At 35.0% G+C, this 72,089-nt stretch overlaps 6 protein-coding genes across 6 annotated transcripts in view; 3 read left to right on the plus strand and 3 right to left on the minus strand.

The window, feature by feature from the left end:
• The window catches only part of LOC132268328 (histone H1-like), a 1,809-nt gene extending 1,205 nt beyond the window's left edge, over window positions 1-604 (plus strand). Inside the window, exon 2 of the mRNA XM_059769185.1 lies at window positions 1-604. This exon is cut by the window's left edge and continues 764 nt beyond it. The gene's annotated coding sequence lies outside the window, so the exon portion shown is untranslated.
• A 7,115-nt stretch (window positions 605-7,719) lies between these two features.
• LOC132268798 (probable galacturonosyltransferase-like 7) lies at window positions 7,720-9,538 on the plus strand. The gene has a single exon (XM_059769643.1). The coding sequence runs from the start codon at window positions 8,194-8,196 to the stop codon at window positions 9,283-9,285; it is 1,092 nt and encodes a 363-aa protein (XP_059625626.1). The 5' UTR covers window positions 7,720-8,193; the 3' UTR covers window positions 9,286-9,538.
• Window positions 9,539-12,686: 3,148 nt separating this feature from the next.
• On the minus strand, window positions 12,687-17,605 carry LOC132268797 (cellulose synthase-like protein D5). Its single transcript, XM_059769642.1, has 3 exons — window positions 16,057-17,605; window positions 14,824-15,634; window positions 12,687-14,735 (listed from the first exon to the last, which is right to left on the minus strand). Exons 1-3 carry the CDS (start codon window positions 16,986-16,988, stop codon window positions 12,963-12,965), a joined length of 3,516 nt encoding a protein of 1,171 aa, XP_059625625.1. The 5' UTR covers window positions 16,989-17,605; the 3' UTR covers window positions 12,687-12,962.
• A 2,631-nt stretch (window positions 17,606-20,236) lies between these two features.
• LOC132268498 (two-component response regulator ARR2-like) lies at window positions 20,237-21,999 on the minus strand. The gene is made up of 4 exons (XM_059769337.1): window positions 21,648-21,999; window positions 21,209-21,285; window positions 20,401-21,075; window positions 20,237-20,305 (listed from the first exon to the last, which is right to left on the minus strand). The coding sequence occupies exons 1-4, from the start codon at window positions 21,997-21,999 to the stop codon at window positions 20,237-20,239; spliced, it is 1,173 nt and encodes a 390-aa protein (XP_059625320.1).
• A 4,028-nt stretch (window positions 22,000-26,027) lies between these two features.
• LOC132268799 (uncharacterized) lies at window positions 26,028-42,822 on the minus strand. Its single transcript, XM_059769644.1, has 6 exons — window positions 42,188-42,822; window positions 41,615-41,826; window positions 28,048-28,306; window positions 27,862-27,947; window positions 27,661-27,752; window positions 26,028-27,550 (listed from the first exon to the last, which is right to left on the minus strand). The coding sequence occupies exons 1-6, from the start codon at window positions 42,515-42,517 to the stop codon at window positions 27,294-27,296; spliced, it is 1,236 nt and encodes a 411-aa protein (XP_059625627.1). The 5' UTR covers window positions 42,518-42,822; the 3' UTR covers window positions 26,028-27,293.
• Window positions 42,823-57,010: 14,188 nt separating this feature from the next.
• LOC132268800 (major strawberry allergen Fra a 1-3-like) lies at window positions 57,011-57,921 on the plus strand. Its single transcript, XM_059769645.1, has 2 exons — window positions 57,011-57,277; window positions 57,418-57,921. Exons 1-2 carry the CDS (start codon window positions 57,094-57,096, stop codon window positions 57,714-57,716), a joined length of 483 nt encoding a protein of 160 aa, XP_059625628.1. The 5' UTR covers window positions 57,011-57,093; the 3' UTR covers window positions 57,717-57,921.
• Window positions 57,922-72,089: the final 14,168 nt, after the last annotated feature.

Below are 72,089 nucleotides of genomic sequence, written 5' to 3' on the forward strand. Positions count from 1 at the left end.
ATTCTGTTTTAGAAAGCATACTAGACCAATGGACCAACTGCAATGCTGAAAAGCCTGGACTTGAAACTATGCAGCCCACAATGGCCCAATGTGTTTGGTAAGATCGTTTTGTTCTGACTCTGGGTCCCAAGCCCAAGAGGGAAAGTTAACAGGGAAGTGCAATGGACAAAAGTTGGTTTGCTTTGTTCAACCCCAAAACAAGGTGCGTGGATTTCAACGCATTATGGAACTGTAATGACTCGCCTTTTGAATGAATTACAAAAATAATTATTAGTATTATAAATAAATAAAATTTCTTCTTTCTTTTTTTTTCTTTTCTTTTTTCTTTTTCATCCAATGGTATGTACTGATTCTTTAATTTGCACTTTCTTTTTTAAATATCACACTTATTTATTCATTTATTTATTGGGCCTACACCAACATCCTCTAGCGCTCCACTCTTTTAGCTCCCATCTTTTATTTTCCTAAAGTAAATTACAAAAAGTCCTTCCATCACACAATACTTCCACCCTTCTATTTTCCCAAAATAAAAGTAAAAAAAAGTCCTTCCATCACACAATACTTTCACCCTTCTATTTTCCCAAAATAAAATTACAAAAAAGTACTTCCATCACACAATACTTGATTTTGTAGGTACATAATTTGAGTTTGTTTTGTGGTTGTTTTGAGTTGAATCAATTTCAATCACATTTTTACTAATTTGTTTTTGGTTGGAACTGAAGTGGGTCTCTAATTAGATTCATATGGAGTCCTAACATTGTTGCCAATTTGTTTTTGTTTGGAACTGAAGTGAGTTTGATTAAATTCATATAGAGTCCCGTACTATAAGATAATGAAGGTGTTTTAAGTCATGAAATGCGCATGAGTCCAAAGAAGATTAAATAAAGGGATGTGTTTTCAGAGAGAACAATTGATAAATTTAACGGAAGTCCAAAAAAGATACAAGAATGTGTGAGTTAGAGAATTTTTCAAAAAAAACATGTGTGAGTTAGAAAGAATAATGGACGGATTTTACAAGAGTTCTATTCTTATCAAATAAGGGTAATTATGATATAAAAAATATAAGAATCAATTAATGTGTAATATAAAAACATTAGATAATTTTATTTATATAAAAAAAAAAAAAATGAATCACCAAAATATATAGGTAGAACCGTACAACGCTAATATTAACTCCCTTGATGATTTAACCATACAAAACTTACTTGTTAGTTGATATTTCAAATAAAAAAATACGCTAACAAAAAAAGAGTTGATGTGGTTACCGTTTCTCTTTTGCTTCCTGTGATAAACAAGTATTTTCATAGTAGGGCCCAGTTGAATTAGTCACAAAAGCATAAGCCGGTAAATAAAAAGATAACACCAATCAAATGGCTTGGTTAAAAAGAAGATACGAACAAAAAGAAAAAGAGAACACCAATCAAATGGGTGGTTTCATTCTTTGGACCTAAGCAAGCAGACAGAAGCCAAATAATCAAAACGAATTATTTTTTATTAAATTGAGAGAAGAAAAAAATTTTCAGAAGACAAAAGGAAGTTTTTTATTTTATTTTTTTTATGAAACATTATTTTCAGAAATAGAATCAAATAGATTCATAAAAGCTTTCAGGCAAAAGCTATGTACTTTCTTATAATTTGTAATTATGATTTGTAGTCACGGATCGCAATAATGGTTGAGCAAATATCTATATAAATTAAAGAAACGAACTAGTTCATAAAGATGTGTAATAATAGCAAATTACGAACTGATTGTATCCCATATAGGCTGAAAAACCAATCTAAAATAGGTGAGCTTACTTGTGGTGGGTGTGCCTGGGTGGTGATATCATTGAATCAATAATACTAATGGTGGGACCATTTGGATTAATTTAGTCTAATGAATGAAGTCTTGAAAGTGAAATAAAGTCTATTCATTTACAAGAAGTGTTAAGTAAATTGTTTGTCAAACTGGTGATGCTTTTTAAGAATTGCTTTAAGAATAGGCATTTCTTAATATAGATTAATTGCATCACAAGCCTAAAAAAGTTTGATTAAGGAACAAAAGATATATATATATTATTTGTCGGTTTATTTAATTTTTGGAGTATCATAGTCTAATAATTGAATTTCTTTTAAAAAAAGTCAATTATTATATATTTACTTTTTCGAGTGTGTAGCAATGGAGAATGGGAGATACAGATATATATGGATAAGTTACAGCCTATATGCATTCATTAACGTTTCTTTAATTAATTAGGAACCAATAATATAATCGTACAGCATATTTCATACTTTCAATATGATATTATGTATTCATTACTTTTGATTTAATAATTAAAAATAACATGTTTATTTATTATTGATCCACTTCAAAGATGAATATGTTAAAAATTTTCACTAACGAGAGGACTAAGTATTGTTCTTTTCAAGTGGTGTAAATAATGAACACTGTAACTCTGTTTTTTTTGATAATTTTTTATTTTTTGGTTATAATTTTAAGCAAAGTTTTTTTTGGTAAGTTGAACAAAATATATATATATATAGAAACAGGACTGCGTCAAAATCATCTCCTAAAGATAGTGATAAATGCGTCCAACGGCTACAAATGAAAGAGATCAGTTGTAACGGTGAATTTTGAAACTTGTGTTGCCACTAAGAATTAGATGGTCAATTTATTATAAAGAAAGACTGCCCACTGCTAAATTACTATACGCCCTTGCAACGTCTACAATTTGATAGCCATATTATGCAAGTGGTTTGGTAATAAAATACTAAAATATTTATTACACTAATACTGACATTAATTTAAATTACGATTTCAAACATGAATTCCATGCTTCCCAAATAAACAATTTACAAATTTGTTATACTCTTAGGTCATTAAGAACTGATAAAAGGATAATTTTCTTCACTTTATTTACTATCTATGTATTTTAATAACAAAATAACACGCTTGTTTTTATATAATAAAAAAGTCCTGTACGTTTATTTAATGATTAATTCGAAAAAGCAGCGAATCGTGTGGGTTATTTTGTTATTAAAACGGATGCGTTATTTTGTTATTAGAACACATAAAGGGTTAGTAGGTGAAATTATTCACCGGTGCGTAACTAAGCATTATTCCTGATAAAATATCCTTTAAATATTCAATATCATACCTTTACTCACTAATACTCCACAAATAAAGTCAGAATAATACTACGTATGAAAACCGTAGAGAGAAAAATCTACTAGTAATAAATATACTTTCTCGAAAAAAGAGTAACAAAAAAAATTAGTACAATAGAAATTGTGGAGGTCAGGCTAGTGGGACAAGCGTAAAATGTACGGACTGGTAAACGTACAAAACGAGGGACACATTTTACAAAGCATAGTAATACTGTAATATTACTACGTATATCATAGTATGGTCATGTCAATACTCACGGCTGCATCATGTTGTGCAAAGCAAAAATCAGAGCACAGGAGTGTACAGTGTACACCTGCTGTCTCTATCTATCTAAAATGACATGACCACAATAACCTAAACTATTTTCCACGCGTCCTTTGTTTTTTGTTAGGATTGGTCAAAAAAAACCTCAAGAACTTCTGATGTTCTTCCCTATTGGATATTTCCCCTTTCATGTAAAACAAAAAATTATATATATATATACACACACATATACAACATATATATAAATAAAACATATATAGTAGTGTACGGAGTATTACATACCATTTTAGTATTTTAGGATAAATACTAAATTGACGCATTTACAAATTAGTTTAATCCCATTATAAAGATTGAACTTAGTTTCTTTCATTTTTTACAAAGTCATAACTAAAAAAGATAATTATATATGTATTAAATTTCTTACTTATATGTTTTCTATTTATTTCTAATATTTTATCGGATTCCAACCTCATTAATATTTTATCGTCGAATAATATGATTAATTATTCTAATTGGTAGCATAATAAACACAATGACATGATTGGAAATAAGAAATAACTTAATATATAGCAAAAAAAAAAAAAAAAAAAAACTTATTAATTAAAAAGAATTGAAAAATAACAGTTTTAGTACTTAGAGTATCTGCAATGCAAAATAATATATTTTCATATCAAATCTATATTTTGAGAGGAGTTACAATGTCAAAATGCTATATTTTGACAATTTTGCTTTAATGGTTCATTTAATCCAAATTGCTATATTTTGACATAACAATCATTCCATATTTTGAGAGCACATTGGAGTACTTTATTTTCATTTTAGTAACTTTTGACAATTTCAAAATATGAGAAGTTTTTTGACAGCCCATTGGAATGCCTATTTTCATCCACTTGCTATATTTTGAGTTTGAGAGGTTATTTGAGATCTTCTATATTTGAGAATACATTTGAAAATCTCAAAATATGAGAGGTCTTTTGAAAGGCTATTGGAGTACCTTATTTTCATCCACATGCTATATTTTGAGTTTAAGAGCCCATTAGAGATGCTCATTGTGCAACTGTTATATATTGAATTTTAAAATATTTAGTGACAGGATGCTTATTTAAGGATATATATATATATATATATAATACTTGAACTTGTTAAAATGGTATTATTTGTCTCAGCATTATTTAACTAATATTAACGTAAATATTATAACAAGCATGCTTGCATATATTAATTAAATCTTAACTAGTGTCAAAATCTTTTATAATGATATTATATCTATATATGTTTGTGTGTCTGTATATATATATATTGCAGATTCAATGATTTTATTTTGAATATTTTTTTCGTAGTATTAACTAGCTAGCAAAGCATATATACACCAATTAGACCATCACCCTAAAATTAGATAGCATTATCCTTTTCCCTCTAAATATTAGGGCCAAAATGGTCTATTAGTTTATCTATTATTCTTTTATTAAAAAGCTTTAAAAAGATACAGGTAATTTAGACATTTTATAGTATTTTTATATGTAAAAACTGATAGGGTGTCATTTAAAAAAAAAATAAAAAAACTAACTTGCATGTATCTATCAATAGGATAAAACTTATGAGATGTAGCTGTAATTTATCAAATAATAACAATAATAATATTAACAACAACAATAACATTATTGAGATATATATATATCACTATGCATGCAATTATCTAGAAACTTACATTTGAAAAAAAAAAAAAAAAACACAAGAAGTGATTTAATTTTTTGTATATATGAAAAGTTACATCCACTATTTACCCAAAAGAGAAAAGAAAAGAAAAAAAAAACAAAACAAAACTTTACAAATCAAATAATGATCATCATAACTTCAATGTACTAGCTATACATTTTCCTCATAAAATCAAACGTATTAAGTGTAACCGGGGCTTTTTTTTCCCCAAAAAGATGCAAGCTTCACAAAAAGTGGACAATGATATTGAAGTCCACTTTGTTGCCACATCATTTCAAAACTCCCAAACTTCACAATTGTCTCAAACATTAGTTAGATTCCACTCACTCTTTCATGTATAATTGTGTAATTTTTTTTTTTTTTTAATTAAAAAAACTAAGTACAAATACAGGAATATAATGCCAATATTTTAAGCAAATTCACACATTCAAACCTACACCGAGACTCGAACTTCCGATCAACCATTTGAAAAAAGTAAATTTACAGCGGCTGAGATAACATGTAATTAAGTGGCTTTTTTTTTTTTTTCCAACATGAAATTATCAAGAACCTTTGATTAAGGTATACTTATCGAAAGTACTTAATCTCACTAGGCATGCTTTTTATGGCAGTTGTGTAAAAAAGTAGTATTCCACATATTGGCATATTTAAGGCAAACTCATATAAATGAACGGAAATCTTCTAAACTACTTGAGAGACATACTGAGTCTTACAGCCTACTTAGCAGGAAAATAAATAAGGTTACAACTATTGCAAACATTTTTAACACTAGATTTAATGCATGCGTGCCGTGTCTTTAATAACAAAGTCAAATGTATTTAAAGGATGACATTTATCTACATTTGCAATCAAGATTTAATTACCTTATTATATATTGTCACCAATTCTAATTTATATGGCGACATCATTAATGGACTACCTAAAAATGTAACTGAGAAAATGGAGCATAATATATAGGTTTATGTGTGCTATAATTTCGTGTGTTTTCTTAGTTATTTAATTACATGACAAGAGTTTGGTTTCTGTAATTTGTTGTTTGCTCCATGATAATCACAAATTATAAATAGTTAGTTGTGGATGGTATGGATTGATTCTTAATTACTGAATGTTTGGTTCAAAACCAAACCCAATGCTACGTTTGACGAATTGAAATTAAAATTGAAATTGAAATTGAAATTAAAATTGAAATTGAAATTGAAATTAAAAAAAATTTAGTTTAATAATATAAGGGGTTGATTTACATATAGGTAATTCTAGCCTAACAAAGAAAAAAAAATATAAATTATTTTTCTTAACTAACTTGTAATACAATAAGAATCAATTACAACTTCTTTGATTTGCAAAGTGCCTAACTACAAGTTACAAGCTTAATGATTGGTTAAAGAGGAAAATTGTTAATGTCAATCACAAAGTCTTCTAAGGAAGCTTGGGGATAAGAATGAGCACATTGACTCGTCTGATAATTAGAAATTGTCCCTCGTCCCTCGTTGTTAGTGAATCACTATTGAAAACCAATAAATGTTTAAACCAATTGTATATGTATATATTTATAAATGTTTAAACTCCACTATTGAAAACAAATAAATGTTTAAACCAATTGTATATGTATATATTTATAACTAGGTCTAAGTGAAAATAAAGAGCCTTCCTCTAAAAACATACAAGTACAGAACCTAGCTAATAGCCTCATACTAAACAGACCCTTTATTTAGTGTGGGGAGGTTTATGGAATTAATGTTCAACCAATCAAATACTTATGTTCCTGTTGCTTCCATTTGTTAAACCCCCAAGTTATAAACCATAGTAGTGATTCCATTATTTTTTAAATCAAATTCAAATTTTGATTTCTTAAAAGTTAAAACTAAACTAAATCATACAATTTTATTCAGTTTGGATTGTGATACGAATATATATATATATTTATATATATATGCAAAGAATAATAATCCGTCTCAAACTTAATTATCTCTCTTTTCTTTTCAAAATATATATATATATATATATATATATATATATATATATATCATTCTTTTAGTATTAGATTGAAATACCTGAGATATTGTAAAAAAAATTAGGAGATGCCAAACAAGAAATCACTTACAAATATGTAAGTGAGGACATAATAATTTATATGTTGGAAGAGGATGGGAATGCTTTCCTATGAAATAGGATATAGTGAATTGTGATTTTCGTAAATAAAATACAGTAGTTAATTATTGAATTATAGTTAACTAATTTAATTAATTAATTAATTGTAATAATAATAATTATTACTATTATTATTTTTTTTCTATAAAAGAAGAGAGTGATGTGTGCGACAGTCCATGTGTGTACTACATTGAGGATGTGCGTTTTGTATGGACTATGGACGCAATCGTCATTGTGATAGAAGACGACAGCTGGTCCTCTATGCCCCTTCTGCAATGCTCTCGGAGGCGATTTATATGTATCGTAATATGTACTAACACACATATAAATTAATAATAGTAAACTTTTTTATTTTAATTTTTTTTTTGTTACCAAGTGTAATTTTTAAAAATAAAAAATTATTGTTATTATTATGATGAATGGCCGTGGATTTCTATGGTGGAAAAGGCAAAAGCTGGGAAAAACAAAAAGAAAGGCAGCAGAGCCCCCCCCCCCTCTCTCTCTCTCTTCCTATCTATACTCTACCTGTGTATATCTGCTGCTTCACCTTCTCCGGGGGGAGAGAGAGAGAGAGAGAAGCAGGACTGCAGCACACGTCTGGTAGCGCCAGGCGCCATTTATTTCGCCCTGGTTTCATCTATGGATTCTCTTCTCTCTACTTTCCGTCTCATAGAAGTTCGCTTCGTTCCCACGGCATCCGATTAGAGAGAGGGGGAGAGAAAAAACACAACAAGTCACAATTTGATTCGAAAAATCTCTCTCTCTCTCTCCCTCTCTTTTTTATCTCCGTGTTTCCAACTCTGGCGGACCTCAAAGGAACCCTAGCGTTCCTAATATCTTCAATCTCTTCTCGTTTAGCGGATCGATTTGATTTCAAATCGAAGAAGAAGAAGAGAAGAGGCTTTTACCCTGTCAATATGCTCTGGATAATGAGGTTCTCAGGGTTTTTCTCCGCAGCAATGGTCATGATCGTTCTCTCTCCGTCTCTTCAATCATTTCCACCGGCAGAAGCCATTAGATCCACTAACCTCGACGGTTACCTTCGCTTTCCAGCGCAGATTCCGGCCGTCGATTCGCCCAATCGGTTATCGTTCCGGAAAGCATCCACATTTCGCAATGCCGAAGAATGCAGTTCAACATTGGGGAAAACAGGTGTCTGCCATCCCTCCCTCGTTCACGTTGCGATTACTCTGGATGTTGACTACCTTCGTGGCTCAATCGCAGCCGTACATTCGATTCTTCAGCATTCAAAGTGTCCCGAGAGCATCTTCTTTCACTTCCTTGTCTCCGATGTCAATCTGGAAACCCTAGTCCGATCCACTTTCCCTCATTTGAAGTTCAAGGTCTATTATTTCGATCCGGAGATTGTACGCAACCTGATCTCCACATCCGTGAGGCAAGCGCTTGAGCAACCGCTGAATTACGCCAGGAATTACTTAGCCGATTTGCTGGAGCCCTGCGTTGCCAGAGTGATATACTTGGACTCCGATCTCGTAGTGGTCGATGATATTTCGAAGCTCTGGACCACCACTTTGGAAAATAAGACCATCGGAGCGCCGGAATACTGCCACGCTAACTTCAAAAAATATTTCACGGCGAGTTTTTGGTCCGACAAGAGGTTTTCCGGCACTTTCGTCGGCCGGAGGCCGTGTTATTTCAACACCGGCGTCATGGTAATAGATCTGGTGAACTGGAGGCGGTTCGGTTATACGAAACGGATTGAGGAATGGATGGAGATTCAGAAGCGTGGGCGGATCTACGAGCTCGGGTCTCTGCCGCCTTTTCTTCTGGTCTTCGCGGGACACGTGGCGCCGATTGAGCACCGTTGGAACCAACACGGATTGGGAGGGGATAACGTGAGAGGCAGCTGCCGGAATCTCCATCCCGGTGCGGTGAGCCTCCTCCATTGGAGCGGCAGTGGCAAGCCATGGCTCAGGATTGATTCGAAGCAACGGTGCCCACTCGACGCTCTATGGGAACCATTCGACTTGTACGGACACTCGACATGAAAGTGGACCGGGGCTCGCTCGCCGCCGGTGGTAAAAAATCCCTCCAGTTACTACTTTTTGATATTTTTAATCTCTCATTTTTATTTTCCTTTTGTTTCTTTGTGTTTTCTTGATTTTGATTTTTATTTCTTCTTTTATTTAACTTATTATCATCATCCTCATCCCAGGCGATTTGTATTCTATTCTATTACTGTGCCTTCCAAAATAAAAAGAAGAAAAAGAAAAAGAAAAAAAAAGATATTCAATTCAATAATTTGTCATTTTGTTGTTACTGTTGAGGGTGTGTCTCTGTGCCTGGTAGGTCTACCATTATAGGTATTCTTGCAATTTAGGGCAACTGTACTCTGTCAACAACATGAATGGAGCGATCCACACACACGGGACTGGAATGGTAGCAGAAGCATTGTATTGAAATGACGAGATTGCACTTGCTAAAACTCTTTAAATTACCGCAAGCTGCCACACATAAACAAATTACTGGCATTCATATTTCTGCCCTTACTCCCTTGACATCATCATAATTAATACTCCGTTATGGTAGTGGAAATGCTTATATCGACTCGTTTAGAAAAATATTGTTATGCATTTTTAATGTCAATTGGAGTTCATTTGTGATGCCAATTTTACTAATCATATATTATGAGCTTTGGAATTAAATTGGTTAAAAAAAAAATAGTTTAATTTTTTATTATTATTTTGAACTAATTTTTCTTTAATTTTATTAATTTCAATTTTATGTAGTCGAATATAAATTTAATTAATTTATAATTTACTATTTGGATAATTGAATAGGATTCAACTATAGGAACAATTGTTGGATAGTGGGCATTTAGTGTTACTATTGATGGATTTAGTTGATTATTAGTTTGCTGTGGTCTTGCTTTTGTTGGAAAAAAAAAGGGAGTGGCAATAATAATAATCCAAGAAAGTTGTGACCAAGTCCACGGACTTGTTTTAGGTGGTGTGTGCTTTAGTGGCAGCAAATGGAAGTCGTGTGAACTACCTCCCCATTATGTCCCTTTCCAATTTAGGTGGCAACTCTTTATTATACCTATACCATCAATTTTACTAATTATTAGTATTTTGTTTTAAATGAGTGGTACAAGTAGTAAAGAATATTGTATTTATCAACATGTCTTGATTTAGCGATGTCATATTTTTACTTTTTGAAAAAAGGTCAAAGGCTTGAATTTCAGTGAAAGCATGTGTGTGTGAGTATTAAAAAAATTAAAAAAAAAAATTTAGAGGGAGAAAGAAAGAAGAGCATCAAAATGAGGGACCCACCTAGGTGTCATTGTTGCGTAGAAAGTGTCCAATGTAGGGGATGGGGGCATCGATTCCTGTCGCCCTGGCATCACACGTGGTGAGTTTACTTGGGGAATCAAGAGTTGTGTATGGTGGATTAGCACCATGATTAGGATTGATTATCTCTAATAGTGTTTTATCTATGGGGGGGTTGGTTTAATGTAGTACATTCTTCTGACTTGTTCTGGGAGGGCTTATGGGGTTTTCGTTGGTTCGACGTTGTTGGCGGTTAGCTTTTTATTTAAAAAGTGATTGAGACTTGGCAACTGACAATACCCTCCTTACTCAATTAGGCTGAAGTAATCACTCCTTCTGACTTTGACAGATTTGTTTCAGAATTAAACTAATCATATTATATGCTTCTAATTTCTTTATTTTAGATTTGGAAATGTATTAGACGGTTCTAGAAAACACAAACAGAGAGAGAGGGGTAGGTTGTTCATGCACATTTGCAGGTTACTTTCACTGATATAAATTATGCATCGACGCACTCCACAAGATAGATAAAGAAATTCATTTCATGGGATGGAGTGGATATAACGCCAGAATCTTTGAAGCCCCATTTGTAAGGCGTTGAAAATACTTTAACACAATGCGCAAACTCAGATAGCTTTTCACCACTAAATAAATAGTAAAAAGTTATACTATTTTCACCAATTCCCTGTCATCTGATTTAAATATATATATAATTAAATCTAACTAAATCATAGTAATAAAATCAATTATGAATTCTCAAGCCATGTGAGATTGCCAATTCAATATATATTACCCGCGGGATCAATTTACCAATAATCAGATCAATATGTGTGTGTTTTTTTTTTAATGATGATGGGATTAAATGGGCTAGTTATATGTTTTTAGAAAACTCAGTTGTTTTGTTGGAGTGAATGGGTTTACTGACAGTGACATCTCAGTGCAAGTGTGGGTCTTGAGTTTGAAGACATGGTAGCAGAAATGAAGCAGATCAATTTCATGGCGAGAGAGAAGATTTTGTTTGTGGTCACCAAAAAATTGTGATAATTTTGGCTCCCTATCTGCTATCGGTGTTGAAGGATATATATCTAAAAATGTCTTTAGTGTGACATGTGAAAGAAAGCAACAAAAAAAAAGGTAAGAAGAAAAAGACATAGACACATGGGGGTATGTATATGTATAGTCCCAAAAGAAACGATGCCTTGGGAACCCTTTACAGCTAGAAACAGCCATTGCGTCGAGATCTTAGTTCGCGGGTACCGTCCACAATCCATGGCCCACACAACAATTTGTTTCTTGTTATTTCTTCTCTAAATACACACATTCATCTTTGTACATATTATGAGAGTAATCTAAAAATCACAAACTTATTTTGCCCATGGTTTTATTAAGAAGGCAACTAACAGTTCCTTCATACAATTCTGGTTGATATGTGCCCATGGTTTTGAGTTTGTAAGGCCATGCATTATACCAATTTTTCAGATTAGAATTAATACACAAAGAGTAGTAAAACTCTTCAAAGCTCATCCCTCCTTTACATCGGTCTAAGTATCATTTTCCTTCCCTTTATTAAGGCGCCCTTAAAAACAAGCTCAAACATAATGCTGCAGTAGCAAACCATTGCAGAGTGGGAGGTAGCTATTTCCCGGGAGTAGTTAAGTTGAAAATTCTGATACTTCAAATGTGTGTAGAAAACATTTATTAGCTTCCGTTAATGCTTTGATATGAATAAATAAGTAATAGAATATTTTAATAGGTGTAAAACAATGCCAAAATTTCTGTGTCTTTTGCTTATAAACACTACCACTGAATACTAAAAGGAATTCTGTAATTGTCAAGATCATATTCAGGTCATAAATCTATATAGAGGGAGAGTTTACTCCCACTGATCCATCCCCTAATACTAATTACATTTCGCAGATGAACTAGCATAATACTAATACTGAGTTAGTTGAACATAGTTTTATCATAAAACATGGTAGGTTCGCTTCCATGGTTTGACAACTGATCTATAACATAGGGAACTCTTAAATCTGAACCACTACAAGAGAAGTATAGGAAGGAAGCAACTAGGTGCAATGCAAATAGAGTAACCTCCAAAATCAACGAAAGCAGTAATAAAATGATAAACTAGATGAAATCAAACCCTCAAGCAAAATGAACTCATCTAAACCTGCCTTTCTCATAAGCAAGTAGGGTGTATGTACAACGAAAGCAATGGAGATAAACAATGCACAAATCAATGTAGGAAGACTATTAAGTGCAAACCATGTTACATTCGAAATGAATGAAAGCATTAAAATTACGTAAAAGTAGATGAAGTCGATGAACTTCATGCTTTGTTGGCTTCAGCTGTAAGTAGAGCCTTCCCCCTTAGTAGCAAGTACCAGATAAGAACATCAAGGGAACTGAAATCTCATGAAATCCTGCCCTCCAGAAGGAGGGTATATGTACAGCCAAAGCAACGAGATAACAATGCAGATTAACGTAGACCATAGGAAGACTATGGTGGGAATCTTACCCCTCCTCCCCATCAACCCTTTTGCAAAAGGGTAGAGATGAGACAGAACCCAGAAACTGAAGAACACACCTCCAAGGAGCTTGCTCCACTGTGGGAAGGGGCTGTACATTGTCCTAAATACCCCCACTGCAATCGCTGTCATGTTAACCAAAATTATTGTAATTGGTGGGATCAATAGAATGGACCACCTGATCTCATACAGCTCTGCAAACTCATCGTCTCCATCATCAGGTGCAGAAGATTTTGAGGTCAATGTGAATGAGATATCAATTCCTGCTATAACCTTCAGAAGTCCTTGGAACACTGCTGCAAGATGGGCGCTAGTTCCACCAATCAACCAAAACTGTTCGTTACGCCACCAATCATGAAGAGTGATTCCTGACCATCTAATTTCAAGGAGTGCAAGCATGCACAGGGTCAGTGTAATCGCCAACAAGAACACTAGAAAAGTCACATTGAGGGATTGGACTATGAAATGCCCAGAGAAGAGCGAAAGTGCAGGCAAAAAGCAATAAACCAGGAGAAAGATGGAGGTAAAAGGGTACAATCCAACATTAAAATAAGCAACCCTCTGCAAAAACTTCAATCGCGGACTTGCAAAGAGCGCATTGTTCCGGGAAAAGAAGATCTCAACAGAACCTGTTGCCCATCGAAGGACTTGGTTGAGCCTATCTGTTAAATTGATTGGAGCCGTCCCTCTGAAGGCATCCCGTTTGGTGACACAGTACACTGATCTCCATCCTCTATTGTGCATTCGGTACCCTGTCACAACGTCCTCAGTAACTGAACCATATATCCATCCCACCCTTTTGCCCCACTCAGTTTTATCTTCATAAAAGCAAGATATAACACTGATTGCCTCTGCAAGAGCTGCTGCATCTAAAGGCTCTCGTTGCACTGCAAGAGAACCAGCTGGCCTGCCCTGGCTATCTTTGCCTCGCAACTCATGCAGCAGCCTGCCCCCAAATTCAGCAACTGCAATCGAGTCCATTAGATAAATAGAATTTCCAAATCTTTTTGGAATCAAGGACTTGGTGATTTCATCCTCATCATTGCGATCCTCATTAATTGGTAAGATCATTTCATCATCATCCTCATTTTTTGCCACCTTGCGCTTTCTCAAAGACAACTTGATTTTTCTTCTACCAAGCCAACCATGGTGTTCTGTTGCTCTAGGTGGACTAAACCCATAAATAGCAATTCTCCGGAAAATGCAGCCTGTCCCAACATACATTGGACCTTGTAACCCATCAAGAGCTCTCATGCTTACATCAAAAAACACTGTATTGTGGTTAGCATACCGATCATTAGGATCAATTCCCTCAAACCTTTGTGGGAACTGAACATAGCAGATTTTATCACCGCCCCTGTCAAGCATAAAGCACATTCCTTCCCTCAGAGCCATAGAATTATAGATGTAGTGGTCACAATCAAGATTAAGAATAAACGAGCCATTTGACATAATTGCACTGGTTCGGACTAGCGCATTCATGGCTCCAGCTTTCTTGTTGTGATCAAACCCTGGTCGCTTCTCACGAGATGCATAAACAAGCATTGGCAATCTTCTATCAACATCTGTTGTGTCAATCAAGTTCTCCCCATCAGCCTCAGCCCCAAAAAGTGGTTCTGGATTTGGTGGAACTAACATAAGCTGCAGATAAAAACTAGGATATTAGTACTTCCCAAAAACACCGAATTCAAATTGTGAGTGTAATGCAAAATCAAGGATGAATAATTACCTGAATAATACCCTCATGATTCCCTTTAGAATGACCTTCCTCTGCTGATGTCCAAGCTCCATGCCAATGAGTACCATCTGACATCCAAGTGGCCTTGGGGACCTTATTGGATTCGAAAGGAATTTCTCCCATTTCCATCTCCTTCTTCTTTGCTCGTACCTCTGCTTGGGCATTATAAGCGTCTGATCTTCGCCTTATTGAGTCCGGTAAGGCATTTATCCTCACCTTAAACTCATCATATTCTCTCTTCACTCTTCTCCTGTCCCTAACAAAATCAAGCTTTACTTTGTTCTTGAGGGGATCACGCTTCTGCCCAAAGTAGGCTTCCGGATTTCTTGGTTCTATCCCATGTTTCCGACAGAAAGGTACCCATGTCCTTGCAAAGCTTGCCGCTTCAGCAAGGGCTTCAAATGTCACCAGTGATCCTCCATCATCTGAAAGATAACATGCCAGCTTCTCCACAGGATAATCAACAGCAAGAATTGAAAGAATTGTGTTTGCAGTGACTAGAGGGGGTTCTTTGTCTGCATCAGCTGTTGAAACAAACACATCAATCCCTGGAAGGTCAGATAGTCTTTTGGGATTGCCAAGGTTGAGGTTTGATGACTCGAAGCGCTCTTTTAGAACAGAAAGGTCAGTGACTCTGTTTACTGGACAGAACTTAGGGAGCTGATCTAGAACCCAAGATAGTGCAAACCAGAACTCGCAAATTACAGACATCAACCATAACCACATTGCATCATGATTAGGATGTGAAATCCTCCATGTCAGGAAGCAACAGAGTGCAGCAAGACGAACAGCCATAAGCAATCTACATACCAACCAACACCAATTTAGAATTCAAACAACCATTTTTGAAAATAGGTCCAGAGTATGAATCATTATAAGTAATCTGCATATCTATCGTGATAAACTAGTGCATTAATCAACTAGAAAAATAAAAACAAATGTCCACTGGACCAATTTAAGATAAAATTTCCATCGCAAAAAATCATATATTAATTTCAATATTCATTAGCCATCCACAAACCAAGCTCAGCAAGATGAATCACCTTTAATCATCCCTAGAACTACAAATAATGTTGGTTCTTAATAGTCAAACACCAATACATTATTCACGTATATTGTTCACTTGTAGTAATATTAATCTGCTCATGTTAATTAAAAAGTAAAATTCTAAAATTGATCTGAACCGATGAACTAAAGAAACAGAAATACAGGTTTGATTGTTACCTGTATGGACTGATAACTGCAGTGGAAACCCCAACCTTCCTGGTTAAAGGTCTGTTTCTTCTTTCATTGAAATCTGGAGGATTTTCAGATCCATCAATCCCTCGCCCAAATTCATATCCATTTTTTGGCCACACCGCATTCCCATACCCGTACGTGCCCTTCGTCTCGAATAGCCATCGAGCATGATCAAAGTCCTGGGTCGGGGCCTTGAAAGATTGCACCAGTGAAAAATTCTTCTCAAGTCCAACCCTTCCCTTTGTGGGCAGTGGAAATGGAAGGTCCTCTTCCTCAGAGTTAGGTTCTTCATCATCGTCGTCGTCGTTGTCATCATCGCTAGCATCTTTACAGGATTCCTTGCAACCAGGACAATGCCCACCACCATTTCCAATGCAGTCCAGGTAACAATCTTTGCAAATTTTGAACCCACATTCACACTGAGCCTTTGAAGCACTACCCACTGCTTTCTCATCACAACCCTTCATTCCACACAACATTTCTGATTTCACCACCGCAGGCTCTTCCTCAGGATTCACAACGACGTGAGCCCGAGTCACCGAATTGAATCCCCCAGTGTAAATTGTATCCTTGATGTAACCCTCCATGGGGTTTCCTGTTTTCTTGATCTCTTCAGGAGGGCTGCTCTGAGCATTCGACACGATCTGGTGATCAGGTGTTGCAGGGATATGAACGGTATAGGCCACGAACTCCTCAGAGGTATCTTTGGACATAGAGAGATAGCTTCCGCCACCTGAAGCTCGGCGGTTACCGCCACCGGAGGAACCCCTGTAACCTCTGCCGCTGAGGGGGGAGTTCGGATTGTTCGATATGGAATGGCGAGGCACCGGACTAGTCAAGCCAATGCAAGCTCCTGAAGAAGAGACTGTTATGGTCACCGGAGATGAAGACGGTGACGACGAAGCCATTTTCACCATTTCTTTTTTCTCCTCTGAAACCGAAAGCAACTAAGGTTACAGAGGAACTACAGGGATCGATAGATCAGAACACAAGCCGATTCGAGAATATTATAATGAACAAAAGAAGATCGATCTTTCTAGGGTTTATGGAAAGAGGCGACCAGGTGTGAGCAACGTAATGAATTTGAAATTTTTGAGTGGATTGGGAATTCCAGGTGGCTTTTGAAGAAAGAATTTAATTGCAACGGTCGACTAATCACTGCCGTATGACGGAGGGAGGTATCCAACGGCCAGATTTACACTCGAACGGTCTGTTTGTGTCTTATTTTTATTATTTATTTATTTATTTTTTTTTTAAAAGGTAAATTCAACTTGAGTATGTTAAAGATAATACTATATATATTATTAATACTTTTGAAATCTCTACCAAATATCAATTTACACATATTTTAAAGATGAGTAAGCAACGACATTGCGAAAGAAGTGAGATTTTTTTATAAATAAAAAAAAGTCAATGAAGGGGTTACTACAGTCAAAAAGCCTGGTAAAAAAAAAAAAAAAAACGAGGTAAAAAGCATAGCAATTCGATTTTTAATTTAACGGTCGAATGATCTAAAGTGCTTTTTTTAGTTCGATGCCGAGCTTTTACATATTGTATAAATTTCTTAGATTAGTCATTAACAATTGTATGTATATTGCTTTGATAACCAATATTATTATTATATTTTTGAAAATCAAATCAATTAATTCTCGTATCGTTTATATGATTGAATTAAAATTTGGAAATGCTAAGGAATCCAAGCTAGATCTAACACTTGATTTCATAATCTGCAATGTCATAAATTCAAGTATTGTTTAAGGGAGAAGAAAAGAAAGAAAAAAACATATTCAAGTCTAGCCCAATGGTATATATCACTTATTCATTCCTTTGTTTGGGTTCATTTTATTTATTTATTATTTATTTAATTTTATAATTAAAGGGTGTGAGTGCATTTGTAATTGGATCATAGAGGACTTTCTCATTAATAAGTAGATAACTTCCCATTCTCAAACTGGTATGGAAGAATTCGAATTTAAGTATTTGATAAAAAGTGAATGTGAGAGTGTGTGTGTTTTTTCGTCATTGTAAGAAAAAAATTAAATAAATAAAAACATTTATTTGGTTGGCCCAAAATTGAGTGGATGTGGATGTGATGAATGTCTGTTGCATCTCACCCTTTTATGCATATATAGATACTTATATCAGTCGATACGCGACGTATCATCCAGTTTGTAACATTTTTTTTAAGGGTCTAATACCGTTACATATCTATATAAATTGACCAGTTTATATCAATATTTATCTGAATTTGTTACATTACGATGCAAACGATGCCATAACCGTGCGAACATGACCCTAACATACTTCTGTATTTGTTACAAGTTTAAACCCAAGATAAGAGTACTTACCAAAAAAAACAAAGATTAGAGTAGTGTTGGTCAGAGCTGAAGTTTAATAATGTGTGATAAGCCCAGCGAGAGTGATAAGGATGGGGCTTGTTTGTTTATGCTTATTTAGAAGATCGGATAAGGTCCAAAACCTCCATCTACTATTTTAAATTTGAACAATCTTTGAACAATCTTTTTTATTTTATTATCAAACTCTTAACGTTTTGAGGAAACAAACCAACCAATTGGTATGTTAAGATTGTTTTAGGCAAGCTTTTTTTATCCCTTTATTTTTCACAATAATGCTAAAAAATGATAAGGTAGAATTAAATGTAATTGATTCCAAGTAATTGAGAAAACAACTCTGTTGAGATTTTTTTTTAAAATCTGATGCTAATATATATATTAGAGCAATGTACAGAGAAGGCCTTTGGCCCAAACAAACCCAAGCGAGTTGGGAAACAGATAAAGCCCAAATAAAATGTAACAACATTGTAGTGGCCTAAGGCCCATGTCCTAAGTCAAACGGAAGTCCAACAATAACGGTAATGGTGCCATTATTGGTGGATTTTTGGTACATTTCCGGTGGCCAAGCCTATGACGGCAATCCAAGCCCTTGGCTTCGAATCCTCAGTCCCGCTGCCGCGGCGGAGGACGACAGCATGAGGGAGGAGGGAGATCCCAATCCTTGAGGATGTGATGAGCAGCAATGGAACTCCTAAAAACCCCCAATTTGAGGATTGAGGTGATACTATTAGAAACCCTGAATCGGATTGAATTTTGGGATAACTTTGCACCGCGAAAGATACGAGCATTTCTTGCTTCCCAAATGTGATACCCCAGAGCAGTGAGGCACAGCTTTCTTAGCAGATTCAATGGGGTTGGTGAGGACAATTGGTCGAGATTAACAACTCTGTTGAGTTGCAAGGGACAATAAACATTGGTCCAACATTCTTTTGATGAACATTTCCTAATTCATACCTCATAAAGTGTGTTTTTTTTTTTTTTTTTTTGGATTAATAATAGAGGGTCCCTCTCTCTCTCCACTAAAACAATTGTTTTAATTCTTTGAAATTGGGCATTGAATAGCCTAATTAATAGAGCGTTCAATTCTCTAAGCAGGTGACTTGAGTCCTCCTCCTAAAAAATTTATGATTTGATTTGTTTACGAGGTATAAACTGTGTTGTTGGCAGGTTGCCACTTGTGACAAGCAAGTATGTAATTTAATTGAAAATTAAAATCCATATTGCATCTTCAGAATCTGAGGAAAATCAGCAAGTTGTATCCTCAAAATTGATTTGTTACCCGGATAAAGTGAGGTGAGCAATGGAAAGATAAAACAGAACATCTAGTAAATAATGAGATGAAATGCACAAATTGAGTCTCTTTCTTGCTCTCAAACAAGATCAGTTTCATATATAATTCACAAATAAAAATAAAGCCTTCTGAATTATGTATGCAGCAATGAGGAGAGGCATAATTTGAATTGGCATTCTAATGTTCTGATTTATTATGTCACAGAGTTGAGTCATTAGTACGTCCATCACGTATGTACATTATTCAGCTAAAATCTGAATATTTAATAACCCAAATCCATCTCTAAACATAACATGATGAACACATAATCAAACATTGAAATAACTTTTGAACCACTCACTTGAACTGAAAGTCTGTCTTTTAAATGAGCAAGTGATCCAACAAAACTAATTATTCACAAATTAATGAAAATGTCAGAAGGTCATCTATGTCCAATTGATGAAGAGAAAAACAAGAATTTATTAATTATTAAAGAAATTACGTACAGAAGAAGAAGATGTTGAGGAAGAAAAGGCTTCCCCTAGGCAGAATTATTGTCCGTGAGATAGCCATTGAAGTTAGATTTGGCTTCAACATATCCAACCCATGGCTGCAACAAAACCAAATAATTATAAATAATAATAAATTAAAAAAAAAAACACCAAAAATATAAATAATGTTATATAGTAGTCATAGTAAACTCACCTCATCAAATGGTCTAACAGTAAGATCATGTTGGTCAAAACGTTCAATGAAAAGCGTAGGCTCGTAGCTTGAAAATGAAGTGTATTCTAAGTTCTTGTTGCCCACAAAAGATACATTTGCAGTAGTGTCTACACAGAAATCATGCTCAGGCAATTTAATAACATGGCCCTTTGGAAAATCATTTGTCATAGAAGAAATGGGTAGAGCATAGTCAATTGTCCCATCGCCAATCATTTGCACCGTTAAAGGAGTAGTATCCCCTAGGGGACTAATTCTGAGAGTCGGCAAATTTAGAGAGTATGGAGCTCCATCTTTCATTCTCATATCCGTATTTCCAAATTGATTTGAAGGCTTTAGCTGCTCTGAATCAATCAAAGTTGAAGCTTCGTGTGGGAAATTCACTTGCAAATTGGAATTTTTCCGTTGCTGCTCTATTCCGAATCTTGATTCTGGGATTCCATAGTTACAAATGTTTCTTTGATCAACCAGAGGCATGCCACTACTAAACATTGCATTTGAGCTTTCAACTCCTGCTTGTTGAACAGTCAAACTGTGCCGGTGGAGTTTATTTGAAGTGGCATGACTATCCAGTGAAGAAGTAAGTTTGAGATTCAGTTCGTGGGGATGGGAGTGTTGCAAATTGCTATTCTGCCTTTGGAGATATATGCGATATTTCTGGATCATAAAAGTGGCATTTTTCAATGTCAATATCAAATTTTATACTATGACTTCTCTTTATAACACACTAATTACTTTATAATTAGGTCTTACTGGATACATTCTTCTCACCGGAAATTGCATGCATTACCTGAAGGTGGCTGGCAACATTTTCTCTGGTAAGACTGGAAACATTCATAAGCTCCAAAATTTTCTTTGGAACAGCATCTGCATTAATACAAACCTATGGCCTTAGTAAAAAAAACAATAAGACACTGTAGAAACATATAAACAACATTGAACAGAGCACAATTAATCGAATTAATGTGTATGAATCAATAAAAAATCAAATTTTACCAATGAAGTGAAGTTTGGTCACTACAAAAGGCATGTGTGAGTGTAATGCAATTATACAAAACGAATATATTGTTTGTGCATTTATAGCCTTTTGGTATTGAAAACCAATGTGTACCCAATAAACCAGCACATTTCAACTTCAATACTTATGCGATATTAAAAGAACAAGTGACCATTAAAGATGAATAGGGAATAGAGAGACGAAAAAAAAAAAAAAAATGATGGTTGCATACTTTTGAGGCCAATTTGATTTACAGCAGCCATAAATTGTTGATGGAGTTCAGTTGTCCAAACCATTCGCGGCTTCTTGAGTGAGACAGCATCATCCCTGTCCTTCCCTTCCTCTTCCTCATACTTTCTAATATTTGAGCTACCACAATTTTCTTTGTCCCCAGAGGACGTATTGTCTTCGTCATTGGATTGTTTGTGACCATCTAATTCCCCATTCTTTGATTGCAACTGCTGCAGCGAAGCTTTCAAACTATTTCTTCGCTTGCGTACCACATGCTGCCATATGAACTTAATAGCCTCCATCCGAACAGGCTTCACAAGATAATCACATGCCCCATTAAGGATATTCTCCATAACAACATCTTTTTTCTCGTCTGATGATACCACTGGATCGAAGAGATATATATATATATATATAACAGAATCAAATATGCTTTATATGAACACAGCTAAACAAAGAGCAGCAGTACTTGAATGAAATAGAATAAGAAAATTAAGGGCGGAAGAAACATATATATATATATATATATATATATTTGACACTTACTGACAACAGGCAAGTCCATCTCTGACCTAATAATCTCAAGGAGCCTAAATCCATCCATGTCAGGGATGTGTACAGCACTGATAACTAAATCAATCTTATTTTTGTTCTCTCTAAGGATACACAAGGCATCCTTTGCACGCCTACATTTGGTCACTGTAAACAACCAAATTAAAACCACTCTTTAGCGGGAATCATCAATCAATAAAAAACAGGAGTATAAACCCACAATTCAATACTAGTTAGTACCTAGATCTTTTAAATCAGGAAAAACATAACATCATGAGTTTTCAGTACTACATTCCAAATTAATTAATACCCCAAGTCCCAAACAATAATAATTAAAAACAGAAAAATAGAGAGGATATAGCTAGCTTGCTGAATTAGTTGGGTTTCTATTAAATTAGGGAGAAACAAATTGTACAGTGGGTTCTTCATTAAATTATATTTCATTAATGTTGTGTATAAATTCAATATTTTGTAGTGAAAAAAGAAATAATCTAGAGAAGCACCCAACTAAAAGGAATCCTTTGTTGTTCAAATTAACATTAAGTGGTCACAGATTCTGTGTGTGCATATTATATATATGTGGAATGTGTATATATATATATATATATAAGAGAGGATGATGATGATGATGATGATATGTAGTAAATGAAAAGGAAAGGATATAGAGAGTAAGTAAAGTGAGAAACCTTCATAACCGCAAGCCTGAAGCATTCTTTCAAGTAGTTGGAGACAAGTAGAAGAATCATCAACAGCAAGAACCCTAAGTCCCTCCGGGAATTCTTTGGAAACACCAGCACCACCATTACTAGCAGCAGCACTACCACCACTATGATCACTAGCACTAGTAGCTTTGGCTATGGACATACACATGTTGGAGTACTTGTACTTCCTCTTATTTCCTTTATTGGAATCCATCCTCCATATCTCAACAAACTCGAACTCAAACTCCGTACGTACTGTTTGTCCTTCCTAATTAATCTTAATTTAAATCATTCAAATGAAATCCAAAAACCCCCGCCGAACATTTATGGAAAGATTCCAAAGAAGGAGAGAGAAACATGGCTATTAACTTGTTCATTCTCTCCTCCTCCAGTCCTCCTCCTTATGCACACACACAGTAAGTACACACACAGGCTTAATTGGAAGTGGATACAGTGGGTTTGTTTTTGAAAACAGCGAAGCTAAAAAGATGGGTACGGTTACACCAATTTAACAGAGACTTCGGCACTACCAATCACTTCTCTCTCTCTGTTTTACTCTTCTCGCATCGCTGAGTCGTTACCAGTCGTACCAATGTGGCACGGACTCTCGCTTCACAACCGTCGGATGAATCATGTGTATTAGTGTGTGTGTGTGTGTGTATATTTGACCATTTTAAGGAGGTTATACCAGTAGAAATGCGTATTATTCGTCCATATATGAAGGACAGTAGTGGACTTAATATCAAAGGTAAACTGAACTAGGTTCATTCCCCACCCTTCATTGAGTCTAAGTCAAATTCTTTCATTCATTCAGCATTCGGCGTCCTACACGGAATAAATAAAAACAAACATTTACGTCAAATTTATATTCTTAAATTAGAATCTCAAATATGTTACCAAGTTAATTATTTTAAAATTTAAACTAAAATGATCCACATCGATCTCATGTTGCCAAATGCCACAATATTTAAAGCTTTTCCAATTAATTCAATATGATTGGATAAATCTTTATTATCTTAAAATTTACCCAACTCAAACTACAATCCAAAACTGTCTCACATGAGGCTCACGTCTCATCATATTCTTGCTTCTCCTTATTTAGCATCACTTGTTCTGTATATAATTAATAATTATCTTATAACATCTTTTAAATTTTATTTCAAAAAACAGTTAACTGGAAGAGATGATCTTTAGCCAACAATAACATTTTGTCTAATTAGATGAAATATAATTTTTACCAACGTTGTTGAGATAGAAGCATTCAGGATCATTTCAACGTGACAATTAAGGTGTATGCACGAATTAGATATGCAGGGGAAAAAGAAAAAAACAAAGACAAAAATGAGGAATTAAGTGTACAGTTCTTAATATTCTTGCATTTTCATTGTAGATTCTTTTTATTCTTTACTCTTTTTCACAATATTATTGAATCTAATCTTAACTAGCTAAAAATGCTATCCATATTAGAGAGAGTAATTGATGAATAAAGAATAGTGTTGAAATAATTTCTTGTGGCAGAGGTGGGTTTGAAACACAATATAAATATATATATACATATATATATATATATGCATTTTATTCTTTTCAAACTTATACTAAAACTAACTTAGTGGGTCTTGTTACACTTATATAGGCATGAGATACATTACAATTAAGTGTTAAAATTTATTATTTCTAAGTGTCCACCGATATATTTGCAAACTCTTTGTATATAGGCCCGCCCTATATAATACGTATGCTTTTTATTTTATTTTTTACATATATCTGTATATATATAGAAATTTGTATATTATGCCCCCTATTAGTTTCCAAAATTCTCTTAAACATTTTTTTATTTTTCCTCTTTCACTCTTTAAATTTATTTTAATTATCTTTTCAAAATGTTTAAATTTCCCTTTTGCACTTTTTCTTCTTCTTATTCTTTATTTTATTTTTTATTTTTTAATTTCACTATGCCCCTTGAATTGAACCATGGACCCCTACTAATCTACCTATTTGTATAAATGATCCCTATCTCCACAACACTCTATTCTTTCTTATTTATTTTTAATCTTTTATATTATTAATTAAAATGAAAATATATAAGACATAAAAATAGTATGTTTGGTCAAATTTGGTAAAGTGTAAAAAATTCTCTCGTAATTTTAGAAGTGTGCAAATAATACTTTTCTTGTTCAAAAACCACCCAATGAGCAAATAAGGACTTCTTATCAGAGGGATAGGCAAATACTGATAATGGTGGTTGAAGGATGAAGAAAATAAGAAAAAATTGGAGAGAGAGAGAGAGAATGAGGGGTTTGGTGATTTTTTCTCTAAATACAAACACATATATCATATAATTGTTAGCTTCATTCTCCTCCACAAGATTTGGTCAACAAGTCAAAAGATGGAGCTCACTCTTACTAAATGCACAAATGCCCCTAAATGAAAAATAAATACACACGTGGATGGAACGACGATAATGTCCCAAATGAAATAAAGGAATAGTGCATAGAAAAATTTCTGAACACTGACCCAACCCGGGCTCACATGACCGAATACGAAAATAAACGAAAAAATAAAAATAGAGAAAATGAAAAGAAAAAAAACCATTCCTCACAAAAATTATTTCTAGAATATGATTTTCTTTACTATCTTTAACACCGGCAAATAGTACTATCTTTTAACATATACGAAGTATTTAGCAATCTTCTTGTGTTTGTAAACCATATAGAGTAAATTACAATGACCTCCCTTGAATTATCAATGCACACTTACTTTCTCTTTTTTGTCAAATTATACTTACCGCCCGTAAAATTTGTATGTAGCAAATTTGCAACATTCAAATTTCAATTCTACCCTTTGAAGACATGTTTATTGCAATAAAATATACTCCATAATATACACACACACACACACACAAGGATAAAAATGTAATTACAAATCCAACAAGTTTGACAAGTAAGGTCAATGTAATTTGACAAACAAGAGGACTGGTCAGTGTAATTTACCCAATTTCATTAACTTCCCCATCTTTAGTACAACCTATTTGCATAACGAAGAGAAAAAAGAAAAGAAACTGATACATAAATTGTGGAAGAACAAAAAAAATGTGAATGGTTTTGAAGAGAAAAGTCAAGAATATTGAATTTGTGTTTTTTTTTTTTTTTTTTTTCCATCTCTCCTATGGTTAAATTTTTAATATGTAAACTAGGTCCACAATTAGAGCAAGTGCCTACTACAAGTCCTATGGTATTTTAGGGGTTGAATCCGTATGGAAAAGTGATTTAGGCATATATGAGTTGAGTATTTACACCACCTAATAACTCACTTGATCCGGTGTCACACTGAGTTTCCTCACCCTTTATAGGCAGAATAGCCATGCTGTTTTCATATTTCAACTGTGTTCAAGAACCACACAAACATTAGTAAGCAGCATGCTCAGCCACACTCCTAAGTTTTTCACCAGCCTGCAGTTCACCCAAGTGCACTCTAGTCACCAGCACACAAGGACGAGTGCTTCCCACCGAGATCTGTATACATTAATCACATAAATACAAACAAATTGAAATCACAGTAAACAATTGCAATCCAAATGTGGTCACATACAGCACATGATCATCTACCATCCACTTCACTTGACCAGATGGTCTTTTAATGGTGGGATGAATCAGGAATCAAGGCATTGTTAGGATGCCAGAAATTCTCAAATAGAACGCCACAATCTCTTTATGGATACACAAGAAGTAAAGAAAACATGCACTAAACACTAAAAGCAACATAATAAACATTACATGTAAAACAAACTATTAAATTAGAGAAATAAAATTTTTTGAAGAGAAAAACTTGTCTTTGCAAACTACCGGTATAGGTGTATATGTGCAGAGTAAGAGTACACAAGTTTTCAAATTTTCATCACTATCACATAAAGTGTCGAGATTCTCTGAGCAGTGACTAGACAGAACTGGATACTCTACAACTACATCAACAGCTTCAGCTTCCCCCTAAATAACAAGACAAAGCCAGAGGCCATCTGGATTCCAGTGTGCTTGCTTACAGTTCCTGGACCATTCCTCCTCAATGGTAGCAGCCCCAAAATCCAACTATGAACTGTCAATCATCTTTATCAAGTCTGTCTGCATCATCAACGCCCTCAAACTCATTGGGCCTGCCGAAGCCATGAGCTTTTTCCCTAATTTTGTAAATGCTAATGTACTTGAGAGAAGCTTACATATTTAAAAGGATGAGAAGGCCTAAACACCACTGCACAAGGTTCAACCAAACTGTTTGATTGAAAAGGAGGGTTTTTAAGGCAATTTGTCTTTAAACACTATTCATTGTTCCCAAACTGACACCTTCAACTTCTGCCCAATTGGAAGAGAAATATAGGCATATGAAGGAACATTGCTGACCCATCATCTCCATTGTGGGTAGTGAGAACAAAAAAACTGGTAATCAGGAAGAACAACCTGCAAACGCTGGAGCCAAACATCAGCAGCTTGCAATAAGGATTTTTCTTGCTGACACTCGTAATGTCCACTCGGAGTCAAAATTGAACCCTTCAACTTGTAGGAAGCAAGGCCGAACACTGGTAAAGAAATCTTTGAAGATGCATCAACAACATCATGGATCCTCCTACCACTCCCACCACGGAACGATGGCTGACCATTATCTGTACCATTCACAGAAGACATGACAACATATCAAATGACAAAAATTTCATAACTCGATAGAAGGTGCAACTGTGACAGATAATATGCTAGAGAGAGAGAGAGAGATTACTTCTAGAGTGTGTTGATAAGGAATGGAAGGTTAAAAAAGATGCATCCAAATCCCGTAATGTCGGGCCCGTAGGTATTCTATATATTGGATACCTGAACGCAATTTTAATTATCAAAAAAGAAAATCGCAATGAGAATAATAAATAAATAAAATTTCAACCACCATACAAGTATATTGTAGTTTTGCATGGGAGAAGCATACCAGGCCACTGAAATCCAACTATCAGGCAATAGATCACAGCTCTTGTATGCCCTGAGCTCTGGATTTTGAGATGCAAGAACAGAAACCTATGGCAGCGTGGAGGGAAGGCACCGCAAGTTCCCATGTCAGGACAAGAAATGGATGAACATCAATCTCAACATACTAATTTCCAAGAAGTAAACTTGCCTTGTCAGTTAGAGGTTTGCGATTATGTGGTTGTTCATGTTCCAAATATTCAAACAACAGCGACCCAGGTGAATTGCAAATCTCAGCTTCGTCACTGGATGAATTCATGACAGATTTCTCTCTCAATGAAAGTGTGTCTATTCGTTGGGAGTTCATGTTCACAAGAATATTCTGACTCCCCGACCCATCAGCACAGTCACTGCTGCCACCACTACTAGTCTCCCTTGAAGACTCTGCATCACTCTCCTCACCAGGTCTCCTTTAAAATTACAGGCATGATCACAAGAAGCAAATAACACGTCAAACAGTTGTAAAGGATATAGGTATACAACTAGACCAGATAGCAGTGCAGGATACGAAGCAGTAAATGGAGCATTACAGTAAAGTACTGCTTCAAAGGCTGGTGAGTTTATAGGAAAATCTAAATAGAGGGGAGGGGGTGAAGGGGGATCAATGTCTGTTACTAATCAGTAACAAGTGATTACTACTCCTCAACGAAGGACAAGTATAAACTTGCACAGTAAAAGAATTGAAAAGAATTGAAACATGAAAACAAGTACTTTTATTGGATCTTTTTTTTTTTTGATAAGTACTTTTATTGGATCTTCTCTCCCTGCTATACAGAAACAGTGTCTTTTACTCTAAAAACTGTGGTAACACAGACTTGAATTCATATCTTCAGAACATCTATTTAAAGGGAAATTGGATATGAATGTTCCGAAGGATGTCACCAGCTCCTTAAATAATATTCACTAATACAGCACATTAAGCATACCAAAAGTGTGTTCCAGAATTAATTTCAGCATAAACAGTCACCAATGTATAAATTATCCATATTTCATGAAACTATGTGGGGTCAATATCCCTTAGACTGAACTATGGTCAATAATGAAAAAATAACAAAACTAGATCTTGATGCTGGCTTTTCATATTGGTAGGTTCTAGATGCTAATCTGAAGACATCTTAAAACCACTAGGGCAATTCAGGAAACAGTTTTGAACAAGTGTCCTGCCTGTCCGTACTACACCAGTAACTTGTAAAAGTATTATTTTCTCGTGAACAATGTTTCCCATAAACTTACATAGGCAAGTAATCAGATGCTTTTAGAGATAATCTGCTTCATTAAGATAATGACATGATATTTATTAAGAAGAGGTTCAATAATTCGTCCAGCATTGTCAAAGGCTCTACATCAGAATGCACAAAAAACATTTGCAGCAACTACAATTGTTTCTTAATTTATTTGCAGAATTTGCAATTTTTTACCAGAATAAGATATAACTATCAGAACGAATATCTAACAACTAAACTTTAATGAACACACCAACATGACCACACAAAGGAAAACAAAAGAGTTGAGCTATGGAGCTTACAAAATTGCAAATAAGGCAACAGTGTTTACAGGTCTCCAAAGACAAGAGTATCACTGCCAATTTGAAAAAGTAACCCGGCTCAGTGGGCCTTGATGGCAATATAATGGTTCTAATATCCTATCATGAAGCTTCAAAAGGTGGAAAGATGAAGTCCAAAAAATTATTATCTAATTTTGTGACACTGCACAAAAATGTTTACATAGCTTTTATTGTGAGGCATCAATAACATAGTTATTAATCCTTCTGATAAAAGTTTGTAAAGGTTTCCATGTTCAATATTGTGTTGAACAGAAAAAATACAGAAATTTTATCAATACGAAAAATGTTAACTTATTCCATCCACTATAGGTGTTCAAGGCCCAAGAAAGCTAGCAATGCTACAACACAGAAACATTTTTAAGATACATAGAACTTAGTATAATTTAATGCCTTCATTTCACATTTTCACAGTTTTGCACGAATTAATTTTAAAGAAATTTCTTGCTCAGGCAACCTACACATATAGCAGGCAGTAAACAAGAAACTACCAACAAGAAGAAGAAAGTACCCTTTTTGAGAAGTTTTATCCTGCCTTGAAAGCAAGCAGTCAAAGATCATAGACAATACGTAACATTAAATGGATGCAAATACGTAGTAAAGCCAAGGCACAAAGAGGACATGTAGCTCACTTGACAAGGAACACGCCATCAATCTCCGACAAATAAACCACATTTTTTTTTAAGCTAACAAGAAAGCAAGCAGTCAAAGATCATAGACAATATGTAACATTAAATGGATGCAAATACGTAGTAAAGCCAAGGCACAAAGAGGACATGTAGCTCACTTGACAAGGAACACGCCATCAATCTCCGACAAATAAACCACATTTTTTTTAAGCTAACAAGAATGCAAAACATTGATTTCAAGAAAGCACCCACTACAACTTCCGATGCTTGATAAACATACAAATAGTAATTTTTTATTCTCTTAAACTTACCTAAAAAAACTAATAATAATAATTTCTTATTCTCATAACCAATATTCACCACAACTTTTTACTATATATAGCTAGAGATCAGACAAGATATTCAAGTATTTATCATAACAGATATTGCTAGTAGATAACTAAAATAGGCAACTAATTTATCCAGTAAACAACAACATTTGCTAAGGTAATTAAATCGATTTGCTATTTACACAATTTAGATTTGTATGATTAACAATAACATGCATATTGTATTGACAAAATAACAAAAAAAGGTAGAAACAATTATAATAATTGCAAACCTTATTTACTTATCAAAAAAAAAAAAAAAAAAATTTGCAAACCTTAGAATCAGAGACTTGGATAAAAGGAATTGGGAAGCGTATCCAAGAGACACAATGTTGAGACTCATACCATGAAATGTAAGGCATGAGAGACATTGATTAAAGGAATTGGGAAGCATAGATTATTCAAAATTCCAAGAGACGCAATGTTGAGATTAATACCTCAAAATGTAAGGCATCTAGGCCTGACAAAAGGCAGATTATGGAGAGTTTTATTTGGTCCAAAAGGGACAGGACAAAACAGGTTAAAACCCTAACAGAACTCATATATAAACAGGCTAAATACTGGGTTGAGTAAAAATTGGTCAGACAGCTTAAGGAAAAAAAATATTGGTCAGGCAAAACACATTAATTTTGATCCAACCGGGTTAAATGAACTCGATTGGATAGGTCCGATCAACATAAAACAACCCAGCCCCAATATATGACATTTATAACATACGAGGGGCAGACCTAGAAATTTTAATCGGGAGGAGGGGAACTAGAGGTTTGAAAATAATGTTTAAAATTTTATAAACCATGATACATTTTCCTATACAATAGAAGGTATCTATATATTTGAATACTAAAAAAAAAAAAAACCAAGGTAAAATAATTTGATAACCTATACATACAAAAATAAATCAACTTTTAAAACATTTATATATATAGGGTGAATTACTCTGACCTCCCCGGAGGTTTGGCTAAATTACCCATAGATGAAACTATTTGTCAAAATGTTGTCAACCTCCCTTGAGGTTTTGAGATAATCACTCTGACCACCCTGATATTAGTTGGCTGTTAAATCCGTCAGTAGGATATTTTTGAAATGCCAAAACTACCCTTAACTGAATCAAAAAGACTTAAATGACCAAATTACCAAATTTCAATGGACAAAGGTACCCTTAGCTTCGTACTCAGTCTTTATTGCTGTCTCTTTTCCCCTCTTATATCGCAACCAATATTCAAGATAACAGTCACTCATAAATATACCCAGAGATATAGTATCAGTGAGATTTGGTAATAGCGATGTAGCAGGAGAAGAGATGAGAGAGACGATTTCAAAGATTTCTTGAATGGGTTTTAATTCCTAATTTCCAATCAGATATTCATCATCGCATCACAGATTGATACGGGCTTCTTTGCAAACCCTAGTTTATCAATCGCAATTTTTATTTTGCTGTTGACAACGGTACAGTGGTTTTGCAATCGCAGCACTGTCGAATTGCGACCTCATTGCAGACATCAATCGCAAGTTCTTTAACATCTATTCGCATTAACTGCAACCACATCGCATGACCGTTGTCGGCCTTCATCTCCTTCACGTCTCTCGCTGTAATCGTTGTTCCTTTTGCTCTATCTCGCACAACTTTGCTTCACGATTTTGCACGATCGTTTATCTCTATGTTCGAAATTGCACCAGTCATTTTCTCTCTCTACCTCCTCCGTTACAAAGTTAGAGGGTGTGTATGCATATAGAGAGGGAAAACTGTAGTGATGAGTTGGAGTTTGGTAGTCTTTCAAGTATATAAGAGAGAGAAATTAGGGAGAGGAATTAGGGTTCATGACTATGCAATAATTGCTAGGGTGTCTGGTATGGAGTGAATGAGAGAGAATATGATCGAAAAAGGCAAACACACAGACTAAAACACCTTTAGGGTTATAATAAAGGTAAATTGATATTTGGGATGATATCAGCATACACATCAGCCTTTCACAAGATATTTAGTGAGGGCAAAAATATACTTTCACATGGATAAATTGTGACAGGGGGAATTAGAGTTATATGGCGTTCTACTGCTCCACCTAGAGTGGCATTCTTTGTGTGGACTGTTGTATGGGGCAAAATCTTGACGATTGACAATTTAAGAAAGAGAGGCAATTGTATTGTTAATTGGTGTTGCCTGTGCAAGCGAGATGGTGAGTCGGTGGATCATATCCTCCTGCATTGCCCAGTGGCGTATAACTGTTGGAACCTTATATTTGGCTTATTCGGTAAGTTTTGGGTAATGGCTCGATCTTCTAAGGGTTTGATTAACACATGGAAGGGATGCCGTGTGAGAAGCAGTGTTCGCGACTATTGGAGGATAATTCCGCATTGCGTCTAGTGGTGCATTTGAAAGGAGAGGAATAGCAGAATGTTCGAGGGAATGAGTCGTCCATGTCGACGCTGAAACTTCATATTATTCGCTCTATCTTTAGTTACGTGAAGAGGAGTTCTTGCTCCTCTTCCGATGACATAGTTAATTTTTTGGATTCTTTGGGTCCTTAGATCTAGGTTCCACTTTTGTTTATCGGATGGTTTTGAACGCAATCAATTATTATTTTAAATAAATAAATAAAAAGAACCTAAGGGGAGGTTAGAGTAATTCACCCATATATATATATGAAAAGTAAAACCTGAGTAGAAAATGGTAAAATGAGGAGAAGAAGAAGGATATAGGTTATATTCCGGGGTTTTATTTTTTCTTTAAATGTTGATTTCAAAATGTAAGGTCTAATGGAATTCAAATTAAGATTATCGATGAGCTTTGGCAGTTCATATGTTATATATTTTTATGGAAAGTAAATATATTCAACAATTTCAATTTCAACAATTCCTATGACCTTATTAATTAGTGATTTCTAAATTTCCAAGGGGGCCAAATTCCCTTTTAATATTTTTTATTTCAACTATTTATAGGACCTTATTAAATAGAATTTTCAAAAATAATTAGGTCCACCAATGAAGTTGTGTGTCTACATTTCCGTATATTCAGAGAAGTTTCCTTTGAAGTCCACCCCCCCCCCCCCCCCCCGGCGGCAAAAAAAAAAAAAAAATGCCAAGCAGCATTGTCAAAGGCGCGCGCCTAGACTCCAGGCTCATACAGACAACAATTGCGCATGTTTTGTACCAAGACGCGCATTTAACAACGCTTGCGCCTTTAATTTGGAATTTAGATGATTTAATAAATAATGTAAATTTTCAATTGTGTGTCTCGCTTCACTTGGGCGTGCAACTTGCCTTACGCCTAGGCTCGAAAGGACCTCTAGCGCCTTAAACCATTGATAACACTAATGCCAAGTATGGCCTACAATAATCTATCTTCCCAGGAATACAATGCCTCTTTCGCAAAGGGGTGTTAATATACCTATAAAAGTATCCTCCCTCTCTACTCTGGATCGCAGGCATCACAATTCCATTTTTGTCTAAATTGCGGAGTAAATGGACTTCTAAATGCAATATTTCCTTATCTATTGAACTAAAATATATCTTTTTATCTAGACTCACACATTTATCCACATCAAGTTTATAATGAGAATCAAATCTTGTTATTTATGTGTAATAAAAATAAAAAAATAAAAATTATGAAAATCCCCTTCCATGTTGATACTCGTTTCATTAAAGCATATCATCAACACAACATTGACAATTAAAGAAAGAACTAGGGGGTTCAGTTTAGTTTGGTCTCTCACAAACAAAGAGGGCGAGTCTTGGCGCAATGGTAAAATTGCTCCATTGTGACGTGGTTACGGGTTCAAAACAAGGAAACAGACTCTTTGCATGCAGAAGTAAGACTGCATACATCTAACCTTCCCCAGACCCCACAATGGTTGTAGCCTTGTGAAGAGTACTTTGTCAAGTCTCCCAACGTACTTCCTTTCGCTCTTTCGGATTCCAGTCTCTATTGTTGGAAGAATTGAGAGGCTTCAACGGAATTTCCTTTGGGGGGGTCGTGGAGAGGAGTTTAAGTATCATCTTGTCAAATGGGAGCAGGTTTGCAGGCCAATTCAGTTGGGAGGGCTTGGTATTAGAAGATTGGTCCCGTTCAATAGTGCTATTCTCGACAAGTGGTTTTGGAGATTTGGTAGTGAAAGACACAGATTATGGAGAAGGGTTATTTCGTGTCGTTTTGGGGAGGAGAGAGGAGGTTGGTCAGTTAGACCAGTCAGGCTTGCCAGTGGAGTGGGGGTGTGGAGGGCCATTGGAAAGGGGTGGGATGCTTTTTCCAATCATATTAGATTCAGAGTTCGGGATGGAAGAAATATCCGATTTTGGGAGGATTCATGGTGTGAGGATAGGCCATTGGCTCTTTTGTTCCCCAGTCTCTTCAGGATTGCTGTTGACAAACATGCTATGGTTGCTGACTGCTATCACCTTGATAGCGGAAGGCTATTTTGGGATGTGCGCTTCCGGCGAGCCTTTCAGGATTGGGAGTTGGATGATGTCACTGGGTTTTTAGCTCTCCTTTACAGACAAGAGGTGGAAGGTTCTGGTGCAGATTCCTTGATTTGGGTGCCTTCTTCTCAGGGGATGTTCCAGGTTAGGTCCTTTTTTATGTGCCTATCTGGTTTTCATGGTACCCATTCCTATGGAAGACGGTGTGGATGTCTAAGGCACCTCTTAGGGTAGCTTTTTTTGTGTGGACTGCAGCTTGGAGTAAGATTTTGACTTTGGACAACTTGACGAAGCGAAGGCATATAATTGTGAATCGGTGTTGTCTTTGCAAAAGCAATGGGGAGTCAGTGAACCATCTTCTGCTGCATTGTCCTGTGACTCATGATTGTTGGAGTTTGATTTTTGAATTGTTTGGAATTCATTGGGTCATGCCTCGGACCTCTCGAGAGTTGTTGGATATATGGAGGGGCCAATGGGTGGGGGCTCAGGCGAGAGTCTTCTGGAGGGTGACCCCTTTTTGCATTTGGTGGAGCCTTTGGAAAGAGCGGAATTGTAGATCTTTTGATGGGAAGGAGTCCTCTTTTGGGATGCTGAAATTTTCTATTATTTGTACCCTTTTTTGTTGGGGTCAGGGGAGAGATTACTCCTCTCTTGAGGAGATTGTTGACTTCATGGGCTCTTTGAGTTCATAGATTTCGTTTTGTCTTTGTATAGTTTGGGACGCGTTCCCCTTTTGAACGCTTTTTAATTCATTTTACTTATCAAAAAAAAAAAAAGGTTTGCCCTCTTACTGTCAATCACCAAACATCCATTCTCTTTATCTGTTTAGTTTAGTTTACTATAAATGGAAAGTTTCGATACTTAAATCAATGAATTTTAATTTGTTTCTCAAGTTCAATTTTTCCTATTCGTAATGCATTCACGAATGTCCCTTTATTATTGAAGTTGTAAGGAGGTTGGTGGAGAAGTTGAGCACTCTTGTTAGCTAATGCGTGCCATGATGGTGGATTAAGTAAGCAAATTGCATAATCAAGCCATTTTGATCACATTAGTATTCAAAATACATCATCATCGTTCTTGCCCTAAAACTTTTTGATTCGTCTATTAGAAGGTTTATCTTTGGTAGCTGAATTACAATTGATACCTTAATAATCATACCCATGTCATATTAACAATTTTGGCCAGAGAAAAGCAGAGCACTAGTGTGGGCCACGATGGTGGATTAAGCAAGCAATTTGCATAATCAACCCATTTTGACCACAAATTGATATTGAAAATACAACATCATCGCGTTCCCACTTCCAATATCTTGACCCTCCTATTAGCAGGTTTATCTTAAGTAGCCCAATTACAACCTTAGTTATAAACATGTTTGGTCTGATTAACGGGTTTAGGTTAGAACTACCACGCCTAGCTTATATCAAACATGCTATGAACCAATTATGCTCAGAGAACATGTCTCATTCATTTGCAAGAGAGAGGTGGTAAGGCCCTATGAATAGATTTAAGCCATTGTATCATTTAGCCTTCACATTTAGACTTTTTTATAACTAACTCTTCCTTTAATATCTTCACAAATTAATATTTCCAATTCATCTCTAAAGAGTATTTAGCATCAAACATTTCCTCTATAACTGTGAAAGGGAATAGACGATATAATCAACTATGCAATATTTTTTGATAAAAGGAAAGGAATAAGCTTACAACCTCATCCAAGGCTACTAAATGAATATATTAAGATTCTCATAATCACAAATTTGTAGGACTTTTTGTCCACACATAAGGAATATAGAGAGTTCGACTTAAATTTTATTACAGTAAATAACCTAACTTGTCGGCCATTAAATTGTAACCTACTAATTTTGTCACCCTTTACTTTACGACCTACCTTCATGAACTCCAACAATACAAACAAAATTCTTCTAACTTTCAGGGATAAGGAATTCATTTATCTCTAGTACCAAGAATAGAAAGGAAAGGGGAATCCAACAACTTATCATGCACTAGGCCATAAGTCATAATGAAGGTCAGGATTGAATGAATGTTCAATTTGAACCTAAGAACGGGATTGGGCGGTTGAATCCAACACGAACATCCTTCTTTGGTCGGGATCTAGGCCCCTCTTCTTACGACTCTCCGATTTAAGTATATTGTATTGGAACCCCACTTCCTATCCCAAACTAAGGAATATAAACATACATAGAACCTGACCTATATGGATTAGCGATCTTATTCTAATATGATTAGTTAAAGGGCCAAACTCCAAATTGGAAAAAGAGGGTTAAAGGGGGGCTATACCAACTACAACATCAATAACTATTATTTTCTAGTTTTTTGTTGGTAGTTTTCTACGACCATGTTTTTATGCCCGCAGATTTATAACCGGTGTGCCTGGCTTGAAGGCTATACCTAGCTTTTAATTGGTTTCTCCCAAGGGCCTTTTTGGAATGCCAATCGGCCTGCATTAATGAAAACTAGAACCATCGAATACAAGTAACTCACTTTATTTGAAAGGGAGGAATTGCTTAATTGGCCTTAAAAGGAACGGCGGACCCGTATTGATCAAGTTTTAAATCTTGAATATAATATATATATGTATATGTATATATACACTCACTAGATCTTATCTTGCTCCCACGTCTTTTTTTGATGAATAGAGCTCATTCAATTCCCATTGTGGAATATCATCTACTAGGTTAAGGTAATAATTACAAAACTTAAAATGGTTTTCCTCTTTCCATGCAATAAATTTTAAAATTATGTTAGCACATGACTTTTTGCAAGAAAAATATGATTTTTTAGGGTAATTTACACTAAACTCCCCTAAGGTTTGGCAAATTACACACGGGTAGACCATTCAGCATTTATTACTTTGACCTCCCCGGACAATTTTGCCCTTCGCTTGTATAAAATGCAATATAATATATTATTATAATGTAAAGGCATTATGGACTTTTCACACTCAAAGTCAATTACTGACAACCGGCGAACGAGTTTAGGAGAGATCAAAGTTATAAACGTTAAATGGTCTATGCGAGCGTAATTTGCTCAAACCTCAGGGGAGGTCAGTGTAATTTACCCTTTTTTTTAGTAGGTAAGATACACTTGCACCCACAACTATTCCTATCGGGACTTGAACCTCAAGCCCCAATGTGGGAGAAAGAAGATATACTATTTGAGTTGAAGGCTAGATTGGAAAAAAAGTATGATTTACTCAATAGAAAACGAATAATACCATTAGAACATATATAATAGGTTTTAAAATGCATCTATCCCCGTTAGCTACATATCCTATTAAATATAAAACACTAGATATGGAATATTTGGCAAAAACATCACATAGAACCCTTTACTTTCTCGCCATCTTTACTTATTGAGGGAAAAACACTTTCTTGTCAACTTAACTAAAATGTGTTACGCCTTAACTTCAACAATGTACAAGACATATTACTGCTTAGACCTTGAGGCTCATATAAGCAAAACGTCCATCCCATTAGACAATATTATACACTCCTCACCACTTAACCCTTACATAAACAGATTGACGTAGCGGAAGCTGGATAGATATGGATAACAACATAAAAAAATGTTACATTTAAGTTTTCTTGTTATTTCACTTTTCATTATCTCTTCAATAATTCAATACATCATACATATTTATATGCTAGCTTACACCAATGATCCGACCTTTAGCACTACTATAGCGATTCTACAAACTTGCAATCACTGACTTTTACAAAACTACTTTCCTATTCATTTTGCTGCCATTTATTACACTCACATGAAAAAAGCTTTCTAAAGTACTATTTATGGCCTCACATGCACTCCTGTCATTTTCACTCTCACACGCATATATATCATGTGCTACATATATGTGTGTGTGTGTTTGCACACATGCACTAAATCACCTTTTTTCCTTCTTTACACCTGGACCCCATATATTTCCTCCTATTACTACATAATATATATATATATATACCCCATATATTATGTAGTAATAGGAGGAAATATATGGGGTGTATATATATATATATATATATATATATATATATATATATATATTATCAAACATTTTTTTGCATCAATCCTCTCCACCTTAGAAAAACTCGTCCTCGAGTTTAATTGCGGATAAAGCAGCTCATCAAGATGATGATATTCGAACAAGTCCGCAAAATTAAAGGTATTAGAAATTGTCGTGTTTTAAGCGTTATCATTCATCTTTCGCTTAATGCAAAGGGGTTCATACTTCTTGCTTGTCAACTTGCCAAACGTTCCGACAGGAAATCTGGTTTTGCGCAAGTGTAACATCACAAGGTAATCTTCTTGGAATACTTTCGCTCGCCTATGTTTGTCAGCATCAGCTCCATATTTGGCATTGGACTACCCCAAATTCTTCTTGACTTCAACTTGAATAGTCTGGATTCTTTCAGCCATATTCTCTGCAATGCTTAATCCTGGAATTTTGGACAGTGGAACCAAATCTAAGGCATGCCTTAGGGCATTAATATAGACAATCTCAAATGGCATTTTCCAGTGGATCGATTATCCATGTTGTTGAAGGCAAATTCGATATGTGGAAGAGCCGAATCCCACTATTTTGACTTATCACCTGAGACAAGACAATTGCACCGGTGGAGGAGCGTTACTACTAGCCAAATTTGAAACGTGAGGTTGGCAAGTTTGTGCAGAAGTGTCCAGCATGCTCTGATACCAACTGACGTAGCGGAAACTGGATAGATAATCTCACATTGAGATAACAACAGAGCAAAAGCTCTAAAAAAAATAGAAATGGAGCATAGATAAAGTTTATGGAAACTTATTTGAAATTTTTTCCATATTGAATATTTCTTAAGTAAATGTTCCAAGATAAGAGCAATTATTATGAAAAGGAGCATTTTCTTCATATTATGTGGTTGCATAGAAAGTAACTGAGGAAGGAATGAAAAGGGCATTGGGTATTTCAATTGGCGTACCCTAGAATAGAAAAAAAATAAATAAATGGAATTTTGAGGGACAAAATGTTATGCTTCCCACCATTTGTAGTCTTCTTGAGACTTATTTATAGGGAGGAAGTTCTTTTTTTTTTTTGATAAGTAAGAATTTATTAAAAACGCTCAAAGGGAGGAAGTTCTTTTAAGGTCTTGCAGTCTTCTTTCAGACTTATCCGTAAAGAGCGGATTCCTAAAAGTCTTGTGGTCTTCTTCGAAACTTATCCATGGAGAGGAGGTTCATGAAAGTATTGCAGCCATCTTCGAGACTTATCCATACAAAGGAGTTTCTCGAGGGTCTTCAAGTCTTCCTTATGGCTAATAAAAAAGAGGAGGTCCTCGAGGATGTTCAGGTGTTGACGTAACCGAAACAACCATGGATTACATCATTGAAGCTTATCCATAGATATGAAACCCTCAAAGGCTTTAATATCGACAACAAATATTATCCGCAAAGAATATTCCTTGTAATGACAACTCAACTTTTGAAATTTATGATCTACTGTTTCAAAACGGCTCATAATTGCCTGTGGGAGGCTGGGCCCGATGGAGCTTCAAATGGACTTTTTGTCCATTTTCTTTAATTGTGTCCTGCTAACAAATATAATAGAAGAATTGCGAGTTTATGGATCCTCGAAGGGTTCCATTCAAAGGTGTGTATGTGTTAATGTGTTTCCGCAAACGGGGTGTATGTAGGATGTTTATTAGGGCTAATCTTAGTAGCTTTGACGTCATATGGTTGCGTGCCACTGACCATAAAAGATCATATACCATCAATTAGTATTGATGATCAATCTTCCAAGGATGACAATTGATATCCACCTACATATTTGCTCCACAAAAAATAAAAATAATGCATGAAAATTATGCCAACATGAGTTAGTTACTTGAAGGGCACCAGGCAAAAGAAGCAAACACATAAAAAACTGCAAAAAAATAAGCACACCACAAACAAAGAACACAAAGAATTAGCGTGATTCGACACAAGTCGTGTTTACATCCACAGTGAAGATCCGGCAAAAGGTTTCACTATGTGAAATTTCAACCCCCAAACCCTAGCTATCACTTTTTTGCAATTTTCAGTCTCTCTCAATATCCCACACCAAATTCTAAACACCCTTATATATCATGCTAAAAGAGAGTACTAAACAGGGTCCATGATCCGCAAGCATAAATATGGGTCAAAATGGCTTGGTCCCACACAAAGGTCAATCATCGGGTCGTCGGGTCAAAAAGTGACCCGGGGCGGTATTCGGGCCACAACAACACTATGAAATATGAGCCCTTTCATTTAGAATTCATTTAATACCCAACTAAGTTGTGACCTAATAGGATTTTGGCCGGTCTAACTCAGCACTTGGGGTTGAAGGAGTCAGCATTGTGCCCAGCACTGCAATGCCCTCCTATAGCAAAATTAGCCCAAGTTCATGTTTTATTCATCATGCATCAATTAAAATTACAATAATAGAAGCAGCAAAGATGAATCACAGTAATCACTATAGCAAGCAAAATGTACGGACAAGAAAATACATAAAGCCACCGCCAGAATGACATGCATAATAAAGAAGTGAATGAATGAATGCTAATCAGCAATGAAGTTTACCTTAAAATTCAATACAGAAGCAAGTTTGTCTGAAACCCAATTGGCCACAATAAAAATAATCGAAACAAGTAAAAAGAAAACTGAGAAAAAGAAGAATATAATTAAATTTAACGAGAGATCAGTTAACATAAGAAAGAAGGATATAAATTGGCTCACCTAAGCCTGGTAAGAGGCTTCAGTGGGTCTATGTACAACTGTATACCGGACAAAAAGGGAACATAATACTGCATAATAGAGTCTTTCCCGTTCAACAGCAGAGGAACTCCCACTCCATAAACGCTCCACTCTCTATAAGATTCCCACAGATCCTCAAGGCAATAGAACGGCTGCAACTCGGCTTCATGAGTTCTCCAATCCCTTCCACTTGACTGCAAATCGAAAATTCCAACGATTAGCAACTAAAATACAAAAGGACCACAAGAAAAACAATAAACATGTCAATCGTATTATTGCATTGTTTAGTTGCTGAGAAACTTCAAGAAATGAAATTTTGAAATTAGGCATAACGTTAATTTGGTTTTTCAAGAAACGGGAGACTCATCAAAAATGAGAAAAACAATTGAATTTGTCTCAGCAGAAGAGAGGACCATGGTTATACCGATACCAAATAATAAAATAACAAAAGATTCAGAATTTTAATCAGTTTCCTTCTACTACATTTTCTCCTTAACCAAACAAAAGGTTTAGGGTTTTTTACAGCAAAAAAAAAAAACACTGATTTTTGGATACCTCGGAGAAACATTGAGTGAGAACGGAGGGAGTGACAGATTCCATTAGACGATCCAAGTTTGTTACAGTAGGTGGCGGTCTGGGAAGCGAAGATGAGCAGACTGAGGGAGGTTTCGACAATGTCGTCATCGAATCGTCCGACTCAGTCCGGTTCTCCTGCACCGGCGGCGCTTCTGAGCTCACCATTCTCTGAAGCCGCTGTTGCTGGTGCTGTCTCTGCAACTGTTGCTGCTGTAGCAACAGCTGCTGGTGCCGCCGAACCGGCGGCGGGTTGTAGAAACGGTCTCCGCCGTGGGTTCTAGACACGGCGAAGCCTCCCGAACCAGACATTACAGTGAATTCGAATAGATAATTATATCTATATATATGTGTAGTTCACGAATTCAGAGATTGCAAACTTAGAGAGAGATCAGTGAAAGAGCTTTGAATTGAAATGTTTATAGAGAATCAAATTTAGTTACAAGTCATTGGACTGATTGGGGTTTTGGAGGTTTCTGAGAGACGTAAATAACTTTAGAGAGGTCATGACCTTTAGCGTTTCGGAGGTTACAGATCAGGGAGAGAAAAAATATAGAAGACAAAGAGCCAACGAGAGAGGGGAGACGACGAAAGGGCCTCTCTTTTATGCGTCATGTTTTTTCATCTTTCGCACTAGGCTTCAACAAATTTTAAAGCTGCAATGACTATATTACCCTCTCTTTAATTAGATTGACGCATGTGCCCTTCTCCCGCTAATGTAATTGCGGGTTTATATTACCCTCTCTTTAATTTCTGTCGCTATGTTATTATGATTAGATTATGTTGTGTAGTGTGTGGGGACCATTATGAGTGGCCTTTAGTATGAGTCTGTTGCAAATAGCGATTATCTCTTGTGTTTTTTTGGGTAAGTGAAGTTTATCTTTTGTTTGGCATTTCGTTGGCCGTAATTAATACCAATGACAGTACTGCAAGGATTTAAAAAGTTTTAATGTGTATGTTTTCGAGTTCAAATATATTTGTGATAGATTTTTGCAACTAATATTTATTAGAACAATACTAAACTTGATGAAACAAATTTAATGTGAGATATTTTGTATGAATATTGAGTCTCCAATCAGTCCATTTATATACATATATATAGACCACGCTAATTAATGATTTGAAACTCTAAAAATACACACACGTAGACCATGCAAATTAATGATTTAAGTCTCTAAATAGTTAACCTATACATGAAGGACCACAATAATTATTAGATTTTTTAAAATAAATGTTATAAATATTTTAATATAAGTTCACGATTTTATATCCTTTAAAATATAATACTACGTATTCTTTAAAGGGTAAGAAAATAATCCTAAAATAATAAAAGACGCATTTATTTCTCTCCTTGGTCAACCACGTGAAAACAAGAAAAGGTTATTTTTTCTTTTCACACTCGATCTTTTCTTTGTTTTTTTATTTATTTATCTTATCTGTTACATTTATTTATTAGGATTACTATAATCTTCAATAACTTTTTTTTGTCTCCAATATCCTATGCTGACAATAACTGATCCCAACTTGATTATGCAATTAATTGTCTTGACAGGGTTGCATTGACAAATAAATTGCAATGTCTTCGCGCTCAAGTTAGAGTTTGAAATACTAGTAAATTTTAAGACTAATATTCATAATGCATAGATTCATTGTTTTTAAATAAATAAATAAATAAATATTGATAATAATAATAATAAAAATAAAGAAAAAGAGTATAACTTTAGGGGGTAAATTTGTCATTACGAGAGGAGGGAAAACCACGTCTGGTGAAGTTTTTGGAGACTAATGAGAACCCATTTATATAGCACAACTAAAATCAATTTCGAAGTTAATTTTCAAAAAAAAAAAAAAAAAAAAAAAAATCAATTTTGAAGTTAGTATAGGATACATCAGTAACTACACAAAAAGGAAAATTTGTTGGACATCCAAACGAAAAAGGAAAAGTGAGCTGGCTCCTAAACTCCTTACTCCTCAATACTATTTAGTAATTGACCAAATTGCCCCATCCTTACCGGTGATGGACCAAAAAGCCAAAAGCCTCTACTTGTCTGTATTGACCGCAACACCCATCCATGCATAATGGACTTTTCGGGGTTTATTGCTAGTTAGTACACGTAAAAGGCAGTTAGGCGAGAAGCAAACAAAATACACTAAAAATAGGCATATGTACAGGACGAGAGACTTCAATCTGAATACTGATACAGTAGAAAGTACATTTTGCAAATACAGTTGGTGGTTTTCTTTGTCAAAATTTTAAAATAATTTAAATTTTTTTATATAGTATTTTTTATTGGGCCAAGTATAAAAAAATGTTCTCGACCATTTTTAGTAAATCCCACTTATCTATTTTTTTTATCAAAGAACACTCTCCCTTGTCTAATTTTTTTTTTTTTTACTAAAGAACCCCCTCAACCATCTAGGAGATAAAAGAGTTGAGATTTGGACCAAAATACCCTTTTATTTAAATCTTAATTCTTTGAAACTTTAAAAATTCATATCTTACAAACCGTACATATATTTAAAAATTGTAAAAATATATATGCACGGAAAGTTTATGAAATAAGGATTCCAGAAATATAAAATTTGTCCAACAAACCTTCATAATCAGAGAGAAATAAGTAATCTAAAATTCTACTCCAACAATCTTACTCAAAATATTTGCAATAAAATTTTTAGAATTATTCATTTACATATGAAGAAGAATATATAAAAAATTTAGCCCTAAAAAAGATCAATTTCACGAGATATAATATTTTGCGTCAAAGTATTTTCATTTTTTTTATAGCCTCACAATTCGTTTAAATTTTCAAAATGAATATTCAATATCTATTGAGGCTTTTTTATATGTTATACTCCATATGAAAATTAATCATTTTGGAAATTTTCTTACAAATAACCCAATTATTTTTAAGAATTAAAATAAAATAAGATTGTTATAGTAGATTTTTAGATTGTCTATTTCTCTCTGGTTATGAAGTTTTGTTAAACAAATCTTATACTTCTAGAATCCTTATTTTATAAGTTTTCTGTACATATATTATTTTCAATATTTGGATGTACGGTTTGTGAGATATGAATTTTTTAAGTTCAAAAAAATTAAAATTTAAATAAAAGATAATTTTTATCCAAATATAAACTCTTTTAGTTGAATGGGGTTCTTTGATAAAAAATTAGGCAATAATGATTTATTAGAAAATGTTACAAGTTGAGAGGGATTCTTTAATAAAAAAAATTAGACTAGGAGTTTTGTAAAAAATGTTACAAGTTGAGGAGAATTTTTTATGCTTTACCTTATTTTATTTTACATTTTTCATTACGGATTAGCGAATTAAAAGTTTAGTTGTTTGGTATTTGGCATTTTCGGGTTTTGAATTTGAATTACTAACTATGAGTCTATGACTCCTTTGTAATTGCATTAATTTTAAGGGTAAAGTGCATTAAACCCCCTGAATTATTGGGATATGTGCAAGAAACCCCTCCTGAACTATAAAGGTTGCAAAAAAACCCCTTGAACTATTGGGGTATGTGCAAAAAAACCCATGAATTATATATTTTTTTGTAGTTTACCCCATCCACGCGAATTGATTGACTGAAAGGGACGATGAAGCCGAGGAATTTGTTGCTAAGATTGGTGGGTCTCCTGTCATAGCTCCATCATAACTGTTGCACCACTAGCCGGATCCGTCGATCATATATATCGCACTTCTTTGCACCGTTGTTTCAGCCCATCGCCGTCACCGCCTTGCCTGCTGTTCAGCTCACCTTGCTCGCCGGTCCATTCCAATCTCGCCGGCCCATTCCGCCATCTGCATAGCCGAGCACATCGCTGTCCGTGTTTCGAGCACACAGTTGTCCACAGTTCACCGCCGAGCCCCCTTGAGCTTGCCGCTGCCTCCACAGTTCGCGCCCGAGTCAACCAAGCTCTCATCATAGCCGAGTCCTCCACGCACAAGCAGCCATCATCCGAGACCGAGCCATCCCGCCGACCTCGGATTTCTTTGGTCTCTTCTCTCTCTCTCTAGCTCTCAATTTTGAGTTGTGTTGGGTGAAAGACATCTTTTGGTAGAAAAAAAAAAAAAGAAGTGTATAAGTTAAAACGACGCAGTGTACGTGTTATAAGGGTAAACTGGTCTTTCAAAATTTTCGGTACCGGAAGTTGATGTCATGGGGGTAAATTGCAACAAAATCATAGTTCAGGGGGGTTTTTTGTAGTTCAGGGGGGTTTCTTGCAAATGACCAATAGTTCAAGGGGGTAAATTGCAATAAAATCATAGTTCAGGGGAGTTTTTTATAATTCAGGGGAATTTCTTATGAATGACCAATAATTTAGGGGGGTTTAATACACTTTACCCTAATTTTAATTTGTTTTTAAGTGTTATTTTGAATTTGAATTTCTGACCTTGGCTGTTGAGTTGGATGTCACTGAAGAAATGTGTTATTTTAATATTTGGACGAATTGGATTAAACTCTTTTGACCTGTAGAGTTTTGCATTTAATTTCCTATTTTATTTAAAAAAACAACAACAACAACATCCTTACATCCATATTCTAAGCCAATTTCTCTTTCGAAGAAAAGGAGAGTTTGTACCAGTTAGGTTATTGCTCATAGATTTAGTTGTATAATCTTGCATATACCATTTACAAAATAGTAAAAAGTATTTCATAGGAAAAATTAATGTAATTTTCAGATAAAAGGCGAGTTTCATATAATTATGACAAACCTGAGACAATTTTATTAGGGTGATAATTTTTAGTTGATTAGTCAGTTTGGAAAATTAATTTATGAATTCAATTAGTATTTAAAAAGAAAAACAAAAGGATGGAATATTCCGTACCATCTCGAATAATGGTCAATGGGCTATACTTTACAAAACCAACGATTAACCAAACCCAAGCATATGGGCTTTTAATAAGCCCATTTTAATCATCATCTAGAATTTCAGATGGAAAGCTCTTTTCAGCAATGGAGATCTCTGGTGGGTTTTTGAATAACTTGTAGATTTCAAGTACTCTGGATGAGCCCAGCACACTTAAGCATAAAAAGTATGGCCCAGTTATTATTTCTTGCTGCAAAACTATGGTCAGAGGGCAAAACCATGGTCTATTTGACTAATACTCGATCCTACTTTTCAATACACTCCACACCAACTTTGCCCTTTAAAAACTGGAACATTAACTATTTATTTTAAAAGGTAAAAAACAATATATCACTAAATTACAGGGTTGAAATTGTCTTATTCACTTTTTATATAAAATTTTAATTATAAGTCTTAACGCTTGAATGGATTAATTTTTGAAAACAACATTAATCCGAAAAGTTATGTTAGTCACTTCAAAAAAAAAAAAAAAATCTAAAAATGACCAGATACTCAAAATGCAGAAAGTCCTATCTTCCTCACTCTTCCTTATATATATATATATATATATATATATATAATATCAAGTGTGTGTGTATAGATATAAATCAAGCCTTCATCTGGTTTAGTCCGTGGTGATGGCGGCGAGGATATGTGTCGGCGACGGGTTGTGGTGGTGGGTATCTGTGACGGCGACGGGTTGTGGTGATGGGTTTGAAACGATGAGGCTGTGAGATGGCGACGGCGAGGCTGTGAGATGGCGATGGTGAGGATCTGTGACGGCGAGGCTGTGAGACGGCGAGGGCGAGGGCGAGGGCGAGGATCTATGACGGCGATGCTGTGAGACACAAGAGGAAGAGAAGCCTATTTTAACTTCTAAAAAACGAGGAAGAAAGATTTTAGGTCGCCACAGACGATGTTTTTGTTCTCTCTTTCTTGGCTGTGCAAGAGTCAGAATCTCTTTCTTCTCCTTCGCTAGTGAAGCTGAAGCTTGATACTGTGAGACTGGCGACGGTGACGGCGAGAAGTGTATATATAGATCCTCTCTCAATATCGTTATAAGAGATTGGTGAAGAATTCCCATAAGCACTTCTAATTGGAAATATATAGAAATTAATCATCATTACTTTTTCTCTCCAATACAATTCCTCTAAAAATTGCAGTAGAACTTCAATAAATTTAGCATAAACTCATTATTTCCATTCTTAGATGACAAATTGTACATAAGAGAGATTCGGGTTGTGTCTGTCATATTATTTCTCGACTGAATTTCAATAATCTTATAAAAGCAAATATGATTCTTTGTCACATTGGTCACATTCAGATTGTAAAAGGAAATATGATCTTATAAAATAAAAAAAGGTTGTGTTAGTCATTGAAAAAAAAAAAAAAAAAAAAAAAAATTTGAAGAATGACTACATCCCCAAAAGACAGCAAAGTCCTAGGAGAATCACATGGGCTAGGGGTGGAAAGAAATTCACACATACCTGCATTGGTTTACTAGGTGAAAAGCTGACTCACCATCATCAATCAATTGTTGACGGTACTATAGAGTAGAACGATAAAAAGTTATTACCTTGGCCATTGTTGGTTCTTTGTTTTTTTTTTTTTTTGTTTTTTTAGGTGAAGGCCATTGTTGGTTCTTGATAACAGATTCTCACAGATTATATATATATATATATATATATATATATATATAGAGAGAGAGAGAGAGAGAGAGAGAGAAGGACAATGACAATTTTTATTTTTTTTTATTTCAACCCTGACGTACGAGAACCAGAGCTTAAATAATTTCTTGAGGAGGAGATCGTCCAGCACTAACCAACATTGAACAAGCAAAAAAAAAAAAAACGTTAGCGGACCACCCAGAGAGAAGAGTAGCAAAGGGAGTGATACAAAGGTCAGACCATCATCAAGGCAACAGCTCCAAGGCTGCATCCACAAGGCGCCGCCTACAGGAGGAAAAACCACCCAATTGTTAAGAATTATGTCTCAAATTTCCATTATTATTAGTTTCTATTTTAGAGTGTATTTTTATTGTAATTTCTTATAGAGACGTGAATTGGGCTCTAAGAAATTGTAATTCTTATCCACAAAGGAATTGGGTATGTAACTTTATAAATAGACACTTAGGTTATTATTGAGAGTTATGAGTTGAGAGGGATGTAGCCTCATGAGGGAGTACGTTGATGGTAGGGGTAAGTTACGTGTTTGGTAGAGTGAACACTGATGGCGAGAGGGAGTCTCGTGGAGTACACGGAAAACTCGGTCAAGAGTTTGTGTGCATGGTCCGATGTTGAAATTCTCGTATATATCTTGTGTTGTGGTTTGGATTGTTGTTTGCTTTCTTTCTTTTGGTTCCGTTGTACCCCAACAATTGGTATTAGAGCCAAAAGTGAAGGAGATTCAGAAAACACAAGAAGTCTCAACATGTGTTACAACGGGCTTCAGTTATAGGTGAAGTCAATTGACTTGGTTACATGGCATGGAGCTTGAGTAGTCAAGGTGGAGCCTTGGGGTTTTAACTGATTGAGCAATGTATAGTGGGGATAATCCGAGTTCTACAATAAGATCGAAAAGATTGAAGTGGCAGAGAATTGTCTAGATTCATTTGCCATGAGAAGCGATGATTGACGTAATGGAATTTGAGCCAATGTGGAGATTGTTAGGAATTATGTCTCAAATTCCCATTATTATTAGTTTCTATTTTAGAGTGTATTTTTATGGTAATTTCTTATAGAAATGTGAATTGGGTTATAAGAAATTGTAATCCTTGTCCACAAAGGAATTTGGTATGTAACTTTATAAATAGACACTGAGTTATGAGTTGAGAGAGATGTAACCTCATGAGGGAGTACGTTGATGGTAGGGGTGAGTTACGAGTTTGGTAGAGTGAACACTGATGGCGAGAGGGAGTCTCATGAAGTACACGGAGAACTCGGTCAAGAGTTTGTGTGCATGGTCCGGTGTTAAAATTCTCTACTATTATAATATATCTATATATATAATAAATCTCTTCTCATCCGTGGATATAACTCTGATTTTGGGTAAACCATGTATATATCTTGTGTTGTGGTTTAAATTTTTGTTTTCTTTCTTTCTTTTGCTTCCGCTGTGCCCCAACAACAAACCCCGCACAAAAGGCGAGACACCAAAACTCGACATAGATCAAGAGATCTAATTAGAAACCAAACAACAGATCTATACTGTCAAGCCAAAATCAAGTCAAACAGGAGCAGATCTAATAAAGCAACAGTAAAACGGCATAAAATCTATCAATTGAATAAATTTATTATATTATATCGAGTTATTAAGTGGTGAGAGGTACGGATCGAATCTCGAGTGGGGAGCAGAAGAGAAAAGTCGAAAGGGAGGCGACTAAGGGTTAGAAAGAGGCGAGAGGAAAGTAGAGAGAGAAAAAGTGTAAAAGTTTCTTCAACAAAGACTGAGAATGACAATGACAATTGGTATATCATCTATTTGTCAAAGGACAATACTTACATCCAACCCAGGTTGGATGAAGTTTGTCCAACCTGGGTACGTGGCACAATCAGGGCATGACAAGTGTCCATTACACTATTCAACTTAAGTTGGGTAATACCCAACTAAAATGGGTTTGACCCGACAGAACAATTTGTATTTTTATTTTTTTATTTTTTATTTTTTCAGAAGATTACTCCCTGCCTCGTATCTTTCCGCCGCCGCCACTACCACCACCATTCTTGACCTCCTTTCTCTTTCTTTTATCTCTCACCCAGCCAACAAACCCATCTATGGCCATCTCTCTTTCACTCACCTAACCAGCGAATCCAATTAAAAATAAAAAAAAAATCATTTCATCATCAATCTTTCTCACCCCCAAAACCAGTAAACCCTTACATATATATATATATATATACACCACAACCAACATCGGCGAGCTATCGGCGCAAGAGACAGTGTCCTGGTAGTTGCAGGAGATAACGGCGGCAGGGCAGACGACCCACCATGGTGTAATACCCCGATATTTTAAAAAGGATTTATTAATTAAATTAATTTATGTTATATTATTATTATTATTATTATTATTTTTAAATGATTTGTTTTAGTTAATTAGGTGCTTGATAGTTGTGATTTGTTTTATTTAATTAAGTGCATAGGTAAATTGTATTGTTTTAATTAAATTATATTTTTTTCTTTTATTTGTTAAATTTATATGGTGTTTGATTTGTGAAATGCTAGTTAGTGAATTGTTTATTTGATTTGCGTGATTTTATGTTGGTGTAACTTTATTGTTAATTATTGGTAGCTATTAAATTTAATTTCATTATTTTAGGTATTTAAGTTATTTGGATTGGGATTAAAGGAAGTTGGACCAACGGATGTGGTATTGGGCTTGAAGGAAGCCTTGTTGGGTTAATTGGTAAAGGCCCTTGGTTGTGAGGATATTTAATAATTATCTTTGCATAATTATACCTATATAATTACATGTGTATATTAATTCATTATTAAATCATGTAGAGGGATATATATGTCAAGATAATTATATATTGATATATATAGGTATATATAATTTATTTAACTAATGGTTATATATGGAAGGTAATATATATATATTTTTACATTAAAATATATGTATGTATATATATTATTTAAAAGATAAATATTATTTATTTTATATGATAATAATCCTAATGGGAAAAGGATTTAGGTTTTTGGATGTGTATAAATAGACACATAAGACTTTAGGGTTATGAGTTTTTCCACGTTAGAAAAATACGAGAATTAGAGAGAGAAGAAGAAGGGCTAACGAAGAGGAGGCCAGATCAAAGAACGTAAGAGGAGACCGGATCTGGAAAAGAAAAGGCGAGTTCTTCTCTACTTCTCCTCTTAGAACTCATAAACTTATCACCTTGATTATCGAAATAATAATTGTATTGTATTGAATTAAAATATTAATCGGATTAGATGAGCATGCTTATTTTTTTTTAAAATTCTTTTTATAGATTTAAACATGTGAATATATGTATGAATTGTTCGGATAATTTAAATATTGTATGTGAGGGAAGATTAATTAAATTTTATTTCTGAAATTTTCTTATAGTTTGTTTTAACTTTATGTAGCGTGATTAATTAAATTAAATGGACCAAAATATAATTACATATATTTCGTTATGGCCAAAATTAATAAATTAAGCTTGTGGATTTTTCCTAGAATTTTCTGGACTGATTTGATATTTTTAGGAAAAAGTCGGATATTTAGAATTATATATATATATATAATTATATATGTGCAAATTAATTATATATATATATACTGTATATGTTTACGCACGGGTGGTAGTTTAGAAGGGCGATATTCCAGTGTGGTGCGGCCTATGCTAAAAGTATGTGCATGTGAATCTGGGGCATTGAATGTTGAAATACATAATAGATTGATTCAGTGCATTAGGGTGTATAATATGTTGATGGCTACGCTGATCTAGACCGTTGGATGAGGTGGATGATGGTGGATTGATTCGCTGGAGCGCACCAGCAGGGACGCGGTACAACCAACCAATAGGAGCGCGCCGCGTCAGCAAGAGGAATAGCCAGCGCGCGTGGCAGCGCGTGGCCGCGCGTGCGCGTGCGTGGCAACGCGTGTGAGCGTGTGCTCACTCTCCAGCGCGTGTGAGGGCACGTGTGAGCGCGTGCGTGCGTGGAAAGATGTGTGGAGGCGCGTGCAAGGTGCTTCGGAGAGTGTAGAGGCGCGTGGTAAGGTATTTGGTGTCTCGAAAAGGTCCGGTAAAGTCCGGAGAGGTTCTAGAATATGTCTCGAGGTGTTCTAGTTTTTCTAAAGGCTGTAGAGTGTTACTAAGATATGTGGTAGACTTTAGCTTGTGTAACAGAATAAATTAATGATTATTATAGAAGGGAATGAATATATATATATATATATATATATATTTATTTATTTATTTAGTTATTTATTTATAATCGTACATGAGTATATGGTTTATTTAACTTGCGATTAGGATGGAAAGAAGTAGTTATATATATATACATCTGTATATGTATATATAGTATGGAAGATATTATATACGTATATATTACATAATATATGTGTATATGGATATCATTTAAGATAATTATTATTATAAGTCTTATTTGGTATATCTGAATATGTTGGTTATTAATTATTGGCATGCTTATTATATGCATGAGATGTGTATGTGTGATTTAGCTTATTAGTTAAGTTTAAGGTTGGTATATGGTTGAATTGTAGGCATGGATGAGTTGCCAAAGGCTTAAATATATTGCCTTATTATTCGTATAGATAAAATACATACGTGGAAAGTATGGATGAATTGCTAATTAAAAGTATAAATATATATACTTGAGGAGGCATGGTTGAGTTGCCAATATATAGATAAATATATTCATAATAGCATGGTTGAATTGCTATAGCATAATTAAATTGCTATGTATGTTAGATGATTAAATTCATCTATGTGTACGGTAGGTATGAGTTGGATTTAAGTTAGATATTCTTAAATTAGAATAATCTAGTGGTTACATATTAGTATATTACTTGGTATATATTAATAAAATATTGTTGGTGGAGACATGAATGATTTGTGAAAGTTTAAATTTCTGAACATGTAATTTAAACAATCAAAAGTATTACTAGGTTTTGGGATTTTAGTGGATTATTAATTTAATTGTAATTTATAGCTAAAATGTTAAATTACTAGTTAGGTTGGAATTAAGGTGAGTAGAGTTTATTTTATAGGAAAATTATAAATGATGGTTTTGGTCTAGGTCTGATTATTAATTAATCGTTGGTAAATGGATTTAACAATTTAATTGCACCTATTTATAGATAGGATTATTGTATTGTATAAAAGTATTTATATATATTTATAGCATGGTATATTAAAGTTTAAACTTTATTAGGGTTTGTTTTGATATAGATGATTTGTTTATTAGCTTTCAGAGGTTTGGTAGAGGGAACTTGGTCATAGGGTTTAATCCGCGATTTATTTTTCAGGTTGTTAGAAGGTCAAGTCTCAAGGTTGAGGATCTGCAGCTGGAGGACTTATCCATTCTTTCTGTTTCAGTTGATATTAGTATTTATTTGGTTGGAATTCTACATAGTAACTTTTGGTTAAGGGGTCCTTGAGTTACGGGATTCCCGAATTGTAATCATTTAGAAGTTATTAATGGATTTACTATTAATTAGATTTCTTCAGCGTTTTAGTTTATTCTTTATTTCATTTTGTAATTTGTGCTTATTTAAATACTTTAATTGTTTTGATATCCCCTAATTTTGTCCGCGGACTTGATCAACCCGTGTTGCGAAATTAGGGGGTATCACACATGGTGACGAGATACCGGACGACGACGGCAAGGATGATTGGTAACTCGTCCTGACCCAATGGAGCGCCGCTGCTGGGAATTCGGCCAATTTCGCCGTCAAATCAAAAGACGATGATGGCTGATTCATTCTTCGATTTTAGGGATTTCGGTGATGAATCAATAGCACAAAATGGTGTTTAAACCTAACCCTAGATTCTGACTACTGTGTGATCTAAACGGAGAGAAAGAGCTCGTGGGGATGCCGATTGTGGGTGGTGCGGGGAAGGGGTGGAAATGGTTGTTTCGTATGGTGGGTGAGCAGTGGTGGAGGGGCTGATTGTGGGTGGTGGTAGAAGGTTAGAGAGATGAGAGGACTGACGGTGGCGGCAGCCATGGTCGGCTACCAACCCTCTACCCAAATCGAAGCCATCGTCGTCGGCAATGAGGTCTTCGTCAATTCGGCCGTGGCTTTGCCTCGCTGCCGAGTCAACTCAGTCTCCAATAGCCACCAATCCAACACCACTCGCTCTATCCTCTCCATACTCTTCTTGGGCCACCTCGGCGACAACGGACTACATCGCTGACCTCAACGCCGATTGTTTCTTCGCCAATAGCCACCAAACAAGAATCAGATTTGAAGGAAGATGGAAGAGTTGACTCCGCAGCGAGGCAAGAGAACGGGTAATATCCGAAAATTGACAGGCAATATTCAATAGAATTTTATATTATTTATGACATGTGTCATGATTTGATCGGGCAATGTACTCAGATTGAACAAATTTCATGCAACCTGGATTGGAACGTAAATATTGTCCTTCTTTAAAATTCAGTTTTGAAAGAAACTATCTCATGTGATGTCAGATGTATGATCTGTAATTCTGTATAGGATGGAATGCAGAATTTATGTTGAGATTAGAAAAAATAGTTTATAAAAAAAAAAGATAATTGCAGAGCATAGATCCCTATATTTACAATATTTCTATTTAAATTAATTATATTATTATACTACGTGCCTCCTACATTCAAACTAGTGACTTTTCTACCGGGAGACCCATCATCCATTCTTAGGATAATGTTGATTTTCTGGCAGTAGTCGTGGCAAAACACAATCCGAGAATGACTTTTATGAAATGGAATTCCGAAGATAATGACTCTTTTGATTTGACATCCACCAACTTCACTTGCTCTTATCTAAATTCCAAGAAGGAAAATTACCTTTTTATCCGCTATGGAATATCTCCTGTGAATAAAACTTTACCTTTTTCTTTGACACTAGAAAATAGGTACTCCAGTAAATTTGTATTTGGTCGGTACTATTTTTCGCCAATTGAATACAGTACTTACTCAACCAAGAATTAATTGTAGAGGTTTCTAACCTGATGTAACTTCATTGTCAGGAAGAAAGAAAAAAAGAGCCAAACGATGTAGGCTTGTAACTGGACAGTACTTTCAAAATCACTACTGTATTATATTAAACCAAAAACAAATATAAGACTCGTACAAAAACCAGGTCCAAAGTCTTACATTGATAAACAAACAGATTAGCTTTCCTTTCCTTTAATAAATACAAAGATCTTTAGGACTGCACATAGGGATTGGTGGGTCTTTGTTGAATTTAATATGCTATTATTTTATTTATTATTTTTATTTGAAAGAAGGGATATGAATATAGAACAAAAGAACAAGTCTAGCTCCAATTTTTCCAAGTTGTGACCTGTGGGTCAAAAGATGGATGGATCATGATGTGGCCATTGGAGGGACATTTGAATTCGATACAATTTTTTTTTTTGTTTTTTGGTTTTGAATACTATACTCTTTCTTCTTTCTTTTTTTTCATTTTTTTTTTTGGTCTGTGTCAAACTAAATAGTTTAATTATCAGAAAGTTTAAAAGAAAATGACATTTATATGTGTAATTTTTTTTTCCCTAGGGTCTTGCTAAAACAGATAATTTAGTTATAATTTTCTTTTATTTATACTCAAAATAGAAGAATACACTAGGATGGGAGAGAGACGGGGGCAGATCAACCATATCTTGTAAGAGTGGTAGTGTAATTTTTTTATATTTAAAAATGACTATTAGTTTATGAAATTAAAGTTACAAATGTCATTTCTTTTTTTAATTCTGACAAATAACGGCCTAATCTATAGAATGAAAAGAATTATCATCAACCCTTTGTGTAAGACAATCCTTTCAGTTTTTAAGGAAAAAATAGTTACGCACTCCCCCAGCCATTGATCTTCAATTCAATTATACAATCAATTTAGCAAGCTGGTCTTTGTATAGGACTAGAGTGGCGTCATTCATGCTCTTTGTATCGAAAACAATTTCAACAAACTAACGCCACCTCAATGCTTGCTTTCCATTAACTCCTTGCATCACGAGAGCCCCAGTGTAAACGCCAGTGTCGACCTTAGTTGTGAAGTTATCGGTAATTCCAAAATTTGGTGGGCCTTCTTGGATCGAGTGGGGTCAATTATCTAGAAACAAGCGGGACCCACTCCCACCCCCACCCCCACCCAGTCCATAATAGGGGCCGCTTGCCTTTGAACTGTAGACCAGAAGAATTATGCTGCCAAAGACGCATACATGCTTTTAATCTCACTCTATATAAACCCACGAATGCTCTTCTTCATTTCACAACCCAAATATCTACTACATTGATCCCACACTCCTCCTAGGCTAAACCCAGTTAATTTCTTCTTAATACACAATCATGGGTGTCACCACTTATACCCAAGAAGACGCTTGTTCCGTTGCTCCTTCCCGGATGTTCAAGGCTTTGATCCTTGACTCCCACAATCTCATCCCCAAAATTGCGCCTCAATCCATCAAGAGCATTGAGTTTGTTCATGGAGATGGTGGAGTTGGAAGCATCAAACAGACCAACTTCCCTGATGGTTAATTTCTCACTTTTATATATCAATAATTACACTTATCTAGCTTATTTTTTTATAATACTATTGCAATATATCTTATATTTTTGTTTGTGTCCGTGTTTGTGATTCGAACAAAGTTTAACACGTACGTTTGTATGCAGCTGCCCCCTTCAAGTATGTGAAACATAGGATTGATGCTCTGGACACAGCCAATTTTTCAAGCAAGTACACTGTGATTGAAGGAGATGTGTTGGGCGACAAGCTCGAATCTATCACTTATGAGGCAAAGATCGAGGCCGGCCCCGGTGGCGGAAGCGTGTGCAAGTTGACAAGTTATTACCACACTAAGGGTGACATTGAAATCAAACCAGAGGAACTCAAAGCTGGCAAAGACAAAGCCACTGAAATGTTCAAGAAAGTGGAGGAGCACTTGCTGGCACACCCACAACTATATGCTTAAGTCAAGCACTGTACGCCTGTCTTCAGTGTTACTCCGTCCCCTACCTCCACCTATGTATTATCTTTCTTTTGTCATGCAAGTTTAAGGAGTGGTTTCTAATCATTCTGGAAAAAATAATTTTCCCAGTAAAAATGAGGAAGATGGAGTGCTGTAATAAAGTTTGGTGAGAAAGACTAATAAATTGTGATATCTGTTCTGTTTTAAATTTGTACTTGAATGCTCTTTTTTTTCTTCTTTCCACTCTTGCAGTCATCATATGTAATGACTCTTGCTGCTCCAAAACCAAAAATCCTCTGCTTTTCTTCTTGTGATGACGATTATTTATGATAGATGTGATCAGTCTTTCTTGTCGATGAAGATGTCAGTTGTTAAAATTGGATAATTAATGAGGAAAGGATTGTTTCAACCCGGCAGATCATTTGATCCATTTATATTAATCAAGTTGATAAATTGGGATACCTTTACCAGTATGTCAAAGATCGCTATTGAAGAGAGGGGAATGAAAAAACAAACTTCGTTTTGTGATACCATGATATATATAATAGGGTTAATTCCACTTACATGTTTGGTCAAATATTATCTTTGAATATCTTATGAAAATAATTATCATTTAAGTTCATTGTCACTTTTTCGTCACTGTTTTAATTAAAAATATATAAAAAGACAATTTTATCCATAAATACTTTTTGACTTGGTCAAGAATATTCTCTAACATAAAAAAATTAAATAAAAAAACTACATACATTACAAATTTACAATTATAGATATATCATATATATATATATATATATATGATATATATAAATATATATATACACACCAGTAGCGTTCAATTGCTCCCTGGAGAGTATAGAATAGTATGCTCACTTTTAATTTTGACCTTAAAATCTAATCCTACGGTAATTAATTAATCAGTATTTGAATTTTGACCTTAGAATCTAATCATACGGTAATTAATTAATCAGTGTTCGTTTTTTATATTTAAGGTAATTGCTTCTTTTTTTATGATTATTCTATATTATTAATAGGAAATGACAAAACTATACAAGTTTTTAATGGAAACAAATTAAAACAAAATTGGTAAAACTTTTCTTTTATATTATTTATACGAATTTCTTCCTATCCGAATTCTCAAACCATACCAATTAAACATTAAAAAAAATTAATTATTTCTAATCTTTTCAACGATAGAAGGTTGAAACATAGAAGGCAAATTAAAAAAATTGAAATTTCCAATCCCTTCAACAATAGAAGGTTCATTCCCTTCGTTCATATACGTTCAGTTAAGAATTTTTTTTTTGAGAATTTCTTAATTAGCTTGCTATACACAAGTTTGCTATTCTTGTTGATTTCGATTTGTTATTCCTTCATCTCTCTGGCTACTTGAAGAGACTAAGAGAATTAATTTTTTTTTTTCATGTTAAATAAATTTTGAAAAGCAGATTAGAGTAAAACAATGTTCAAAGGACCATTTTTGCCGGTCTTTCTAACTACCTAGAGGATAAATTCACCCCATTCACTACTTATCAAAACAAAAAAATTACCTCATTCACTGTTTTAGTGAATCCAAATTTGAGATCAACAGTTCAAAAAAATATATTAAAAAAACGTAAATTCAATAATTATTTTACTTAGAATATTTAACTCCCACATTCAATTCAGAGTTTCAAATTCTGCACCCACCTATAAAGAAATTATTTCAAATTAAAATATGTATACTAGAATTGAATAATCTACAGTAGGGAAATTGAAGTTAAATCTTGCACCAAGTGACTAATATTTAACATTGTAAATTATGCTCAACTGAGTGATGTACAGGTCCAAACAAAACAATAGAGGTACACAATGAAATGAAATAATTTTAAAACATGATTGAATCCTTCCAATAAAAATTCTACATTGAATTCACAATAATGTTAACTTAATAAACAACCCAAACAATCTAGCAGAGTTGGTACAAGGCTTTTCTTCTTTACTGTATCTCCAACAAAAACCTACAAAAAACGGAATTATGATTTTAACTAAGTAAACTCATAAAAAAACTTTAAATAAAGCAAAAATAAATAAATAAATAAATAAAGACATACCTTGAAAATGATTCATTCACATCCACTATCCAAATATTCTAACTCATTTGAAATATCATCATCAGTATTTGCAGTTGACCTGTTTAAGAGAAAAGAATAAATGTTGCAACTATTTTAATAAAATTAAAGGAAAAAAATAGTATGTAAGAAACTACTTTACCTATTATTTAAGTATTGGACAATTTATTTTATCATGGGTTTGTCCGAGTTTGCCACAACCATTACAACGCCTAGCTTTCGTCTTTCCTTTTTCTTGCTATGACTTCAAACGTTTACCACACCCTTTTGCCCTAACTTGAAGGGGATCATTAAAATTTCGTTGTTGAGGAATGTCGAATTGCTTCTCTTGCACAAACTATTATTTTCTTTAACTTTAATTGCTTTAATGCCTTTGACTTGTTCAAGAACTTTTTTCAATGCCCTTGTTAATACTTCACTCCCTTCTTCCATGACTGGAACTTCATCAATGACGGTAGCTACAAGTTGAGATAATTTAGTGCGCCTTATCAAAATAGACTTATCCTGCGCATCTTTAATCTCCACACCATCTTGACCTACAACACTTTCAACTCTTGCAAACTTCATCCATCTTTTCATGATATAATATTTTGGCAAAAACATGATTTGTTTTATTTTCAAAAATGCAAGAATGTGCCTGCATGGATGCCTTCAAATTCAAATTTTGGACAACTGCAGTTGACCACATCAGTGCCTTCATCATGTAAAAGTCTTCGCACTTTAAATTTCCCTTTGCACACTTGGTAACCTCATAAAAACTTTGATTTTCATCCTCTGATATAAAATTTATTACATAAGCACTACTTTCATAAAGCTCGACTTGGAACTTAGGAAAGTATTGTTTTGTATACAAATCTATAATTTGCATCTCTTTAGGCATTGCGGATCTTAACTTTGGCTATTCATTGACATCAATATGGTTGTCAGTCACCTCTTCATGCCTCAAATGACTAATTGCCCTATTGAATCTTATAATAAAATCCATTAATGAATTATTTTTATGGCAATATTTTTTGAAGAATGCATGTGAACTTTCCACTCTTTGATTGCTTGACATTTCGGCAGAAAAATATTTATTGACAAATACTGGAACCCATCTATCACGTAGTGCGAACATTTTTTTTAGCCAATGATTATCAAGTTGCTTACTTGTTTCCAATGCATCATTCCAAGTTTTTTCAAATTCTTCTACAGTCTCTGAATTCCATATAGATGATTTGAAAAGGTCATAGTGATCTCGAAAGATCATTGAGTCCAACTTTTCAGGAAATTTTTTCAGGATGTGCCAAATACAGTACCTGTGGAAGGTGTGTGGAAGTGCTTGAGCTATAGCCTTTTCCATTGCTGGATCTTGATCAGTGATAATAACCTTCGGTGCACATTTTGGCATTGCTTTTAGCCAAGTCTCAAATAGCCAAATGAATGAATCAACTGTCGCACCACTTGTACTACCACTAGTTTTCAAAAGGATACAATGGGAATTTAAATTTGATTTTATTGCATTTTATTTCATTATGTGATTTATGTGCTCATTTGTGTAATTGTTTAATTGTTTCTTTATTTTAAATTAATTGTCTATTTGTTCTTGATTCCAAATTACTTGTTTATTTGTTTTAAAGTAATTGTTTAATTTTAATTGTGTATTTATTTTAAAGTAATTGTTTAATTTTAAATTGTTTAGTTGTCTAAATTAATTGTTTTATTTGGACTTGTATATGATATATGATTAGGGTTTTATTTTTATATAGTATGGACGCAGACTTATATTGGGTTTTAAATTAAACCCGGTAGATATAGAGTTATGAAGATTAGGGTTTGGGACGTCTATATATATTCTCTTTTAAGTCTGCTAGGGTTGGGAACAATCCTACTCACGTAATATTTGTGAGAAGGAAAACAGAGGCTCTAGACTGGTCTTGAGAGAAACAGAGAGGGTCTCGGGTGATTTTCTGTGAGGCTAAAGGAGGAAGACTGGAGGAAGAACAGAGGGGTTGCTTCTGGATGGAACTGTGAGCAGAGCGGAGGGGAAATAGACTTGGAGAGTCCTGAAACTTAAACTTAGAGATGACGCTTAAGGTTTCACACCGAAATCTCAAGGCAAGTTTCAGTCTATCTCTTTCCTATAAACTTGTGTTCTGTGCATTCTAAATAGACTCTAGGACGTTAATTAAACATTAAAAATGGATGTGTTATGCATAATTAAATCAAACTGTAATCCGTTATTTGCCTTTGTTTAAACTGTAACTGGTTTGGTCTTAAAATTGTTCTGAGTGTGTTAAGTTTTGTTAATCAATTCATAAGGGTTTTAAAGAGTTTCTAGGACTATTTGGATTTAAAGTAGACCCTAAGAAGTTTTTTTAAAAAAACAATTCGGACTGAGACTTGGAATTTTGCGGTTTTAAATAACTGAAATCGGTTCACGTATAAACTATTTTGGTTATGTATTGAACTTCTGTAATTTAATTTCTAATGGAATGTGAGGAGTTTCTAGGACTGTTTAGATTTAAATTAGACCCTAAGGATGTTAAAAGTGTTGGGACAGGGAATGGAAGCTTCGCCGGAAGCGCAGAAGGCAACCGGACGAAGCAGAGAAGACGCATGGAGTAGAGACGGCTCTCAGGGGGAGAGAGCCGACTCCCTAAGTGAGGGAGCCTGCTCCCATTAAAATAGAGCTGGCTCTCCATGATGGAGAGCCGGCTCTGGAAGATAAAGAGCCGGCTCCCATGGGTAGGAGCCGGCTCCCTTGAATAGATACCCCTTCGGGGGTATTTTCGGTATTTATTTTAACTTTGGGGCCTTAAACAGAGTTTCTGGAAAATAAAGGGGGTTCTAAATACTTAAAAATTTACCTATTGGAACCTTTAAACAATTGGTTTATGCTAGGGTTTAATTCTAAGGGGCATCATGAACATAAACATTATTAATGTGTATGCTGTCCGGAAGAAAGGAAGGGAGACGGAAAGGCTAGTTGTTTCCGCAAATTCAATGAACTGATATAACGGATATTGTTGGGATTTTATAGCAATGATATCTAGGATATATATGAGTCTCAAGAGGGTTGGTTGGGTTGTGGTTGTGGTTGACATGTAATTTTAAATATATATAGTTGCATGCTGTAAGGAGTGGAGGAAGTTCTAATTACTGGGTTGTTTTCACCAGTTAAATGGGCTAGTATATTGTACCATTAGGGACTTATATGAGGTACAGTTTGACTTCTCTGTGTTATACTATATCAAGCACAGGTTTTAAGTTGGAGGATTAAAAGGACGTTATATGATGCAAACATAAATTTTTATGCCGTCAGGGGGTTAAGGAGGTTTGCATTACTAGTCTTTGTTTTAATGATTTTTATGAACTAGTATGAGGGTATGGTTTGGGTTGAATGGTATTTTGTGCTCAGTTCATAAGTCTGATAATCATTATACCCTGCTATGGTTGTTAATTGATGAACTGATTTAGTTTCTGTTTTGTCAATTGGATGGATATGGATAATTTAAATTGTTTAACAATACTATAACAATTTAACAGGAGTTTTATGATTATAATCATATACTGGATGCATAATAGGATCTTAATAATACCTGTTTTCTATTATGTTGGTTCATGGATATACTTGATGTTCTAATTAATGTGCATCACTGGTGGATCATTTGCATTATATGTACCGGTATGGGACGGTGACATATCAGGGATGGATTAGATCAAAAAGCTAAGTCCTACCCCTTCATACATACGGAATGGATTAACTAAAAAAGTTAAATCCTACATAGATGCATGTCCTGTCAACTAAAACAGTTGAACGACATAACGGATGTTTGTTTTATCTTTCTGCATTAGGAAGGAATATATATATATATTTATGGTATCGTGATACAAGCTTGAGTCTCCTGATCACGGTTAGGATGCGTATATTGCAAAGGTTGAGTAGCTAGATATAGCTAATGTTCCTTGGTAGGTCTAGGTATTTGGCCGCTGAAAAGCGTGTTTTATATGTTACCTTCTACCCAGGCTGAACTATGTTATAGGCTAGTGAGCATCCTATAGTGTGTGTATATATATATGGACTATTATAGATATTGCCGAGCTATCAAGGATGTATCTGCGTATCGAGTTTATGTACGGATTGTAGTAGATTGGAACTTGCATGTGGGCTTGACCCACTTCTATTTTTCAGGTATTCGCCAGTACCAGGCTTAGAGTTTGATCGTGTTGATGCAGATACAGACACTCATTCTTCCGGTTACATAGGATTTCCTTGCTATTTTGGTTTTGGTTTTTAATACTGTAAATTTATTCAAGGATTTGGGATTAGGGGTCCACTAGGTGGATTCCCGAGTTGTACGGTTTTAAATTATATTAATTTATTATTTCAAGTTTGAGGATTCTTATTTTAGTTTTCTTTCAGCGTATTATTAATTTATTCTTAATTCAGTTTTATTCCTGCTTGTTTACATATTGATTGTTTGGTATCTTTCGGATCTGTGCTCGGACTTGATCACCCGTGGCTCTTGAATCGAGGGGTGTCACAGTTGGTATCAGAGCACTCTCGGTTCTAGTGTCCTTAGGAGTGTCTTTTGTTAGAACTCTTCCGTGTTGCGTCTCTTAAAAACTTAGAGCCATATTAGGATTCATTGTACTCTTTTACGGTTCATTAGGAGGAGCTCCTGATGTCAATTATATTCCATAATTATGGAATGGTTGACACTAGAAGGAGGATGGGGTCCGCGGCAACAGCAAATCAGACCGAAAGAGTAGAGGAGTACGTTATCGAGTTCTCTAACAAGAAGCAAAACTTGGGATTAAAGGTTTAGTTCCGGTTAGCACTACTTGTAGAAGTATAAGCCAAGGAGGGATATGGGAGTGCGGTTTAGGTCACCGCATAACGGGACCAACACCATTTCAGTTGTTCTCGTAAAGGAGACAACCGAGGAAGAGGAGTCCAAAGAGGATTCTAGTGGAGGAGATTTCAATATATCCAAGAAAGAGAGTATTGAATGTTGAAAATTAAGGATCACGCGAAAGTGATCTTGTTCGCTAATAGTATAGTGAACGATATTCGTAGAGTTGAGGTGGATAGTTAACCTTGTATATTACCTTTAAACGAGGTAGATAAAGAGAACTCTTTAGGGGTTCAGGAATCGGATGAAGTTCTTCTCAGAATGAAGCAAAGATTATATAGCACGTTCTGAGGAGTATGGGGATTAGGTTGTGACGATCTAAGTTGCTTTATACAGTTACATTAAACGGGTTGCATTCCGTGTATAAGGAGGATGAAGGTTAAGCCTTTGGCATTTGCTAAGGCAAATGGATTTTGTTTTGAGCTTATGTTTTGATGTTGGTTGATTACCTCCGAAACTGGAAAAGGAGATTGTGAACCGATCAGGCACAGTTGATTTCTAAAAGAGATTTTCTTTGCAAGGAGGAACGATGTTTTACGTAGATTTTCTTGTGTTTTATTGTGTGTGCATTATGTGTTTCTTTTTTGTTAATGTTCAGGAGGGGGAATGTGGTTTAGTTGGGGACACGCGTATGTGATCAACCAACTATCATTTTGAGGAATAACGATAACTATGCTAGGATTCTGAGTATGTGGAAATAGGATTTGGTAGATATACTTTATTCTAGCTAATCTATTGAACCTGGACATGCGTAATTATGGGATGTTTTCAGGAAGGGATAAATAAACCCCGCAGTATGAGTCAAATAATCTAAATTCATTTGATATATTTTAACGCAATGATGAATTATCGGAGGTACTGACTTGCTGAACATCTTCTTGGAAATTTCAAGAGTTGTTCCCAGTCAGTAGGAGGATTTAGTAATGGTTTAAGTACTTATAGGAATGACATAGATTGAGGATAGTAGACGGACTAACTATTCATCAGTTGATTTTTAATCAAGAATCTGATTCATGAGGGGGTGTTATTAGGAGGAGGTGCTGGAGTTGCATATCAAGGAGGAGGCAGGGTCACTCATTTGCACAAATAATATGAAATTTTTTTTTTTTTAGGTTACCGTTCGCAACGCGTAGTTGTTGCTCGAAAATTGTTCACTATTTGGAGGATAAAAAGATTTCTATATGCGGTTGCAGTTAGACAGGATGTCTAATAGACACTTACTTGTGCTAGAAAAGTAAGATGTCAAAGACTTGAAGATGAGACTTGAACATTTGATATCTGTCTCAAAGTCTGATATCTGGTAAATAATCTAGATGGATCGTCAGAGATCATTAGATCCTTGCGGCCACTTCTCATGCTAGAGCGGGATGGGCAGAGTAGTTTCCACGGATCTAGATGAGAGAATTCTGATTATACACAAGGGTCAAGATTATGGTTGGGATATCGTTAACTGATAAAATTAAATCAGTTTCACTTTGTCTATTTTGGAACTGGTAAGGTATCAGTTCCTACGAATAGCACGGATCACGAGACGGCTTAGATGGATCGATGTGGTGATTCACACTTTGCATTGAGCTTTATCTGGTGAAAGTAACAGGGAGAAGGATGATCTTATTAACCGATATGGTAATTGAACCTTCGGTGGTTATTGCGCAATCCGTTGTGGTTTAGTATGTGGAAATAATACCACTTGCTATTACCAGGGAAATAGAAGTGGTCAACTTAGAATATTTGAGCTGACCCCACAGGAGGTAGTATCTTACTCAGTTGAGTTTAGGGTACTGAAGGAGGACGACAGGTTGGTCTTAATAATGTTCGAAAGGTGGGAGTGATTGAAATGTAAAATTAATAAAATTTTACGATACAATCAAATGGTGAGGAGTTGTAGCACGACATACAAGGTTCGTTTTAGTGAGCTGGTACGGATTGAGACATGTATATCGTTGTCTCCAAGGGTATCACCTATTCGCAATTGTGGATAATTGATACTTGGATATTATTGGAGGTTGTAGCCACTTCTTATATCATCATGGAAGTAAGACTACACAGGAGTGGATGGTTGGTAGAAAGTACCGACACTGGGTGGAAGTTTACATCTCTCTGGATTAAAAGTCGTGGATATGCAAGTTCGAGGGTGGACATCACTGTTAGTGGTGTTTGTTTTGGCGTGTTGTGTCAATTCTACATAGCACTGATAACGGAGTTATAGTATGTGGTTATCTCTTATAGGAGGTAAACACTGCTATGTCAACGGAGTTTTTGAAGATGTGGGAGCAACAACTGTGCTTCGCATCTCTAGACGGGACATTTGGTCGAAATATAATATTTGATCATGACAAATATGCTTAGGATATACCTCCTAAGTGGGTATGGGTAATTAAAAGCGTTATGTAGCTTTTCAGATGTTATCTGTGTTATTGTTGGCACAAGGAGATTCGTGCGATAATGTTTGGGATTTTGGATAGTATGTTGTACAGATCTCGCCCGAGTTGGTTTGACATGGAAGCAAGGTTATATAATAATACCTTATTTTTAGTAAGGGTACATTTGAGATCAATACTCTCTTTTGGTAATGATTGCGCACGATTTGTAGGTAGCAGTCGGATTTTGTAGATAGTTGAACTCGTATATGAGAGTTTTCTATCAGGAAATGGTTGTTGGGAGGACTTTCGTATTAGAAATAATGTTTTTGGAGGAAAGTCAGTTTTATGTATTACACTGACTTTTCCAGGATGTTGTTTCTCGATTTAGGCTGTAGCCTATTGTTTAGCGTTACTAAATAGCTAGCGCTAGATGCATGGGAATTTTATGCGTTTGTTCTATGAAACTTGGAGGAACAGGGATGGTTACCTTTCGTTAACTCTTGGGTAAGATTGGATCATTGATCGATACAACCTAGGAGTTGTACATTTATGCTATTGCTTTTACATAAACACTTAGTATATGGTAAGACATGTTGGAATTTGGTGGGGCTCATCTCAAGAGGCTGTGCCACATGAAAACGGAAATGAATTTTACAAGGGCATCAGTTCAGAGTTTCGTGAATTCTGAGGACGGAATTCCTTTTATTAGGGGGGAAGGATGTAATACCCCTAGTTTTCAAAAGGATAAAATGGGAATTTAAATTTGATTTTATTGCATTTTATTTCATTATGTGATTTATGTGCTCATTTGTGTAATTGTTTAATTGTTTCTTTATTTTAAATTAATTGTCTATTTGTTCTTGATTCCAAATTACTTGTTTATTTGTTTTAAAGTAATTGTTTAATTTTAATTGTGTATTTATTTTAAAGTAATTATTTAATTTTAATTGTGTATTTATTTTAAAGTAATTGTTTAATTTTAAATTGTTTAGTTGTCTAAATTAATTGTTTTATTTGGTCTTGTATATGATATATGATTAGGGTTTTATTTTTATATAGTATGGACGCAGACTTATATTAGGTTTTAAATTAAACCCGGTAGATATAGAGTTACGCAGATTAGGGTTTGGGATATCTATATATATTTTCGTTTAAGTCTGCTAGGGTTGGGAACAATCCTACTCACGTAATATTTGTGAGAAGGAAAACAGAGGCTCTAGACTGGTCTTGAAAGAAACAGAGAGGGTCTCGGGTGATTTTCTGTGAGGCTAAAGGAGGAAGACTGGAGGAAGAACAGAGGGGTTGCTTCTGGATGGAACTGTGAGCAGAGCAGAGGGGAAACAGACTTGGAGAGTCCTGAAACTTAAACTTAGAGACGACGCTTAAGGTTTCATACCGAAATCTCAAGGTAAGTTTCAGTCTATCTCTTTCCTATAAACTTGTGTTCTGTGCATTCTAAATAGACTCTAGGACATTAATTAAACATTAAAAATAGATGTGTTATGCATAATTAAATCAAACTGTAATCCGTTGTTTGCCTTTGTTTAAACTGTAACTGGTTTGGTCTTAAAACTGTTTCCAGTGTGTTAAGTTTTGTTAATCAATTCATAAGGGTTTTAAAGAGTTTCTAGGACTATTTGGATTTAAAGTAGACCCTAAGAAGTTAAAAAAAAAAAAAACAATTCGGACTGAGACTTGGAATTTTGCCGGTTTTAAATAACTGAAATTGGTTCACGCATAAACTATTTTGGTTATGTATTGAACTTCTGTAATTTAATTCCTAATGGAATGTGAGGAGTTTTTAGGACTGTTTAGATTTAGATTAGACCCTAAGGTTGTTAAAAGTGTTGGGACAGGGAATGGAAGCTTCGCCGGAAGCGCAGAAGGCAACCGGACGAAGCAGAGAAGACGTATGGAGTAGAGACGGCTCTCAGGGGGAGAGAGCCGGCTCCCTAAGTGAGGGAGCCGGCTCCTATTAAAGTAGAGCCAGCTCTCCATGAGGGAGAGCCGGCTCTGGAAGATAAAGAGCTGGCTCCCATGGGTAGGAGCCGACTCCCTTGAACAGATACCCCTTCGGGGGTATTTTCGGTATTTATTTTAACTTTGGGGCCTTAAACAGAGTTTCTGGAAAATAAAGGGGGTTCTAAATACTTAAAAAATTACCTATTAGAACCTTTAAACAATTGGTTTATGCTAGGGTTTAATTCTAAGGGGCATCATGAACATAAACATTATTAATGTGTATGCTGTCCGGAAGAAAGGAAGGGAGACGGAAAGGCTAGTTGTTTCCGCAAATTCAATGAACTGATATAACGGATATTGTTGGGATTTTATAGCAATGATATATAGGATATATATGAGTCTCAAGAGGGTTGGTTGGGTTGTGGTTGTGGTTGACATGTAATTTTAAATATATATAGTTGCATGCTGTAAGGAGTGGAGGAAGTTCTAACTACGGGTTGTTTTCACCAGTTAAATGGGCTAGTATATTGTACCATTGGGGACTTATATGAGGTATAATTTGACTTCTCTGTGTTATACTATATCAAGCACAGGTTTTAAGTTGGAGGATTAAAAGGACGTTATATGATGCAAACATAAATTTTTATGCCGTCAGGGGGTTAAGGAGGTTTGCATTACTAGTCTTTGTTTTAATGATTTTTATGAACTAGTATGAGGGTATGGTTTGGGTTGAATGGTATTTTGTGCTCAGTTCATAAGTCTGATAATCATTATACCCTGCTATGGTTGTTAATTGATGAATTGATTTAGTTTCTGTTTTGTCAATTGGATGGATATGGATAATTTAAATTGTTTAACAATACTATAACAATTTAACAGGAGTTTTATGATTATAATCATATACTGGATGCATAATAGGATCTTAATAATACGTGTTTTCTATTATGCTGGTTCATAGATATACTTGATGTTCTAATGAATGTGCATCACTGGTGGATCATTTGCATTATATGTACCGGTATGGGACGGTGATATATCAGGGATGGATTAGATCAAAAAGCTAAGTCCTACCCCTTCATACATACGGAATGGATTAACTAAAACAGTTAAATCCTACATGGATGCATGTCCTGTCAACTAAAACAGTTGAACGACATAACGGATGTTTGTTTTATCTTTCTGCATTAGGAAGGAATTTATATATAAATTTATGGTACCGTGATACGAGCTTGAGTCTCCTGATCACGGTTAGGGTGCGTATATTGCAAAGGTTGAGTAGCTAGATATAACTAATGTTCCCCGGTAGGTCTAGGTACTTGGCCGCTGAAAAACGTGTTTTATATGTCACCTTCTACCCAGACTGAACTATGTTATAGGCTAATCAGCATCCTATAGTGTGTATATATATATATGGACTATTTTAGATATTGCCGAGCTATTAAGGATGTATCTGCGTATCGGGTTTATGTACGGATTGTAGTAGATTGGAACTTGCATGTGGGCCTGACCCACTTCTATTTTTCAGGTATTCGCCAGTTTCAGGCTTAGAGTTTGATTGTGTTGATGCAGATACAGACACTCACTCTTCCGGTTACATAGGATTTCCTTTCTATGTTGGTTTTGGTTTTTAATACTGTAAATTTATTCAAGGATTTGGGATTAGGGGTCCACTAGGTGGATTCCCGAGTTGTACGGTTTTAAATTATATTAATTTATTATTTCAAGTTTGAGGATTCTTATTTTAGTTTTCTTTCAGCGTATTATTAATTTATTCTTAATTTAGTTTTATTCCTGCTTGTTTACATATTGATTGTTTGGTATCCTTCGGATCTGTGCTCGAACTTGATCACCCGTGGCTCTAGAATCGAGGGGTATCACACCACTTAAGAAACTGCATTCAAAAATTGTTGTTTTCCCATGGTGGTTCACGCTAATAGTGGAGCAAAAATCATACTATAACGATTTGTGTTGTATGTTGTATCAAATACAACTACATCACCAAAACAATTATATGCCTTTCTTGCAGTGGCGTCAACCCAAAAGCACCTAGTCATTCGACCATTTTCATCCGAGTGAAATTCGAAAAAGAAAGCAAGATTTTTTTCTTTCTCTGTTTGAAAGTACTTATACAACATATCGGCATCATGACCTTTGAATTTTTCTCTCATATCTCGCTTGTAGTTTCTGAAATCTCTTTCAGTACAACCAACATTTTGAATTCCACCAGCTTGTGTTTCTAAAATATCAAACTGTTGATATGTAGGCATATTTATATTTCCAAATTGTTGAGCCAGTGTTTTTTTTTGCATTTGAAACCTTGCGATGTGACCTCAAATGGTTTACTTTGCTGGGGGTTGCAAGCGGATGGCTATGACCTTCATCAAATTGACTGACTATATAATTTTCTCCAAGTTGAACTACAATCAATCTTACTTTGCACCCTTCACGTACTTTTCCTTATGTCTTTCTAATTTCTTTGACCCAATTTCAACATTATCATTAATTTCTTTTCTTTTTTCTTTTTTTCTTTCGTAGGTTGTCTCATATGTTTCTCCTTCTTTATAACATAAATATTGTCTCCAATATATTTCACCGCTATCCTTATTCTTTTTGTTCTTATCAATCCGCACACTAAAACCCGTTTCACGTGCATACTTGTAATAAAAATCGTAAATCTCATCTAAAGACTTGAACTCCTGGTCTTCTTTTGGTTTTTTCTCATAAGCAACTTGAGGAATATATATTTTCTCATTTTGATTTTCCCACAATCTTATACCATCCATACCTGAATAAAAATAAATGTTTAACAAATAAAATTTGACCATAACTTCTAAAAAAATTTAAATAAAGTTCTCTATTAATTATCAGAAAAAAAAAGCATAGCTCTTTATTAAAATGTTGTAAATAAAGGACACTGGAAAAACTTAGAAATGGTACTGAAATGATATTTATACACCTTTTGGCATGCTCTCACAAAATTAACACTTTGAACATTTTGATTGGTATATATTAAACGTCACCATGCACTTTGAATCCAACTTTAAT

This window comes from Cornus florida, unplaced genomic scaffold (genome assembly GCF_030987335.1).
Source record: "Cornus florida cultivar Cherokee Brave unplaced genomic scaffold, ASM3098733v1 CherokeeBrave_3.0.0_Hap2_Chr08, whole genome shotgun sequence".
In the NCBI taxonomy this organism is placed as follows: domain Eukaryota; kingdom Viridiplantae; phylum Streptophyta; class Magnoliopsida; order Cornales; family Cornaceae; genus Cornus; species Cornus florida.

What these genes read in the sequence shown, in the direction of transcription:
- LOC132268798 (XM_059769643.1), top strand. Translation starts at nt 8,194, where the DNA reads ATGCTCTGGATAATGAGGTTCTCAGGGTTTTTCTCCGCAGCAATGGTC.
- LOC132268797 (XM_059769642.1), bottom strand. Translation starts at nt 16,988, where the DNA reads ATGGTGAAAATGGCTTCGTCGTCACCGTCTTCATCTCCGGTGACCATA. An exon ending in GCAGTTATCAGTCCATACAG is followed by an intron (nt 15,635 to 16,056) that starts GTAACAATCAAA and finishes GTTGGTATGTAG; the next exon opens with ATTGCTTATGGCTGTTCGTC. An exon ending in ATCATGAGGGTATTATTCAG is followed by an intron (nt 14,736 to 14,823) that starts GTAATTATTCAT and finishes TTTTATCTGCAG; the next exon opens with CTTATGTTAGTTCCACCAAA.
- LOC132268498 (XM_059769337.1), bottom strand. Translation starts at nt 21,999, where the DNA reads ATGGAGAATATCCTTAATGGGGCATGTGATTATCTTGTGAAGCCTGTT. An exon ending in ATGTTGCCAGCCACCTTCAG is followed by an intron (nt 21,076 to 21,208) that starts GTAATGCATGCA and finishes TTTATGATCCAG; the next exon opens with AAATATCGCATATATCTCCA. An exon ending in CTGTTAGACCATTTGATGAG is followed by an intron (nt 20,306 to 20,400) that starts GTGAGTTTACTA and finishes GTTTTGTTGCAG; the next exon opens with CCATGGGTTGGATATGTTGA.
- LOC132268799 (XM_059769644.1), bottom strand. Translation starts at nt 42,517, where the DNA reads ATGTCTGGTTCGGGAGGCTTCGCCGTGTCTAGAACCCACGGCGGAGAC. An exon ending in AAGCCTCTTACCAGGCTTAG is followed by an intron (nt 28,307 to 41,614) that starts GTGAGCCAATTT and finishes GTAATTTTAAAG; the next exon opens with GAGACCTGGTGAGGAGAGTG. An exon ending in CTTATCAACACACTCTAGAA is followed by an intron (nt 27,551 to 27,660) that starts GTAATCTCTCTC and finishes TGAATGGTACAG; the next exon opens with ATAATGGTCAGCCATCGTTC.
- LOC132268800 (XM_059769645.1), top strand. Translation starts at nt 57,094, where the DNA reads ATGGGTGTCACCACTTATACCCAAGAAGACGCTTGTTCCGTTGCTCCT. An exon ending in ACAGACCAACTTCCCTGATG is followed by an intron (nt 57,278 to 57,417) that starts GTTAATTTCTCA and finishes GTTTGTATGCAG; the next exon opens with CTGCCCCCTTCAAGTATGTG.